Below are 72,089 nucleotides of genomic sequence, written 5' to 3'. Positions count from 1 at the left end.
AACAATCCCAACTCTTACAATTTCACTCATAAGATATAATAATAAAGAACTGGAGTGAATAAACAAACTTTATGTTCCAAACTTGAAATTTTCATTGAAGCTCAATTTTTTTCTTTTTGATCAACCTCCAACTAGAACATTTGAACATTGAACAATTTTTTTTTTCCTTTTGATTTTTCTTTCTTTTGAAGTTCACTCATTTTTTTCTTTTTTCTTGAACTCCTCTTTTTTTTTTTTTTTTTTCATAACATCATGCTTTATTTCTTTTCAAGAAAATATAACTTTCAAACTCATCAAAAATAAACATGATCAAGAACAAAATAACTTCTCAAAACCCACCCAAAATTGTGCAAATAATAAGCACACTACAAACTCCCTCACCTCACTCACTAATAGCTCCCCCAAGCCAAGCTTGGGACTAGTAACCAATGGGGAAAAACAGGCTTGTAATGTGGCTAATAAACAACGAAAGGGCACAAGCAACAACATGGGTAGCAACAAGGGAACAAATGTATCTAAATCATCTGAAGGCTACCTAAAAAAACAAATGCCTTCGTCCTCCTCAATGTGCATAATAGTGAATCATACAAATATTACTCATAGTTGCAAACCAATACTCAAATTCAATGGCATACCAGGAACTATCACACATTCCTAACCAAATCAACTAGTCAAGCACTATATTCACAAGCAGTTGGCAAAATTGACTCATGTTAAGGTTTCAAGGCAATCAAACATCAAATCATGATCAACTAATCCACAATTCTTATCATCATATACCAAGAATCAAAACACATTTTCTCAAGTAAGGGGCACAGGGAAGCATGATTTATAATTCATTGGAACGCATTTTTGAATTTTTTTTTTTTTTCGATTTTTTTGCATTTTCATATAGGAAAGCAATAAAAAAAAATACACTAGAAAGCAAATAAATAGAGAAAAGGAAGAGAGTTACCAAAAACAAGATCATCCCCCAAGCCAAATCAAGAAATGCCCTCATTGACTTGGGATTGTAGCTAGAGTAACTACTCCTCATCTTCATCCATCCTCAAATAGCCTCCCCATGGCTAGGACCGACTTCTCCATGGCTCGAACCACCACCTCCGTAATCCAAACTGCCTGCAAAATAGTTAGGGTTTACATCCCCCCCAAGCCCACCAAAAGGAGCACCGGTCCCATAACCGTGGACCGAAGAGTAGTCCACATAGGTACCAAAGGCACTTGGGTCCGAATATCCTCCTTAAGGATATTGAAACCAATCGGGAACAAGTGACTCGGGGGGAATAGCCCCCCGACGTGCATAGTCATCATACATGGGGTATAAAACCTATCTAGAGACCCTACTCTAGTATCTAGGTTTCGCACCATACTCTCCACTCTCCCTTGCCCCATCTCAATCCTATCTAGTTGGCTCCTAAAATCCGAGAAGTCATAAGGGGCGTTTGGGTCGATGTTATAGTTCGTGGAAGAAGTGGGGATGTCATAAGTGTAGGGATGGGGAGGTGGTTGAGGGTGAAATTGAGGTTGTGGTGAAGGTGGTGCTTGATGAGCCACTTGAGCCTCAACTTGGTTACCTAAATCAAAGGTGTAGGAAGGTTGACCCTTCTCAAACTTAGTCAAAACGGGGTTAGGCAATGTAAAGACATTGCCCCTTTTACCCGACTCCCTTTGGATTACCCACCAAGTTTCACCCCCTATGACATTGATCCAGTTGAGGCTACCTAAGTAGGGTAAGTCCATAAGGGTTGGGCCTACTACCTTCCTAAAGTCGTTAGGGATAAAGTTAAGGTGCTTGACCGCTATGTGGGTGACTAAAATGCCAAAATAAATAGGGGCCCTAGACCTACCACTCTCGGCCGCGTTGGCCGCCCGTTGGAAGTGTTGGGCTATCCTATGAGGTATGTTTAGTTTGTCACTCCTAGGGATCATGTAAGACCCTAACAACTCTAGTTCATCCCTCTTTACATTGGCGGGTTCATGCCTCGCAAAGATAGTGAGGCCAACAAACCGTTGCCAAAATTTTGGCACGGGATGTTGTATCCAAACGCCTTTGGCATGTTGGAGGTTTAGATTAACATCCCCCATGAGAGATTTATAGACAACGACAATATTGTCTTGGGGCGGTTCAATAGGTCTATCCGATTTCAACTCAAATAATTTACCAAATTCTTTCAAAGTCAATCTCACATCATTATTAAGCAAACGGAATTGAACATGAGTAATCAAAGCATTAGATTTTATCACATTAAAACTAGAAATAAATTCCAAAGTTAAATAGTCATAAGTATCATAATGCAATTGAAATAAACCACTCATTCCAGTACCCTTAAACAATTTTTCTATCGGTTTATCAATTCCTAATCTAGAAAGCGTAGAATGATGAACAAAACGTGTAGGGATTACCTGCCTCGAGATGAGGTTGAGCATACTTTGTCGTTGTTCTTGGGAGGTTATCACCACCTCGCTCCATCCCGAAATTTGCAGCTCCGGGTCAACCAATGGTGGTTGTTGTTGCCTTGAGCTTTCACCCCTTACGGTCCTAGATCTTTTGGATGCCAATTTTTGTGAGAAATGGTGGAATTTGAAGCTTTATCTCTCTTAGGGTTTTGAAAAAAAATTGAGAGAAAGTGGTAGGAATTTAGTGTAGATCAAAAAGAAAGATTAACAAGTTATAATTTAGGGAAATGTGCCAGGAAATGGATTGGTTTATGAAATGTATTGGATTAAGCATGGATTTAAGCACTCCAAAGATTAAATACTTAACCCGACCAATAATGGCGGTGAAAGGTGTTCATCATCGGGTTTGGTTTTGGGGAGACATTTTTAGGTGTCTACATGATGCTTCCTATTTCTTTCCTAATATCATGTTAGTATCATGTTAGGGATAAAGCGTTGATTTTTAATGTTTAGTGACATGCTAGGATTTGTTATTAATCTTGTTAGTATCATGCCTAGGATCTTGATAATATTATTATGCTTTATTATGATTACTGTTATTATGTTATTATTGTTATTGCTTGATCACGCCTTTTATGTATGTTAAAGGGAATTGGTACTTGTAATCACGCTTAATAAGATAATTAATAATCTTCTTTAGGCTAATTTGATTATAATTCAAGTGATCGCCAATAATAGATTTATTTGTGCATTAATATTCAACCAACATAGATTAAACAGGTTTAGGGTTAACCTATTGATTGCATGTTAGTCAGAAAGTGCACATGAAAACGAGAAGAATAAAGTAGAGGCCTATTTTTAGGGCAGATTCAATATCTTTTAGATTGGATCTGTACCTTCATCTCCAAATATCCAGTAATGGTTCCAGACCTATTAGAGTTCACGATCTCATGGATCGTTAAGGGGTGTAACTTTCACCTTGTGAACGGTTTACAAGTTCCTAAAACTTGTTGGCGACTATTTTACTCTAGCTTCCTTCCCTTTGGACGCCACCATACTTAAATGTATAATCACAGACTCACAGTGGGGCTCAAGTGTGGGATGCTTGAAATATTTCCTATAGCTAATAATGTACAGGGAAATGCAATGTAGATTGATGTTCCTGGTGCAACCCATTACGAGTGAATGCCCTCCAAGACTTATGTTGGAGGGATCGACCAAACATTGTTTTCGTGTGGATACAAAAATTGATTCTCAAAGAATTGAACTAATTATAAATAGATGTGGTTTTTCTAATGGGCTATGTGTTAGTAGTGTTGGGTTTTCTGGAGGTTTGGGGTTTTGGTGGAGAGATACGGTTGTGAATGTTCGATCTTTTTCTGCTCATCATATTGATGGCGAGGTGCTCGATAGGCATTATGTTTCGATTTGGAGAGCGGTGGGGATTTATGGGTGGACGGAGGCTTCTAATAAACATCTTACATGGGATCTTATGAGAAGCTGAAGTGGTTCATCTACTCTCCCTCTTTTGATGTTTGGGGATTTTAATGAAATACTTGGGATGCATGAGAAGGAGGGTGGGACAGTTCAAGGTGAAAGACAAATATATGGTTTCCGTGAGGCCTTGGATGATTGTGTGTGTTGTGATCTTGGTTTCAAAGGCAATATTCATACTTGGCAGAGAGGAATTTCGATGGAAACTGTGGTGCGGGAGCGTCTTGATCAATATGTTGCTAATGGTGGATGATGTGCTATGTTTCCATATTTGGAGGTATTACATTTGCCTTTATGTTACTCAGACCATGCACCAATTTTACTGAAATTTGGGGAGGATGAAGTGAACAAGAAGCATGAGAAAGTTTTTCGATTAGAAGCTCTGTGGTTGTCTCGGCAGGAATGTAAACAGGTGGTTTCAGATGCATAGTGTGTTAGTGGGAGTGAGCCTATGCATACAAGGATTGTTAGGGTGGCTGAAGGTTTGACATCGTGGGCTGCAAACACTTTCGGTGCCTTAAAAAAGAAGATTAAAAAAAGCCGAAAATCTCCTAAAAGAGGTTCAGGGGCAGCGTTCAGATGCAGCAAGGTTGAAGAGGTGTAATGATATTGCTCAGGAACTTGAAGATCTTCGAAGGATTGAGGAATCGTATTGGCACGCTAGGGATAGAGCAAATGAAATCCGAGATGGGGATAAAAACACAAAATATTTCCATCACAAAGCTAGCTAACGGAAAGCAAAGAATGAGATTAGAGGGATTTATAATGAGCATGATGAGTGGAAGAGCTCGAAAGTGGATATGGATTCGATTATTTCGCAATACTTTGGTGATCTCTTTGATAATAGTTCTCCGGCATATTTTGATAGTGTTTTGAAGGGGATTAATATGATAATTTCGGATGAAATGGGTGATAGGCTTGATCAAGAACCCACGGGGGTGGAAATAAAGGAAGTACTCTTTCAAATGCACCCAAATAAAGCGCCGGGGCCGGATGGTATGCATGTCATTTTCTTCCGGAAATTTTGGGGAGTTTTGGGCAATGATGTGATTAGTTTCGTGAAGAGCTGGTGATGAATAAAAAGTTATACCGCAAGTGCATGGTGTCTATTGTTGGTAGAGATTTAGCAAATACGGGTCGAATCCCACAGGGAGACATGTTCTATTAGTTTTTTCCCAATTATATGAACTATTTCTATAAACAAATAATGATTCGATGATTAATTAACTAAAGAATGACAATAATGAAAATAAGGTTGTTCTCAGACAAATTATAGTCTAGGGCATACGTTCGGTCCACCATGCTTATACCAATCCAAGAAATGCAAACAATCCATTAATAAACAAACTAGGTCGAATAATTAAAGCACTTGTTAATCCTACGGTCGGGAATTAACGCTTACGAATTAACATATGTAGTTCGGTCGCTAACGTAATCAAATTCGCCAATTGTAATTAAGCCTCTAAAAATATGATCTTTCAATTCTAATTTTTATTAGCTAAATAATTAACTCATGATATTGGCCAATTACATGAATCAAACAATAAAGCACAAATCAATTGGAATTATTAAAACCCTAATTAATAAATTTATAAATAAATAAGCACAAATAATCATGGTATAAACATGGCTTCCCTCACTTAACCCTAGAAAACGACTACTCACTCATAATTGAAATAAACAAAACAAAAGAGATAAATAAACTTGAATTCATAATTAATAAAATAAATAAAGAACGAAAAGAATAATTGAAATACCTCGATGATTGAATTAATGAAGAATGAAAAGCTAGGGTTCAACAATGGAGAGAAAGAAAACTAAGAAGCGTTTAATCTAGAAAAATAAAGAATAAGAGAGGAAAATAAAATCCCTCAAGTATTTATATTCAAATCTAATTTTAAGCTAATTAAAATAAAAATAAATAAATAAATGCATAAGCTACAATATTATTAAATGGTAGATGATGATATGGCAACAAATAAAGTCGGTAGACCGATGACGTGAAAAGAAGTGAAGACTTAAGGTCGCTCGTGGCTTCAAAACACTGCTCAACCACTCGACCAGACCTGCGGCCGCAGTGTGGTTCCCGCGCCCTGGCAGTGGCGGAAGCAGCCTCGAGGGGGCGTGGGACAGAGGCGCAGCCAGCCCTACGGTTGGCTGATTGCATTGGCCAGATTCAAATGCTCATAACTTCTGTTCCAGGAATCTTCTCGGGGTGTGTGACTTATCATTGGAAAGCTCTTCAAGTCTAGTTTCTAACGCAACTTGAATCGCATCAATCCAATTTGTAGAACTTAAGATATGATCAAATGAGTGAGCAAAGATCATTTTTGATACCTTGCAAACCTTCGTTTTTCCCCGTTTCTAACTCAAATTCACTTCCGCAAGGTCCATAGTGACTCCCGTGGATGCTATTTTCATTTTCCATGCACAAAATCCTTAGATCCAACATCCACGAGCATAAATCCCTCGATTGATGAACTCGATCCATCGATTTCCATTCAAATATCATCCGAATCATCTCTAAACACTTCGAAAGCTTCCAAATGACTGTGAAATCACCTGGAACATTAAGAAAAACACAAACAGAGCGTAATAGAGCGACATTTAATAACTTATGCAGACATGACTCTAAAAACGATTAAGAAGACTATGAAAAAGCTCTAACTATAGCAAAAACGTGCCTAAATAAAACTATATAAATATGATTTATCAAATTCTCCCAAGCTAAACCGTTGCTTGTCCCTAAGCAACACTAGACTTAAGACGGAGAAACAAGATAAACAAGACTTCCAGGGAACCAGAATAAGACCGACTCGACTCTCGAGCAAACTATCAAACCAAAGTTAGCGAAACTAAAATCTGGCTCGAATACATATAAAACCACGTAGCACTCATAGTCTTGCAATTAACTCTCCAATCTAGAGGCCACAAACAGTCTCTTTCCAAGCTAGTCTCCGCCGATTTCCTGTAGATATGCTGAAGTAGAGCACGAGAGATGCCCTACCAGCTAGGGTTATAACAAACACTCAACCTATACCATGTCGACTCGGAATGCCACAAATACTCTTTAAATTTGACTCAAAACTCATTTCACTCAATCATAACTTATGCACGAAGATCAAAAGGTCTTTATGAGGGTTGTAATGGGGCTAGGGTGAGAGGTAGGATAAACAATTTGGAAAATGTGATAGGTGAGCTAACTAGGAGAGTGATAATGATAGTCCACAATAACAACACAATTGAATGCATGTCAAAGATAATCTTGTTTAGCATCTTGCCTCCCCATACACCATAAAGATCAAAACAAAAATCACAATACACCAAAGTGATTTAATATCCTCTTGTTCCCTTCTTTCTTCAACCCTCTTTTTATTTTTTTATTTTTTTTCATCATTCTCTTATTTTTTTTATACCCCATTTATTCTTCTTTTTCTCTTCTTTTTGTTTTTTTTTTGTTTTTTTTGTTTTTCAAAATCTCCTTTATTGCACCATGAACCAAATATTTAGCTGTAGACACCTAAAAATGTCTCCCCAAAACCAAACCCGTTGATGAACACCTTTCACCGCCATTATTGGTCATGTTGAGTATTTAATCTTTGGAGTGCTTAAATCCATGTTCTATCCAATATATTTCATGAACCAATCCAATTTCTAGCTCATTTCCCTAAACCATAACCTATTTTCCACTTTTCGTGTCCACATCGCAAAACTGAGAGAAACTGATTTTATGGCTATACAATTTTGATCCAATTATTATTATTTTGGATAGGCCTTTAAATAAGCTTTCCAACCATGTATAATAAGCCCAATTCCGAGCTATAACAAAAAAGATATGAGCAAAACACTAAACTCGGCCTAAAACCGACACCCTTCCACTAAAACGGCCATATCTTAAAATATACATATTATTTTTACTTGATTCTAACTGGGTTGGAAAGTATACTTGATAAGATTTCCAATGATATATTATATGCCTCATTCCGAGTTACGGGTCAAAAGTTATGATGGTTTTAAAAACGGGTAAAAACCTGGAATCACCGCGCACAGTGCAATTCCACCGTGTCACGGGAAATTGCACCGTCTGACGGTGGGAATCCCCGTGACACGGTGCTCTTTCTGTGACGCGGGGCTATTCCGTGTCCTATTTGCGTTTTTCGTACCTAAAAAACTCCCGCGTCACGGCGTTTTCCACCGTGTCACGGGAATTTACACCGTCTGACGGTGGGATTCTCCGTGACACGGAGCTACTTCCGTGTAATTTCCGCGTCTCCCATACTGTGACACGATGTACTGTACCGTGTCACGGTGGATACTTCCGTGTCACGGTACCTGTGCCGTGTCACTGGACATGCCGTGTCTTTTCCGCGTAAACCCTTGACGCGTTTTCTTTCCCGTTTTCTGAAAATTTCCTGCGTCACACTAAAAATGTACCGTGTCGCGGGAAAGTTTGCCGTCTGACGGTGGGACTTCCCGTGTCACGGTACAGTTTGCCGTGTCACGGGATACTTTTTTAGGGTTTTTATCATTTTAGGGTTCCATGTGCTCCCTCAGCACATTTTCTCTATAAATACCCCCTCATTTCTGATGTACGGGGCACCAATAATCATTCTCTCTCACCTTACACCAAAAATCATTCTCTTCTCCCTCTTTAACCTAATTTCTAGCCTCCTTATTCTTCCATAACAATTCCCCTAAGCACTCCAAGTAGTCTATACTTAACCCGAGGTTCCGTCCTTAAACCAAGGCGTGAAAGGTACAAATTACTGAGGGTTTGGACCAAATCAACTCTACCTTTAATTTAATTTAATTTAATTTAATTTCTATTTAACTTATATTTTTTTTTAATTGAAGTTACTAACAGTTTATTCATGATGTAGCAATTTAAAGGAACGCACGAAATGTGAGTAATTAATTAATTTAATTACTCTTATTTTATTTTTAATATTTCTAGTATCATGATTAGGTTTATAATTTATATTTGATTTGACTAACAATTTATTGTTAAATTGCTTCCAATATTGATGTTATTATATTATTATTGATCGCCATATTGCATGTTAAAGGGAATATGTAATTGAAAATCACGCCTAATAAGATAATTTGGACGACCAACTTAGGTTCCTTTTTAATCTCGTTAATTAATTAAAGTGATCACAATATTTAGAATTATATGTTGCATTAATTTTCAACCAATTTAGCTTAATAATAGTTTGGAGCAAATTGAATATTTTTGTTTGTATGCCTTTGAGATCACAGGAACGCTTTTCAATATAAGAATCGAGTAGAGGCCAATACTGGCGAATGTGACTCCATGACTCACTTCGTACCATCATCCCCGATCCTCCTTTCGTGGTTCCGAACCATATGGAGTTAGTAATCTCATGGATTATGAATGGGGTGTAACCTTCACGGGTCAATCGTTGTTGCCTTTGTTGTCCCTTATTCGTGGTTGCCTTTTTATGATCCATGAACGGTTTACAAGTTCCTTAAAAACTTGTTGGCGGCTCCCTATGTTCCTTGTCCCTAATCGTATATGTCAATTCCCACTTCCTATGAGTGTGTAGGGAATAATTTGAAGCCTTTAAAAATCCCACTAGCTTGAACCCTACTATGATCATACACTAAAGTACGGTGGCCTCCAAAAGGGAAAAAGATAGAGCAAAAGAGTCGCCAACAAGTTTTTAAGGAACTTGTAAACCGTTCACGAGGTGAAGGTTACACCCCTTAAAGATCCAAGAGATCGTCAACTCCATAAGGTCATGAACCAGATAAGGGTTCGGGGATGATGGTACAAATCAAACCTAAAAGAGATTGAATCTGCCCTAATAATAATAGGCCTCTACTTTATTCTGCTCGTATTCATGTGCGCTTTCTGATTAACATGCAATCAATAGGATTAACCCAAACCTGTTTATCTATGTTGGTTGAATTTAATGCACAAACAAACTATTATTGGTGATCACTTGAATTATAATCATATTAACCTAACAAGATTATTAATTATCTTATTAAGCGTGATTACAAGTACCAAATTCCCTTTAACATGCATAAAAGGTGTGATCAAGCAATAAAGAATAAATAATCAAGCAACATAATAATAATCAATATCATGAAAAATAATTATAATAAATAATAATAAAATAATCATCATCAAAATAATAATAATAATAATAATAATAATAATAATAATAATATTCATAATCATCATAATTTATAACAATTATAATCATAATCATGTTCATGTTAATATTAAAGCATAATAAAAATAGCAAGATCCTAGGCATGATACTAACAAGATTAATAACAAACCCTAGCATGTCACTAAGCAATAAAAATCAAATCTTTAACCCTAACATGATACTATCATGAATTAATATTAAAAAGAACATAGGAAGCATCATAACAATCATATTTAATATTAAAAATACCCTAGACATGATACTAGGAACATCATAATAATAATATAAACATGATGTCTACATCATAATATCAATAAATCAATTAAATCACTTACTTGGATGCCTCGTACCTCTTTCTAATAACAAAATACACACGTTAGTAACTTCAAGGAAAATAATAATCAAAAAATTAAATTAAATAATTGAAAGAGAGATTTGGGACCAAACCCTCAGAAATTAAAACCTTTCACGTCTAGGGTGAAGGCAACTTCGAATATGGCTAGGTGTTTCTAGATCTTGCGAATGCGGAATTTTGTATGTGAAAACAAAGTTTAGAAAAGAGAGAGAATAATTAAGAAAATCTTGATGAGAGTTGGTGGTTGAAAAAGGGGAGATATGACCTCTATTTATAGGAAAAAAGAGGGTCGAAGAATTAAGAAAAGAATCCAAATTCGAATAGAAATAAAACTCGTAGACAGTAGTTTTTGCGGATTTTGTTTTTATCATATCTTTTGATCCAGGAATCGGAATAAGATGAATAAGATGTCGTTGGAAAGACTTGAAGTCTACTTTCTAACCCAATTGGAATCAGATTAAAATATATCGTAGAATAAAAGATATGAACGAAATAGTGAGACGGTGTCAGTTTTGGATAGAGTTTGATATCTTATTCATCTTTTCCGTTATAGCTCGGAATTATTATTATAATATATCATTGGAAAGATAATTTCAAGATCTATCCAACCATATAAAATTTGGATAAAAAATATGAGGCACGAAAATAATATCTAACTGTCTTTGAACATGTTTAAATCCGAATAGAATTAGGACTTTAAAAATGGAAAGTTTTATAAAAAAGGAAAGTTTATATTTAAATCAAATTCCTTAATCTTATCTTTTCAAAAAAGGATAATTAAGATATTTTAGAAACTTATAGAAGATTCTAATCAATCCTAATTAGTTTAGGAATAGGATTAAACCTTTGGACCCTCCTCATGATCATTGGGTCGTAGGCAAAATCCGGTTTGGGCCCAGTTTAGTATTTTGGCCATAACTTCCTCATTATCCATCGGAATTGGGCTTATAATATATCGTTGGAAAGGTCTTTTCAAGACCCATCCAACTACACCATTATTGGACCCTTATCATAGACCAAACTAAACTGGAATGGACGTTTTCATTAAATAGAGTGGGTTTTCGAAAACAGAAAGAAAGATTTTAACAAAAACTAACCGCAACACTAGACTTTTCACACTTTCACCTCATTCGATTATGGTTCGACGTGAAAGATACTCATCACTGGGTTTGGTTTTGGGGAGACACAAATGGGTGTCTACAGAGTGCCAAGCATATTCACATATGCTTTTAACGTAGGCGCACTTCAAACGACGCCTACATTAGCCAAATAAAAATCACAAATCACAAATAGACCACTCTCCCAAGCTAGACTTGGGAATAGTAACCAATTGAGGCCGAAGGCTTGTAATATGGCTAATACAAGCATATTCACATATGCTTTTAACGTAGGCGCACTTCAAACGACGCCTACATTAGCCAAATAAAAATCACAAATCACAAATAAACCACTCTCCCAAGCTAGACTTGGGAATAGTAACCAATTGAGGCCGAAGGCTTGTAATATGGCTAATTCAATGAAGGATAAAGCTCAACATAGGTAACAATTAAGGAGTAAATGTACAAAAATAACTTCTAGAGGCTCAAATTAAGAAAAAGAAAGACCTTTATCATTTCAATCGTACACTCATCACAACCGAATTACTACGAGTCTTAAGGAAAAATCAAGATCAAAGTTGCACCAAGAACTATCACACATACAAAAATATAGACTGTTATAAATGTGACAGTCAATCAATCAGGTTTCAAAAACTCACATGGCTTGGGGTCTACAAAATCTCGACTAGCTAGACTCAAAAAGAGCAAAACATCTTACCACAAACCTATTAATCGCAAGCTACATTGCTATGCAGTTATCAACGTATAAAGCACACTGACCGAATTTCAAAATCATAACTATGATGAGAAGAAGTTCAAGAGAGTCTAATCTAATCCACACATGGTTCGAAGTCAAACAAGTGTAAGATAGGCACAAGAATACATTAATCAAAAGCACAACTAAACTAAGAAAGCAATACATTTTTTTCGTTGCACGTAAACTCCCACTCCTAATGAATGGTACAAACCGTAAAACAGTCCTAAGAAAGCAATAAAAACTACACTATGAAAGCAATTAAAGATAAGTATCCCTCCCCCAAGCTAGAATGAAGCATAGTGTCCTCACTGTGTACAAGCATACAAAGGATAAAGGAAAGGTATGGCTCACTCAAAGGGACTCGCTACTACCATTAGGTATGGTAGCAGTGACAACAGCAGAAACAGTGGCCCTAGGAACTCCAACATGGCGACGCAAATCACGAATCTCAGCATATAGATCCTGTACATGTCCTTCAATGGTGGTGAGTCGTGTGAGAACTGAATCCTGAAAAGAAAGACAAGAATCCATAAAATTTTTCAGTTGCTCATCAAGAGTGAGTGGAGCTGTCGTAGTACTAGAATTTGGGTTACTAAAGGATGGTGGAGGGCGAGAATGAGAGGTATCTTCAACCATCGGGCTATTTGGTCTAGCGGCCGCCGATTGACAATGTGAACAAGGGAAAGTACGTTGCACTTCACCGTGTACCTCTATTCGCTCGGTGATCTCACGTGGTTTCCAACTTAGACTACTTGCATTGAGGGGTGCATCATTCGGGAAAATGTCGTACACCAACCTTGCATCGGAACTTCGGCAACCCTTAACAAACCAAATATATCGACCCTTAGACCGGTGAAAAAGCCAACCGAATCTGTCCATTGCAGCCTGATTGATGTAGTTGGTGGATTCAAATGTCACTTTATTTTTCAAATCAACATATAATGCCGCACATAACACAGAAACAAATCCACCCATGGAAATATCACCCTTCTTCAGATCCCGCTCCCATAAAAATGCTTCAATGAGGAATTTGGCGAGATTAAGGCTTGCATTTCCATGAGATCTAGTGAGCCACCATAGAAGTTTTAAGTCCGATGTAGTCACCTGGCCGGCCTCACTCTTGGGTCGAAATAACTGAAGTATAAATCGATGTAGCATGCGAAGAGCTGGACAACCAATAGAACTAGATTTGCTAACATCGGACTCCCAATCTGTTCGACCTGTTATTTGTTTCTAAATAGTGCTCAAATTGAAGAGAGAGTAGCTTGGACTTCCCTTGAATTTCATAAACTCTTTCGGACCCATGACACCTTTATTCGGCCATCCAAAAGCCATGTTCACATCATCCCACGACATAATCCGCTCGTCTCCATCCAAAGAAAATACCATATCCCCCTTATTTGATTGGACATCAAGTGAGGCAAGAAATTCAATGACAAGTGATGGACATATATCATGATCAATATGAAGGACCTTACTCCATCCATGTGTTATTGCAATGATATCAAAGAACCATTCAAACCCAAGATTTTTAGCATCTGAGAGAGAAAAGTAAAGAGTGTGTCCCATGGTTCGAACTTTGAGCTTCCTTGCACATTGTTTTTGAGACTCGATTAACCAAGAAAGTGGAGTTGATGGTGATGGGGGGAGAGGTTGGACTCTAGATGGTGCTTTAGGTGTGGAGGTTTTAGAGGTTGGCTTAGATTGTGTAGGTCGTTTTGTGGGTTTGGTCGGTGGTTTTTTTTTGTGATTTTTCGTGAATATGCGTTGGGGTCATAGAGTGGCTTAGGTGTTGAAGAGGTTCGTGTTCTTGTCCTCATGGTGAAAGTGATGAGAAATTTAATCAACAAAGAAACACAAACCAATGAACAAGAATAATCCAAAGCCAAATATGTGTCACCCAAAATAATTCACAACCAATACACACAAAAATTATACACAAAATCAATACTACCACACCAACTTGGGTAAATAGATGATAAAAAGATTAAAACTCAAGAATTAGCACAATTGTAGAATAGTAAGAGATGAAAATTTTGAAATTTATACCTCTACAATGAGAATTGTGCATCAAAAATATGTCAAAACCTCTTATAATAGTCCAAGGATACCCCCAAAATTCCCAATTTGATGTCACAAAACTTGGAATTTCAAAAGCCCTAAATCAATTGGAAAAGTTATGGTTTATGAAATTCAAAAGGAAGAGAAGGAATATGGTGATAGATGGTGATAAGAGGGTGGAGGTTTGGTGGGTGCTGGTCGCCAGTGGGGTGGGGCGACGGTGGTGGGTGCGGTTGTGGTGGAGGTGGCGAGGGAGAGGAGAGAAAGAGAAGGGGAATGTATTACGTTCTTCTCTCTTCTCTTTTTTTTATTTATTTTTTTTCAGTTTTGGTTTTCTGATTTTTTTTTTTTTTTTTTTTGCCGGGTGGGTTCGCCAAAACCCGCGGCCGCAGGCTGGCCTGCGGGCTGGCAGTGGCTGCAGAGGGGGGTGGGGGGCGCGGGACATGGGCGCGGGGTGGGCTGCGGGTGGGGCTACGGGTTTTTTTACTGCTGCAGTTTTTTTTTTTTTTTTGTTCTTAAGGCCTTCACTAAAAAAAACAAAGAAAAAAAATGTTAGTGAATCAAAGAAAACTAAAAAACTAAATAAGAAAACTAAAACTAATAACTAAAATTATAAAATAATAATAAACTAAGATGTTTGTGAAGAAGAAAAAATAAAAAAAATAATAAAAAAAACTAAAATTATAAGAAAACTAAAAATAAATAAAAGAAATAAGAAATCAGGTTACCTCCCGATAAGTGCTCTTTTAAAGTCGTGAACTTGACTTCTTACCTCTATTTCAAGCATCAATTGGTGGATCGGAGAGATAAATCGTCTCCAATTTTCTGATAAAAGCACCCTCAATATATAGCTTCAAACGTTGTCCATTTCCCTTGAATTTCGTGCCGTTTTCGCTAGCAACCTCAATGGCTCCATGTGCTTTGACATCAGTAACTATGAAAGGCCCGGACCATCTAGACTTAAGCTTTCCAGGAATGAGCCGAAGTCTCTAGTTATAAAGCAGGACCTTGTCGCCAACCTTGAATTCTCGTTTCTGGATCATCTTATCATGAAACTTCTTCGTTTGGTCTTTGTAGAGCCTATGGTTCTCATAAGCATCAAGCCGTATCTCATCTAGCTCGTTCAATTGAAGAAGTCTCGCTTCACCGGCCTTTTCTAGATCTAAATTAATCTCCTTGACGGCCCATTGTGAAAGATATTTTATTTCGACCGGTAAATGACAAGCTTTGCCATACACCAACCGATATGGAGTTGTCCCTAACGGAGTCTTGTAAGCCGTTCGCAATGCCCACAATGTATCATCCAACTTCAATGACCAATCTTTCCGGGACTTGTTGACAACCTTTTCAAGGATTCTTTTGATTTTCCGATTAGATACCTCAACTTGGCCGCTCGTTTGAGGATGATAGGACAAGCCAACCTTGTGAGTAACTCCATGTTTCTTAAGAAGAGCCTTGAAAGTTCGTTGATGGAAATGAGAACCACCGTCACTAATAACAACTCTTTTTACTCCGAAGCGCAGAAAGATGATCTTTTTAAATAGCTTGATAACGACTTTTGAATCATTAGTAGGCGACGCAATAGCTTCGACCCACTTGGTGACATAGTCGACGGCAACCAAAATGTATCGATTCCCACAAGAAGAGGGAAATGGTCCCATAAAATCAATGCCCCAGACATCAAAAGGCTCGACCTCAAGAATCCCATTTTGTGGCATCTCTTGCCTCTTCGATATATTTCCCGTTCTTTGACACTCATCACATGCATTACAAAAGGCACGAGCATCCTTGAATAATGAGGGCCAATAGAAACCACATTGAAGCACTCGGTAGGCAGTTGCAGTAGAACCAAGATGCCCACTAGAAGGTAGATTATGGCAATGATGAAGGACACCATGAGTATCCCAATCTGCTACACATCTCCGAAACATCTATCCCGTCAGAACACTTACGATACAAGTGAGGATCATCCCAAAAGTACCGCTTAGCATCATGGTAGAACTTCTTACGTTGTTGGTAAGTCAAATCCGGAGGATGTGAACCGCCTACACAAAAATTAGCATAGTCAGCATACCATGTAGATACAGAAGAAACAGAGAATAAATGATCATCAGGGAAAGAGTCATTTATAGGGCTATCTGAAGTAGACTGAAATCTCAATCGAGAAAGGTGATCCGCAACAACGTTCTCGGCACCCTTTTTATCTCGAATCTCTAAATCGAACTCTTGAAGGAGCAAAATCCATCGAATGAGCCTCGGTTTAGCCTCTTTCTTTGCTAGGAGATACTTTAGAGCGGCATGGTTGTAGGGAATATTTCAAGCGTTAATCCCCTAGCTTGGACCCCACTGTGATCATACACTAAAGTACGGTGGCGTCCAAAGGGAAAGAAGATAGAGCAAAAGAGTCGCCAACAAGTTTTTTAGGAACTTGTAAACCGTTCACGAGGTGAAGGTTACACCCCTTAACGATCCAAGAGATCGTTAAATTCATAAGGTCTTGAACCAAATAGGGTTCGGGGATGAAGGTACAAATCCAACCTAAAAGAGATTGAACCTGCCCTAATAATAGGCCTTTACTTTATTCTGATCGTATTCATGTGCGCTTTCTGACTAACATGCAATCATTAGGTTTAACCTAAATCTGTTTATCTATGTTGGTTAAATTTTAATGCACAAATAAACTATTATTGGCGATCACTTGAAATTATAATCATAATTAACCCTAACAAGATTATTAATTATCTTATTAAGCGTGATTACAAGTACCAAATTCCCTTTAAATATGCAATAAAGTGTGATCAAGCAATAAAAATAAATAAGCATCAAGCAACATAATAATAATAAAAATAATAATCATAAATAAAATAATCATCATAAAAATAATAATAATTATAAAATTATAATCATAATCAAAACAATTATAAAAATAATCATAAATCATGTTAAAGCATAATAAAAATAGCAAGATCATAGGCATGATACTAACAAGATTAATAGCAAATCCTAGCATGTCACTAAGCAATAAAGATCAAATCTTTAACTCTAACATGATACTAACAATCATAAATATTAGAAAGAACATAGGAAGCATCGTAACAATCATATTTAATATTAAAATTACCCTAGACATGGTACTAGGAATATCATAATAACAATATAAACATGAATTCTACATCATAACATCAATTAATCAATTGAAGTACTTACTTTGATGCCTCGTACCTCTTTCTAATAACAAAATACACACGTTAGTAACTTCAAGGAAAACAATAAACAAACAAATAAATTAAATAATTGAAATAGAGATTTGGGACCAAACCCTTATAAATTAAACCTTTAATTTCACGTCTAGGGCGAAGGCAACTTTGAATATGGCTAGGTGTTTCTAGATCTTGCGAATGCGGAATTTTGTATTTAAAAAGCAAGGTTTAGAAAAAGAGAAAGAAAGATGAAGAGATGAATGAATTAATGATTGCTAATGAAAACTAATTGTAGGTGAATGTTAATTAAAACTGATTGTTGATGAGAACTCGTGAGAATTGGTGGATGAAAACGGAGTTTTTAATACGTTATTTATAGAGAAAATCAGCCAAAAGGATAAAATAAACAAAACAGAGTATGACGCCTCATCCAAGGTTTTACTAGCATAGTAAATGGCATGCAAAACCTTGTTCTTTCGTTGTCCAAGCACGACTCCCACATCATAGTCACTCGCATCACACATTATCTCGAATGGCAAATCCCAATCCAGAGGTTGTATGATAGGAGCAGTTATCAATGCCTCCTTAATCCTGTTAAAAGACTCCATACAAGCATCAGTAAACTCAAATGTGGCATCCTTAAACAATAATTGAGTGAGGGTTTCGCTATTTTCGAAAAATCTTTTATAAATCGGCGATAAAACCCTGCATGACCAAGAAAACTTCTCACTCCCTTGACATTCACGGGAGGGGGAAGTTTCTCAATCACCTCAATTTTTGCTTTGTCAACTTGGATTCCACAATCAGAAAAAAGATGACCAAGTACCACTCCTTCATTGACCATGAAGTGGCACTTTTCCCAATTCAAGACCAAATTGACATCTGTACAACGTTTAAGCACCTTAGAAGATTATGCAAGCACATATCAGAGTCAGAACCATAAACACTGAAATCATCCATAAATACCTCCATGATGTTCTCAATGAAATCAGAGAAAATGGCCATCATACACCTTTGAAACGTCGCAGGGGCGTTACACAACCCAAATGGCATTCTACGATAAGCAAATGTACCATAGGGGCATGTGAACGTTGTCTTCTCTTGATCTTCCGGATGAATGGGAATCTGAAAGAGACCTGAATATCCATCCAAATAACAGAAAAAACTATGTTTTTCTAATCTTTCAATCATTTGATTTATAAAAGGTAAGGGGAAGTGATCTTTCAAGGTGGCTGTATTCAACCTGCGATAATCGATACACATACGCCAACCTGTGACAACACGAGTAGGAATTAGTTCATTCTTATCATTTTTAACAACAGTTGTCCCCCCTTTCTTAGGAACGACTTGTACCGGGCTCACCCACTTAGAATCTGAGATGGGGTAGATGATGCCCGCGTCAAGAAGTTTCATTACCTCTTTCTTCACCACCTCTTGCATATTAGGATTCAATCGACGTTGTGGTTGGATGCAAGGGCGATGATTCTCTTCCAGATTGATTCTATGCATACAAAAATTAGGACTTATCCCTGTAAGATCATCAATGCTATACCCGATTGCCTTTTTATGCACGCGAAGCACAGTCAAAAGCTTAGAAAGTTGGCTATCATCGAGTTTAGCACTAACAATTATAGGGCATTCCTCATTATCATCAAGAAATGCATATTTAAGATGAGAAGGCAAAGGTTTTAACTCTACCTTTTTTACCTGTGACTCAGAAGTAGAACAAATAGTTTCCATTACCTCAAACCCCTCAGTGTTAGGGGCATCCAAGTCACGAATCAAGGAGTCAATCTCTGCATCTCCTTTTCCTTCAGAGACCTCCAGGGCGAGAACAGCTTCTAATGGATCATTAGCTAACTCACGAGGCGTATCATCTCTCACAATCTCATCAAGCACATCAATCCTGCAACAAGTATTCTCAAGTATAGGAGACTTCATCGCATTGGTTAGATTAAAAGTCACTGTATCATCACCAACAGACAAAGTAAGGGATCCAGACTTGACATCAATAACAGCACCTGCAGTACACAAGAAAGGTCTACCTAAAATGATCGGGATATTACTATCCTCCTCCATATCCAAAACTACAAAGTCAACAGGAATGAAAAATTTCCCAACCCGAACGGGGACATCCTCCAAAACACCTAAAGGGTATTTTATAGAACGATCCGCCATTTGCAAAGTGATCCGTGTGCATTTTAAAGCTCCCATATTCAACCTGTTACAAACAGAAAGAGGCATAACAGACACACTAGCACCTAAGTCACATAAAGCTTTATCAATGAATAATGCACCTACATGACATGGGATGGAAAAACTACCAGGGTCCTTAAGCTTAGGTGGGGATTTATTTTTCAATATAGCACTACACTCTGCAGCTAGAGCGACTGTTTCTACACCACCAAAGTCTTTATTCTTAGTAATAATTTCCTTTAAAAACTTTGCATACATTGGAACTTGAGAGACAAAATCATTAAAAGAAATAGTTACCTCAAGGTTCTTGACCATACTCAAGAACTTACCAAATTGTTGATCGACCTTGTTCTTTTGCATCCGATGTGGGAATGGTAGCTTTGGCTCGACAGGTGGAGGCTCGGAACCTTTCTTTTTCTCTTTCTCAGCATCACTTGCTTTAGCTTTCCCATCTTTTGAGGTGGGAACATCATCCAAGGCCTTCTCTGCAACCTTACTATTTTCCTTCTCAAGATTTGCATCATCAATAGGCATTTGGGGCCCTTCATAGCTAACACCACTACGAGTAGTGATAGCATTGGCGTCTCCTTAGGGATAGGCTGTCCTGGTAAGTGGCCAGGTTGCCTTTGGATATTGCTACCTACGACTTGCGCGATTTGGTTCTCCAAATGCTTTGTCGTATTTTTCAACTCCTTAATGCTATCTTCAGTGTTTTGCTTCATGGATGTCATCATTCTCATGAGGTCAGACATAGTAGGCTCGTGAGTGCTAGCATTTCCATGAGTAGGTTGTTGAGGTGGTCTATTGAAACCCGGAGGAGGATGATGAAAGGTCCCTTGTTGATGTTGTGGAGGCCTTGCAACATATTGCTGAGGTTGAGGGTTCTAAGGCTGTGACCACTGTTGCTGAGGTTGAGCCCATTATTGCTGAGGTTGAGGATTTTGAACATTATTGCTTTTGTATGAAAGGTAGGGATGATTCCTCCAACCTAGATTAAATGTGTTAGAATATGGATCATTTGGTTGCCTTTGTTGAAAGGCATTCACTTACTCCATCTGATTGGTGTCTTGAGAATTCTGAGCACATTGATATCCAAAATGACCCTGTATACCACACAATTCACAAAAAAAATTAGTTTGCAAAGGTTGAGAAGATATAGCATTAACAGATAAAAGAGAAGATTCTTGAGCAGCCTGCAATGCTTCAATCTTTGTAGTTAATTGAGCCATTTGAGATGTCATGAGTGAATAGGCTTCAAATTCCATCTTCCCTTTCTTTGGTCGCGTTCTTGGAGATGAGAAGTGGTTGGCTGCAAGATTTGCAAGAAAATCATACCCTTCCTCGATTGTCTTGTCAAGGAAAACAACACTTGCGGCAGAATCAACAATACATTTAGTCTCGGGTTCTAGTCCGTTATGGAAAATACGAACAAGATTCCACTTCTCAAAATTGTGATGCGGGCATGATTGTTGAAGATCTAAGAATCTATCCCATGCTTCCCTAAGAGATTCCCCCGACTCTTGAGAAAATGTTAATATTTGATGTCGAATCTTTTCAGTTTTTTCAGGGGGAAAATATTCTTTGAGGAATGCTTGAGAAATCTTGCTCCACTCCGTCACCTCGACAGTGTTCAACCACTTTTAAGCTCTATCGCGAAGGGAAAATCTGAACAACATCACCTTCAATTGATCTTGAGTGACTCCTTTGTGATGAACAGTGGAGCATAATTGTTGAAAGCGCTGCAAGTGATTAATCGACTCGTCAGTAGGATGGCCACTAAATTGATTTTGTTGGACCATACTGAGCAATGCGGGTTTGATTTCGAAGTTCTCTGCAGTGATTGCTGGCATTTTAAGACCCGTTGGAATGCTATATTGGGATGGTACTCCGTAAGAATTAAGTGACCTATTATCAGTCATCTCTTTGCGTGTGTCAGACTGTGTTGTAGAGCTCTTCTGTGAGTAGGTCTTTTTCTGCTTCCCTTTCCCTTGTTTTTTGAGTTGCCTAAGGGTCTTGTCCAAGTCCGGATCCGTAGGGATCAAATCACCTGTTCGTTTTGACCTGGGCATAAACAAAAAGAAAAGAAAGCAATGAGAATGTCCCAATTGAAACTAGAAGTTCCAATGGGACAATAAAAACAGTTCAAACAATCAAACTAAAACTAATAGAATCTAGTCGTCTCCCCGGCAAAGGCGCCAAAAACTTGATGAATAAAAAGTTATACCGCAAGTGCACAGTGTCTAAGGTTAGCAGAGATTTAGAAAATACGGGTCGAATCCCACAAGGAGACAAGTTCTATTAGTTTTTGCCCAATTATATGAACTATTTCTATAAACAAATAATGATTCGATGATTAATTAACTAAAGAATGACAATAATGAAAATAAGGTTGTTCTCAGACAAATTAAAGTCTAGGGCATACGTTCGGTCCACCATGCTTATACCAATCCAAGAAATGCAAACAATCCATTAATAAATAAACTAGGTCGAATAATTAAAGCACTTGTTAATCCTACGGTCGGGAATTAACGCTTACGAATTAACATATGTAGTTCGGTCACTAACATAATCAAATTCGCCAATTGTAATTAAGCCTCTAAAAATATGATCTTTCAATTCTAATTTTTATTAGCTAAATAATTAACTCATGATATTGGCTAATTACATGAATCAAACAATAAAGCACAAATCAATTGGAATTATTCAAACCCTAATTCATAAATTTATAAATAAATAAGCACAAATAATCATGGTATAAACATGGCTTCCCTCACTTAACCCTAGAAACCGACTACTCACTCATAATTGAAATAAACAAAACAAAAGAGATAAATAAACTTGAATTCATAATTAATAAAATAAATAAAGAACGAAAAGAATAATTGAAATACCTTGATGATTGAATTAATGAAGAATGAAAAGCTAGGGTTCAACAATCGAGAGAAAGAAAACTAAGAAGCGTTAAATCTAGAAAAATAAAGCATAAGAGAGGAAAATAAAATCCCTCAAGTATTTATATTCAAATCTAATTCTAAGCTAATTAAAATAAAAATAAATAAATAAATGCATAAGCTACAATATTATTGGATGGTAGATGATGATATGGCAACAAATAAAGTTGGTAGACCGATGACGTGAAAAGAAGTGAAGACTTAAGGTCGCTCGTGGCTTCAAAACGCTGCTCAACCACTCGACCAGACCCGCGGCCACAGGGTGGTTCCCGCGCCCTGGCAGTGGCGGCAGCAGCCTCGAGGGGGCGCGGGACAGAGGCGTAGCCAGCCCTGCGGTTGGCTGATTTCATCTGCTAGATTCAAATTCCCATAACTTCTGTTCTAGGAATCTTTTCGGGGCGTGTGACCAAGCTCTTCAAGTCTAGTTTCCAACGCAACTTGAATCGCATCAATCCGATTTGTAGAACTCAAGATATGATCAAAAGAGTGAGCAAAGGTCATTTTTGATACCTTGCAAACCTTTGTTTTTCCCCGTTTCTAACTCAACTTCACTTCCGCAAGGTCCATGGTGACTCCCGTGGATGCTATTTTCATTTTCCATGCACAAAATCCTTAAAGCCAACATCCACGAGCATAAATCCCTCGATCGATGAACTCGATCCATCGATTTCCATTCAAATATCATCCGAATCATCTCTAAACACTTCGAAATAAAGCTTCCAAATGACTGTGAAATCACCTGGAACATTAAGAAAAACACAAACAGAGCGCAATAGAGCAACATATAATAACTTATGCAGACATACTCTAAAAACGACTAAGAAGACTATGAAAAAGCTCTAACTATAGCAAAAACGTGCCTAAATAAAACTATATAAATATGATCTATCAGCTAGTGGCGTGGGGAAATTGATCTTTCATAGGTAAATCTTACTTGCATTGTTTTGATTCCAAAATGTGATTCACCTTAACGTGGGAAATTGATATTTCAAAGGTAAATCGTACTTGCATTGTTTTGATTGCAAAATGTGATTCACCTTAATGTATGAATGTGTTTAGGACTATTAGTTTGTGCAATGTGCTCTATAAGATTATATCTAAAATACTTGCAAATAAATTAAAACCTTTTCTGAATTCTATTATTTCAGAAAATCAGAGTGCTTTTTTCCGAAAAAGGTTGATAACAGATAATTCTCTCATTGCTTTTGAAAACTTTCATTCAATGAAGAGGGGTGGGGAAGGTAGAGATGGCAATGTGGACATGAGCAAGGCATATGATAGAGTTGAGTGAGTTTTAATAGAGAAGGTGATGTTACAGATGGGATTCCGAGTAGCATGGGTGGAAAGAATTATGAGATGTCTATCTAGTGTCTCTATCTCTTTTAAGTATAATGGTGCAATTTGGGGCTCATTGATACCTTCTCGTGGACTCTAGCAGGGTGATCCTATTTCACCATACTTGTTTCTGATTTACGCAAAGGCTTTCTATAGCCTAATTACTAAGGTAACAAACGAGAAAATAATTCACGAGGTCCGGGTTTGTAGAGGTGCTCCAAGAATTTCACACCTTTTCTTTGCGGATGATAGCATTTTATTTGCTAGAGCGAATTTGCAAGAATGCTCTAAAATTGCTGATATAATCAGTACCTATGAAGAGCTTCCGGTCAGAAAGTCAATTTAAGCAAAACTTGAGGTGGCTTTTAGCAAATGTGTTGATTCAGAGAGAAGAAAGGATATTATTAAAACTCTTGGTGTTCTGGAAGTGGATAGGCATGAGAAATATTTAGGCCTCCCTACATTGATTGGGAGGTAAAAAAAAGTTGTTTTTACTTGTCTAAAGGAGCACGTATGGAAGAAGTTAACAGGTGGAAGGAAAAATTGCTATCTCGCCCCAGGAAAGAGGTGCTCATCAAAGCCGTTGCGCAAGCGATTCCCACATATATGATGAGTAGTTTTTTTTTTATCCTGGAAGGTTTATTTGATGAAATACAAGAAATTTTAGCTCGGTTTTGGTCGGGTTCTAGAGGTTCAGAAAGAAAAATCCACTGGCACTGATGGGAACTTCTTTGTCTGCCAAAATCTATAGGTGGAATGGGGTTTTGTGAATTGAAATGTTTCAACCAGGCTTTGCTTGCGAAACAAGGGTGGCGCCTTTGTAATAGGGGCAACACTTTGCTGCAGCAGATTTTGAAAGCTAAGTACTACAAAAATTCTGTTTTTTGTGGGGTTGTTAGAGGTTTTGACCCGAGCTACTCTTAGAGAGGCATATGGGGAGCAAAGTCCTTGCTTCTTGAGGGACTTTAGTGGAGGGTAGGCAACGGAAGCTCGATCAAAGCTTGGGAAGATGCATGGCTGCCTAGAGACATAGCCCATTTTGTTCCCATACCATTGGCAAATTCTAACCCTAACTTGCTAGTGAGTGATCTGATTGATTTTGTTGCTATGTCATGGAATGTTGAGGTGGTTGAAGCAAACTTTGACATGGAGGATTGCAGTAAAGTATTGAATATCCCACTCCCTACTGTTGCTGTGTGTGATAGGAGATTTTGGTGGCTAACATCATATGGACTATTCACTGTACGCTCTGCCTACTGGCTAGGAAGACTGGGATGTACGAATGCCTGGAACCTATACTATGGCATGGATGGAAATGATACATGGAGAGTAGTATGGGGGTTGAATGGTCCACCAAAATTATGCCACTTCTTATGGAGGTCGTGCAAAAACTCACTAGGAGTCATGGATGTTCAGTTCTCGAGGCACATCCGCAATTCACATACATGTCCTGTGTGCGGGGATAACAGAGAGACTATTATACACTCTCTATTCTACTGCAGCCACGCCTCTTCTATCTGGCGGTACAGTGACTTCAGAGATTTGATAAATGATGCTCAAAAGAGCTCTTTCAGGGAGCTACTTCTGTGGGTGGCTGGAAAATTAGACAAAAAACAACTATTAATATTCTCTTGCTTAGTGTGGGCTGCATGGTCTTGTAGGAATAAGGTGATTTTTGAGGATGCAAATAATCTGTACAACGTTAGCTTGGCAGCAGGCTATGTGCGTATGGGTGAAGAGTATGGCATTTATAATGCAAAATTTGGTGGGTGTGTTGCTACAGCTGTTGTCCCTTCGTCTGCAAACTGGAGTTCCCCTAGCAGTGGGTGTGTGAAGGTGAATTTTGATGCTCATGTTCCCACAAATGCTGAGGTAAGGCTTGGGGTTGTGATACGTAATGAGCATGGCTCTCCGCTGCTTGTTGCTATAAAAAATACGAGGTGTGTGTGGTCTGTTGAGCTTGCAGAAGCTGCTGCTGCTCGATATGGGATTGACCTCCCAAAACAGATGGGATATGAGAGGGTGGTTCTTGAAGGGAATGCCATTAACGTTGTCAGAGCTATAAAATGCATGCAGGAGGGTGCAACCACCATCTTTCTCCTATATGATGATATTCATAGAATGTCAAGTTATTTTTCTTATTTTTCTTTTAATCACATTAGAAGGGCAGGAAATACAGTGGCTCACTATTGCCGCTAGATGGGATTCGGGTAGTGCTAATGAACGTATATGTATGAGCTTATCCCCTCAAAGCTTTCAAACTTTGGCGGATCTTGATCTTTAATAATATTTCCCGACTTGGCTTCAAAAAAAAAAAGGAATGTCAAAAACCTTAGAAATTTGGGGAAAAAATTGTGAGAACAGTATGGAGGAGTAGAGAGAAAATAATAGAGGAGGAGATTCAATAAAGTATTCCAGTTGAATGTTAATCTATTGTTTTCCTTCCAAATCTTTTTAAATTTGGAAGGATTTTATACTTTAACAATTAAACAAAATTTTCCCTTCATTTCCCTCCCCTCCATTTCCCTCACCCCCTTAATTTGATAACCAAACAATGGATTTCATCCCCCTTCCTTTCCCTCCATTCAATTCCTTCTTATCCAAAGAAGCTGAATTGAAATCCGAATTTTACAATAACGAATTAGCAAACAACCTCAACCAATTTCTAACCCGCAACCTTCCCCGTTAAAACCAGAAATCTCTCCCCCGTAAACCCCTCCAATTCAGCCCAATTCACCGTATCATCATTCTCCGAGTCAAATGTAATTGCAAGATACCAATACATTCAAAATTGAAGGTGTCTTCTACAATGACAATTTTAAGAAGGGGATGAATAACAATTCATCATTATTTTGCTGGTTATTTCGTTATGGAAGTAAAATCATTAGATCGCATGGCATGGCATAGCATCAAAATATACAGTAGATTGATTAATTGGACAATCAACCCAACAACGAACTACTAGTATGAAATTTACCAACTCTTTTAGTTAATGTATTCATTTTTAATTATTGTACACATAAAATAACAAGAAATTAATTAACAATTTAGGATGAAAAATGTTGTTCAATCATACCTTTCTGAACGAAGAACACCATAATTCTGTTCGAAAAAAAAAAACAATGAAGAATTATGGATATGTTATTGTATATTTTAATCGATCCTTATTAGCTTTGAGTTTTTGAGCAAAAATCTTAGGGTTTGTAACAATTGGGAATTAAGATAACCTTTCTCAATAAAATAAGGGTGCGTGAGAGATGGAATGTGACGAGTTTGATTAGAACAGGGTTTTAATTTTGTATTTTATGTTCTTTAAATTTAAGTAGTAATTAACTAAATTAAAGTAGGTAACTTAACCACAAGTCAATCACTGTTAACAAAATAGCTAATGAAGGACATATATAAAACAATACATAAAATTTGTGGAATCGTGTAGAAGTTAGGATTCAAAAGGGCACAACATAAAAAATGCAATAATTTAAGGGTACCATGTAGAAAACCCAAATATACATGATCAGTCAAAATTTGGCACTCCTTCAAAAAAAAAAAAAAAAAAAAAAAATTAAAATTAAAATTGGGCAAGCTTTAATTATGCTAAGTATGAGAATGATTTCATAACTACGGAGTAATTGAGAGCACGTATAGTATGTACGATGTAGTTCTGTACGACGAGTCAACTTTGAAAGCACACCCAACCATACGTCCATACCAAAGGCTTTTTCTACTAGTCTAGTCATATATCTTTTTCAAAAAAATAATAAATAAATAAAATAAGGCAACAATTTTAGGTGAAATGGAAAGAAAGAAGCTAAACAAAAGATTTAAAGAAGTATATACTCCCTAGCTCTGCTTTCAAAAGTTCAACTAGTTTACCATAACAAATCTTTTGTCTCCACAAAAATTATTGATTAAGCGGACTTTTAAATAGATTGAAATTACCCTTATACTACAAAACTTATTATTTTTCTAACATAAATTTTATATCCTTAACGTATTAAATTAATCATATTATTCTTAATAACATGTATCCATAAGGAAATACATATTAAAATACAATTATCAATTAAAGGGATTAAAGTTATCATAAATAATTGTTAAAATTACTTTTAAATTAATCGTCTTACAACAAAATTAATGTAAGTTTCTCTAGTACAAGATTTATTGTTGTTTCTATAAATAACTGAAAAAGTGAGTTTATATAGAAGATGTATATGATATGTAAAGACATGTGTGACTGTGTTAGTGTAAGAAAAAAAAAAGAAAAAAAGTAAGAAAAAAAAGTAACTAATGGAAGGGAAAGTGTATAAAAAATGTGCAATAGTGTGGTGTTAGTTGAAGGAGTAAGATCATAAACGAATTCAGTGGCGGATCCAGGATTTTCGAACTTATGAGTCACCATCAATAATTGATCACTTATTTCAATCCAAAAATTATACTACCTCCGTTTCATAAAATCTGCAACAATTTCCTAAAAGGGAAACTACACATTATGTGCAACAAAAAAAAACTTCCCTAATATAGTAAAATTTTTTGTTTAAATTTACCAACATATCCTTACTTAACTTCAATAAACCACCTATTAACTTATTAACCTAAATTAATTTATTCATAATTAAACCCTAACCCATATTCTCTCTCCTCCCTCATAGCCCACATCCACCACCAACATCACCAACTTTTCTCTCTCCACCCTCTCAACCACCAGAAACACACTTTTCTCTCTCATCCCTCTCAAGAGTCTCAACCACCAGTCAGATCAGCGCCACCTCGTGACAGTCGCCGCCCCTTACTCGCGACACTCGCTGGCACGAGCTAATCGAAAATTCAGATCAAAGTCGTCGGCTTCTTGCTTCCCTTATCAAAGTCGTCGGTCCTCCTTGAAATTCAGATCTAATCGAAAATTGTGATGGGGTTTCGGATCAACTTGCTTCCCTTATCTAAGTCGTCGGTCCTCCTTCAAATTCAGACCTAAGTGATAATGGTGATGGGGTAATTAGGTGGGTTGGGGTTTTTGGTGGTTGCGACTTAGGTGGGGTGGGGTGGGGTTTTTTCGGATCTTGGTGGTGGTGCGTGAGAACGTGGGGGGAGTTTTGGTGTTTTCGGATCTTGTGGTGGTGCGTGAGGAGTTGTGTTACACGGTGGGTTTTTGGTGGTTGTGAGTTGGGTAGGGTGGGTTTTGGGCATGGTTCGGATCTTGTGGTGGTGAGAGGGTGGTCGAATGTGTTGAAGGTGGTCCTGCGGTGGTTGTGTTGGTGGCGGTAGGGTGGTCGGATGTGTCAAAGCCTCAAAGGTGATGTTACTGGTGGAGAATGTGGGTGTTAGCGGTGCTAAGGTGGGCAGTTTGGTGGGTGGCTTGGTGGGAGCAGAGGTTTTTGTTGTTGGTGGGTGGCTTAATCAAATTATCCCACTTTTTTTATTAACCCTTAATAACCTACCCTTACTTTTGTTAAACTACATTTATCAAATTTTGTCTTGGGAAACGTAAATCCTAGTTTGTTGCAGATTTTATGAAACGGAGGTAGTATAAAAAAAATTATATTTCACCAAATTTATTTCAATCCAACAATCTATAACCCTTATAAAAGCCCCAAGCACCAAGACTGTAGCAATTTTACTGTTCCTTATGAACAGAGAATTGACGGTTTTGCCCTCCCTGCCCCTTAGCACCCTTCTCTGGTTGACCAAGTTGACCGGGCTATTTCGGTCTTTTTGCTTTGACATTGCATGTTGTCTCAGTGGGCTGACGCGTGGCAATTCCTCTTTCTTTGTCGGTGTTCTGCAGCTTACTCTTTTTCTTTCTTTCCTGCTTTCTTTTCCCATTAGCTAAGTCTTTCTTCCTTTTCGTTTTTCCTTTTTTTTCTTAGTAAATTAATTGTTGCTTTTTTAATGTGTGTGGGTGTTGCAGCGGCTGTGTCAATGGCGGAATTTCAAGGAGTTGGTGGTGGTGTAGTTGCGTGATTTCGAGGAGTTAATGGTGGTGTTGTTGCGCGAATTCGCGGAGCTGATGGTGGTGTATATGCCCAATTTGAAGGACTTGGTGGTGGTATTTTTTGGATCTGGTTGTTTTGAGCTATGAGGTATTCTCCTCTTGAGTATTTGTCAGTAGGAAATTTGTTAAATCAAAATCAAAATATCAATTCATAAAGACATGAGCAGTGTTTTTAAGCAAATCTAATTAAAGCATTAGTACCATTTCAATTTACCTGTAGTATCTCATTTTGATTAAAAACATGAGTTAGCTAATTTAAAAAAAATTAGAATTAGCATTGTGTAATAAAAATTAATTTCTCATATAAATTTTGTTTAAGGATTTTATAAAGAGATTATGAACGAAATACAGTGATGTGTCTTGTAAATTTGTTTTATTAGTTTATTATTTAAATATAAACTTAGCTTCAGAAACTATTGATAGGGGAAATTGCTTTTGGAGGGTTTGGTGCTGTAATGTGTACCTATGTGAATTTAAAAATTTATAGAGGGGTTTTAGTGTGTACTAAGTTCCATTTTTTCTGAAGAGATAAAAATACCCTTTTTTTTTAAGCTATAATAATGATAAAAATAAACTAGAGTATATTTCAGATGTCTTTTTTGGTTGCAGTGTATTATTTAATAATTTTTGTGGAGAAGATATTTTTTTTATGATGTACTAGAACAATTTATATGGTCTTGGTTTTTTGGCTAATAAAATATATGGGATATGTCCTTTGCTTTATTCTTTATTATATATGTGTTCTGCATGTTTGGTTTGTTTCAATTTTCTGACTTGCTTCTTCTTTATCTTCTGTCTGAAAGAAAAGGTTTGTATGTGAAACTTTGTTGGGGTAATTGGTTAATTAGATTTTGATAAAAATATAATATCATGGGTTTAATTCCTTATGGATCTCATTTGTACAGACAACATTGGATATTGACTTAATGAATCTTGAACTTTTTATGCACCATAATTTCCTGGACATACATTGATGTACAATTATTTGAATTTACAGTTATATATTTTTTATAGGAAAGTAAAATAGAACAATTACTAGAAATTAGTTGTTTATGCATTTGTATTATTTTTGAAGCATTCAATTTGGTTACATAGCTTAATTTTTTTTGCCCTTGTGTTTTTTGTTTTTCTTCTTTCTTTTTTTTTGGATAAAAAAAAGGGAAAAAAAAGAATAATTGTAGGTGTATGCACTTGGAGCTGGTTGTGCTGGTAAAATTAATTGCAGCTACTGGTGGTAAGTTTATTATTATTGATTTAACTTGGAATATTATAAGGTGGCTTGGTTTTCTTACATATGTTACCTTAGTTGTTGCACTTTGATTGTAGTTTAAGTTTAGAGGATGTATATGTTAAATGTTTTTTTTTTTCCCCGGTTACAGGTTATGGCTATTCAGTCAAGCAAAATTGCCATTCCATTTCGACCTCTTTTAGGTCAATTGATTGATTGTTTAAATTTTCCTAAACCGGTTTATGGTTTCATAGATAGGGATAGGAATAATGCTTGTGTTCGTATTAGGACTGAATGTGGGAAGTCTGAATTTGTATTTTTCGGTGGGGAAGCTAACACAGTTGAGGAGTCCCAAGAGAGAGCAGCTCAAAAAGCTGTGCAGAAACTGATGAACCAGTTTGGGGTGCGGGTGAATGATTTTACATCCGATAGAGCAAGGATGTATCAGCTATGCAGTAAGCTTTTTAAGCATAAGGTGGTTGAGTTATGTAGTGAAAAAGGGATAGTGATGCCTGGTGCACAGAAGGTTTTGGGCAAAAAAACCATCTGGTGATGTTGTTCATGTGACGATTGACTTTGTAGGCTTTTTAGGAGCTGTTGTTACAAGGACTGGAGCAAAGGTGAGTCCATTAGAGACTATTTGGGTTAAAAATTTGGGCTTTGTGTCCTGGCTAACAGTGTCTTGCCCACATAATGGAGGTGAAATGGAATGCATATATAGTGATGCTTGTCCTGAGTTAGCTGATGCGAGGCAAAAAGCTGCCAAAAGAACTATTCATTACTTGGTGACTAAGTATAATCTAGAGATCATTGATGCTAATTATGGTGCAATTTCGGAGAAGCATGTTGCTTGCAGTGCTCTAAAGAGAAGGTTTTACCAATTAAAGGAGCATTTGACTGCCAGAGAGGAAAACTTTGCTACTGATGAATGCTTGACTCCTACTTCTGAGAGGTTTCGGATCCTTGAGATTGGTTTGCCTCCAGCTGCTCCAGTTAAAAGACGTTCGGTTATAGCATTAGATGCAGCATCTTCTTCTACTGTTAGAGTTGTTGAACCTTTGGTTTCTGGCATACCTGAATTAGAGACTGTATGGAAGCGGGCAAAGTTTGTTTAGCCTATATGGAGACTTACATTAGTATTTTGGGTAGAAAGTTGTATGCCTGGATATAGGTGTTTAGATTTAGCATTGATATATGCTTATTATCTTTCCTTTTGTCTTAGAGCCTAGGTCTATGAGTAGTAATGGCTGAAATTTTTCATTAGAAAACAGACTTGAAGGCTGTAATTGAAATATAATGTAATGTGTATCTTGAGTAATGAATGGATTAACTTTTTATTGTAGTTCTCATGACTTCTTAATTTAATATTGCTCTTTCATTAATTTTATTGTTAATTGTATGTCTTCTTGATTTTACAATGCTCTTTCATGTTTGGTGTTAAATATGTTCAGTATTTTATCTTTTTGAAGCTACATGGAAAATGTAAACACGGGTTTTAATTATGCATTAGCTTTTCTGTTTGCAGTGAATGGTAACTATTTATGTATACTGATATTCAAATTTCGATTGTATAACTTAGTTTATGTATGTATATAAGCATGTGAGGGAATAGGGAGAAAAGGAAATCTTTAAAGTAGGATTAGAGTTAAAGGAAGTAACAAGATGAGATAATGACAAGCTTCAATGGCTTTATAAAATAATACAAAGCAAGTATTGTTAATGATATGCACATGCTCTTATTAAGGTACAAAATAATGTAGTAGATTAGTAGAATTCATTTATTTTGTTTTGTGGCAGTAAAACAGGAGGATATTGCAATATCAAATCGAGATCAGTGTAAAATTCAGGAATTATTGTTATAGGCTTAGATCACAGAAGTTTACGCAGAACAAATATTGGAACAGGTAAACATTTGCTTGAGTTGAAGGAGATATGCAAGTTAGTGTATTAGATTGATCAAATTTGTGAGGATTTAAATTGCAGAGCCTTTTAAGTTGCACCTTATTTTTTATTAAAAAAACATCTTGTTAACTGCACCTGCTGAGTATTTCTATATATGTTCTTTATACAGTTAATGACATAAACTGAGATCGTTAATAACTTGTGCAAATTGTTGAGATGTGCATGCAAATGGTTGACATGACTTGGCCTGCAGCAAAGTAATATGGGTATATCTGAAAATTTTGCATGATTCTTATGATAAGTCTTTCTATTTATATGCGCATTGCTATGTTCATTTATGATATTTATTTTATGTTCAAGTTGCTGAGTTATTGTTTTAATTGTTTATATGATAGCTGATGCACCTATTAATTTTAAGAGACCATCATTTCAAGGTCGAAAATCAAAGCGAATGAGTGCTTTGGTATCAACTCATAATTCTACTAGGTAAAATAGATGATTTAAAATAATAAAATTATTATTTTGGTGAACTAAATTCATAGGTTCTTTATTCTTTGTACAGTCAAGCAGAACAACCAAGATCGAAAAAGCCTAAATCAAGACCTTCGAAATATATTGTACTTGAAAGTGGGTCATTTGCCTTACATTGAGTTACAAAAGTGAATATATATATATATAGTATTTTTTTATAAGATCTGGTTTAATTTCTTTTTGGTCATGCTACAGAGAGGCCTTCAACTCACAGATCTACACCAACAAATGGCCAAAGTTCAAAACAGCTAAGGGATGCAGCTAAAAGTAAGGTTTAGTAGTAATTTCAGTTTATCTATTTTGCACACATACATAGTTGCACAATCAAATTATCTCAAATACCCTTTAATGTTATTACAGAAACCCCTGCGGCAACTATAGGAAAACCATTACCTAGGCATCCCCTAGAATTATCTCCACCTACTTACTGTGATAAGTGTGGAGCTAAGAAGTTTGAGTTTGAAACTCTACATTTTTGTTGTGGTAATGGTGATATTAAAATAGCTGAGAATGAATATCCCCCTGAATTAATGAGGCTTTTTACTTCAAGAGATGAAGATGCTCTCCATTTTAGAAAATATGCACGGTTATACAATAACTTATTTGCTTTTAGTTCAATTGGAGGTAAAACTAATAGAGAAACATACAAAGGTATATATGTCTTTAAATTTCATGGCCAAATATATCATTCTGTACCAGACTTAATACCAGATGAGAATGGTCCAAAGTATCTGCAACTTTATTTCTATGATGGGCAAAATGAATTGAAACACAGAACAGACTGCTTTCCTGAATTAAGACAAGATGTTATTGACAAATTAATGCAAGTAACTAAAGATAATCCATATGCAAGATTTTTCCGCTCTTTGAAAGAAGTAAATGTTGATGAGCGTACTAACATTATAATAAATTCAAACACTGTACCAGATCAAAGAGTATATAATGCTCCCACTTCAGATGAAGTTGCTGTTATCTGGCCTGATAGTGTTTCGTCAAGTCAGAGTTCATGGCCACATGTTCTTGTAACAACAAATTCTTCAAAGTCTCATCGGATTGCTCATTTTTATGGGTGTTATGATCCTTTGCAGTATCCCTTGCTATTCCCAAGAGGTGAATGTGGTTGGCATCAGGGTTTAAAGAAAACTTCTTATGGTGGAGGCAGACAAGTGGCAACTGAACCTGATCCGATACAGTCCTGCGCAGTACACACTCCGGCAGATTTTCTAGATGCAGAAGCTGCTCGTAAGTTCTTAAAAGAATAATGGTATTATTTTTAAAGCTGTTTTTATACTTGTGTTTCCTTATCGTATGCTTAATTTGAATTTTCTCTAGACTTTAATGTTTGTAGGAGCTTCTGGAAAACATACCAAAGCTGATAAGAATATCTCTGCAAGGGAGTACTATTGTTATAAGCTTCAAATTAGACCAGGAAACATGCTGTTAAGAGCAGGCCGTGCATTTTTGCAGTATATCACAGACATGTATATCAAAGTTGAAAACACAAGGTTAGATTTTTTTCGGCAAAATCGGGATACAATAAGAGCGGATCTTTATAAAGGGATTCTAGACACTGTAGAGAGTGGCCAGACAAGTGCAGCTAATATTGGTCATAAGTTCATTTTTCCACCATCATTTATAGGAGGCCCTCGTGATATGAAAAGGAGATATCTGAATGCAATGGCTCTTGTGCAGAAATACGGGAAACCTGATCTCTTTGTCACTATGACCTGCAATGCAAATTGGCCAGAGATAAAAGATGAGCTAGAGCCTGGTGAGACCGCACAAGATCGGCCAGAATTAGTTGCTCGTATATTTCGAGCAAAGTTGATTGCTCTGAAAAACAAAATAAAAAAAGATGAAGTATTTGGTAAAGTGGCAGCAATGATATATGTCATAGAGTTTCAGAAAAGAGGATTGCCACATGCTCATTTCCTATTGATTCTAGAGCAACAGCATAAGATGAAGTGTCCTGCTGATTATGATAAATATGTCTGTGCAGAAATACCTCCTGTTACTCAGCCTGAGCTCCGTAAAATTGTGTTAAGGCATATGATGCATGGACCATGTGGCCGCTTAAATCCAGAGTGTCCTTGTATGAGAAAGAAGGATAATGTTATTTCTTGTAAAAATGGGTATCCAAAACAATTCCCCGTACAAACAACAACAAATAAAGATGGCTATCCTTGCTATAAGAGAACTGATACTGGAGAACAATTGAAAGTCAAAAATGCTCAGTTAGATAACCGATGGGTTGTCCCTTATAACCCCTATCTCACAGCACTCTTTGATTGTCATTTGAACGTAGAAGTTTGTTCAACTATTAAAGTAGTGAAATATTTATATAAGTATGTTTACAAGGGACACGATCGAGTGGCCTTCAATATTCTGGCTGAAGATAAAAATTGTAACGATGAAATTGCTCAGTTTCAGTCGGGGAGGTGGGTGTCGCCATGTGAGGCAGCTTGGAGAATTTTTGGATTTGATTTATTTGAGATGCATCCACCAGTCTTACCTTTTTCAGTTCATATTCCAGACATGAACACAGTTTGTGTACGCCCTTATGAACGTCTGGATGTTGGTATTGCAAGCGGTGTTTATGGTAGGACTCAATTAACTGAGTTCTTCCGTATGAATGCAGCTACTGATAATGGTCTTGGTTACTCATATGTAGAATTTCCTGAACACTATAAGTGGGATGCTTCAGCAAAATCATGGTCCAAACGGCAAAATAAAAAATTAATGATAGGGCGATTAGCTTTTGTCGCTCCTTCGGAGGGTGAACGCTTTTACCTTCGGCTTCTATTACTGAATGTCAAAAGTCCAAAATCATTCACAGACTTGCGCACAGTTGAAGGTTATGTGTGTGCAACTTTTAAAGAAGCATGTCTAAGAGCTGGCATTTTGGAAGAGGACGATACTGCAAGAATTTGTTTAGCAGAAGCAACTGAAATTCAGCTCCCTCGGGCTTTACGCCGACTATTTGCAACTGTTCTTATATTTTGTCAGCCGAGTAACCCTGAATAATTATGGTTTAAATATTATTCTGCATTATCAGAAGATTTTGCACGCCAATACCCTGGTGTTGAAAACAAAGTTAAAAGATTAACTGTCAGATTAGTAGAGCAGCATTTAGAGGCCATGGGCAAGTCATTATCTGCTTGTGGTCTGGCTGTTTTAATGGAAGACACTGATAACCAGATTGATAGAACAAAAGACATTCAAGATGCTTTAGATGCTCCGATTCCTCAAAATTGTATAGAAAGTCGTGGCTTGCTTAATACGGCACAAAAGGAAATTTTTACTTGTATTATGCAGCATATCGTAGAAGGAAAACCAGGGGCATTTTTCGTAGATGGTCCTGGTGGAACTGGTAAAACGTTCTTATATAATGCATTATATGCTGAGATCCGCCTTATGAATAAGATTGTTTTACCTACTGCTACGTCTGGAATAGTTGCAGCAAATATTCCATCAGGTAGAACAGCACACTTAAGATTCAAAATTCCATTGGACAGTGATGCTTCATTAGCTTGCAGTGTTTCTAAGCAAAGTAGCCTGGCAGCGTTAATAAAAGAAACATCTCTTATAATATGGGATGAAGCATCTATGGCAAACAAGCAAAATCTAGAATCTCTAGACCTTTTATTACAAGACATATGTGATAGTGATGTGATATTTGGTGGGAAGGTAATTGTCTTCGGTGGAGACTTTCGACAAGTGTTGCCTGTTGTTCCTAACAAGACTATTAGAGAAGCAGTGGAAGCAAGTATAGTGAGTTCTTATATATGGCAGCATTTGCGGAGATTCAGGTTAACTGAAAATCTAAGAGCTAGGGAAGATCCTTCATTTTCTCAGTTTTTAGTTGCACTGGGAAACGGTGAACTGCAGACCATGGAAAGTGATTTTGTTGAGTTGCCACCTCAGATAGTGCAGACTTTCCAGCCTGATGCTGATCCAATAGATGAGTTACTCGAATCTTCTTTTCCAGAACTTGGTTCAGGTGCTCTGGACCCTCAAATCTTTTCAAGAAGGGCTGTTCTAACACCTATAAATGACGATGTAGATACTATAAATTCGTTCATGATTGAGAGATTCCCAGGACAAGCCATATCTTATACAAGCTATGACAGTTTCCTAGATGATAGTGGCAGCGTATATCGTACAGAATTCCTGAATAAACTATGTCCAGGTGGAATGAGCCCTCACAATCTTGTGCTCAAAGAAAACTGCCCAGTAATATTGCTTAGAAACCTTCTGCCATCTTCTGGTTTATGCAATGGAACGCGCCTTATATGTAAAAAGTTTTTCCCTAATTTAATTGAGTGCGTTATTTCTATCGGACAGTATCAAGGGGAACATGTATTTATACCCAGAATTAAACTCAGACCATCAAGTTCTCAGAAATATCCTTTCCAATTTCAGAGGAACCAGTTTCCTATCAAGCTCAGCTTTGCAATGACTATAAACAAGTCACAGGGACAAACTTTAGATCAAGTGTTAATATATCTCCCTCGTTCGTGTTTTTCACATGGTCAGTTATATGTGGCTCTCTCACGTGCACGGTCTGCAGATAAAGTGAAAGTTGTATCAGTGGCTCCTACTTTACAACATTCAGAAAACTCTGTTAAAAATGTCGTATCTTATGCTGTCCTAAAGCTAGCAGGAGTAATTTAGGTGATTATACATTGACTAAGCTTACTAAGTTGATTTTTCGAAATATATAATGGCAGTCCTAATTTTCGTGTTTTACTCTTATTTTGCAGGAGTAATCTAGGTGTTGTTAGATCATTCCTAAAATAAGCTAAGTCATGTGCAATCACTTTAGTAGTGGTCCAATGTTGAATTCCAAGTATGCCTTTTCTTTCACCTATTTGCTTGATACTAATATACTCTATTTTGCTGCAATCCATTTTAATGTGAATATACTAATTCATATATGGCATTAACTATGGGTGATATTTAATGACAATAATGGTTGGTTAGTGATTGTGGGTCATATCTTTCTTGTTTTAGATTGCTACTGTATATTATGTGTGTGTGTGATTGTTTTAACAGGGCTTTATGACTACTGTAATAAATTAATATGCTAATTGATTCCAATTATGCATTCTGAACTTTAATACATGTGATTTTTTTCAATGAATTCTTGTATGTGCTTTATTCTAAAGCGTATGAGCAAAGATTACTTTTAGTAAATGTAGACACTTACTTTATTACTCTAGATCATAACTTGTTTTAAAATAGGTGTTTTGTATTAATGAGTTGTTGTTTGGAGAGTAATAAGTGTTTAATTTTGAGTAAATTGCTATTTGGGTTTTCTGGCTTTGACATCACAAGGAAGGAGTGAACAGAAAATCTGACTAGACTTTATTACATGTCTACTGGAAGAAAAAACCTAACTCAGGATTTATTGCTTGATGTTCAATTACAAATCTTCATATGAACTAAATATTATGCCATATACTTTAATTTCAGGTCCTTCAACGGTTCAGAAGATTCCTCCGGAGCAATTTTGCTGGCATGGTTTTGTGATAACTAAAGCATTAGCCCTTGGGTTTAGAAAAGAAGTGTATAAGCATCTTGTTAATTGTTTCTTGATCATCAGGCAAACCATTCATAAATTGGTTTTCTGTCAAGCTTTCGCCTTACGTATTTTCATGTAGCATACAATTATAGTGGACACAATACTTTTAATTATAATTCTCCTTTGATTATAACTGATATTGTTTAGAGCAATTAGAATGATTGATGGTTGAAATTAAACTATGTTTGCTTCACTATTTAACATTATTGGTTGTAAGAGCAATTAGAATAATTAATGGTTGTTTCTGATTTATTTATTTAGTTAAAGATCTAATGTGATTTCAAACCCTTGATTTCTTTTGCTCTATTTTGTCGTGCAAGAAGATACCCTTATTGTTAGGCTTCATGGATCAACGTCAATCTGCAAATGACATAAGCAGGTCAGTGGTTTTAATGATTTTTCAAAGGTCGCTGCTCTTATTCCCTTAATACATCATTTTTATTCATGATTATTCTTTTTTTCTTTTTATTTATTTTTCGGTTTTTTATTCCTGAATAACTTAATTCATAATGCTATTTTAATTGTTAGCTGGTGCTTTATTTCTATTTTTATACAATTAATGGTCATATGGCTTTCAACTAAAATATCTAGTTTTGATTAGTTGGAACTTTGGTCTCACTCTTTCAGTGTAATACTAAGGCAACAATTGCAGCTCATTGCATCAAGCGGATAAAGGACAATTATGAATTCAAATTCAACAGATAGCTTAGGTAGAATCTAAAAGTTTAAATCTATTGAATTTATTTTAGACTTACTGAACTTGTGTTGTAATGCTTGGGTAGAGCGATCAATGGTGTGCTTATTCATAGTACTGGTATGTTTGCTTGTAGATTGCTGGAATAGTTTGAAGAGCGGAACAAAAGAAGAGAGCATATATTTTTTCAGATTTCTGAGCTCTGGAACCATTGAAGCCCTTAAGAAATGTGACGCTGATAGCATCATGTGGTCTACAAGTTCGTAAATCTATGGATTCGTATATTTGAATTTATTCAATGAATTCAATGACATATTGACATGGAGTATTTTATATTCAACCTTAGTTCCTAAGAGTTTATATTTCTACATGGATTTTAAACTGGAGTATTTGCTTGCAGGTAGTATTAGACAATGGCATTGCTCGAGTGACAATATCTAAACCACGAGAAATTGTTACTGGACTAGCTTATAATGGCATTGACAATTTGCTTGAATCTCGAAATCTTGAGGACCATAGAAGGTAAACATTCTATATTTAACAGATTTGTACAGTCATTTTTCTTAATGAAATCAATACTTCAATCAGTCTCTATATACAATCTAGAAACAAAATTCAAGATAATGAAAGAAAAGTTGATCATCACATGTGGAATTTTTAATTTTTTCTGCTTGTTTAATGATATATTTAACTGTGAAATGTATGCATGTATTGGGAACTTGTTTAGAATGATGCTAATACACCAGGGACATTTGACATGTTTGTTCTTCTTGCCTTTTTGTTTCTTAGTTTACCAAAATTAAATGGATAAAATTGTAAAATTTAGGCTTTGTTTTACAGATTTGACTAAGGCTATTTGCTAACTGTATGCAAGATTAAAGCAACAACTTTTCAGGTGATTATGTTACATGATGATCAGGTGGAAGTTTTCTTTTGTAGACAGTGGGATCCTTCACTCAAGGGCAAGTTATTCCCATTGAATATTGATAAAAGGTAGTTGCTTTAATCTTCACCATATTATATAAACTTCTACTTTTTATAGAGCACACTTCCTCCTTTATATATTAGTACCCCTCTCTCTTGAAATAGTTTTCATGTTAATAATGTAACTAAATCCAATAATTGTTAAACTTTTAGGTCTATAATGCTTCGTGGCTCATCCAGGTCATATACCTATGCAATCTATGAGCATATGAAAGATTGACCGGGCTTCAGCTTGGGTGAAACTAAGGTCACATTCAAGCTCAATAAACGGTGGTATAAAGAAACTGATTTCTTTGGACAGGTTTCACGGAAAACCAAATTAATTAGAAGAAATTTAGGCAACAAAGCATGATATGTTTAGTCCTGAGGCTGTTCTGTTGACAGGCCCTGTTAAACCAAACATTAAAGGAGAGGTATCATAATTTCTTATCTCATGTAGATAAAAGTTGATTATTTATTGGTTTTAAGTATTTTTATGATTTGTTCGATCATCTTTAGTGAATATATGAATTGTTATATTATATAGGTTGATGACAAATATCAGTATTCATGTGACAACAAAGAGATAAAAAACCATATACGCTTAAATTACAGCCTACTAAAGTGAACTATTTAAATTAACTTTCTATCATAAAATAAAAGTTAATATTAAAAGTTGTACAATATTTCACATTTCTATATTTCTATATTTCTATATATATATATATAGGTCTGCTATGATTATGACTTGTTGTAAAGCCACTCCCTTAAAAAAAGGAAAATTGTTTTCTGGGATATGGTTATCCATATATAAAAGCAAGATATTATTATTCTATTACTTATAAAAACAATAAACTTTTCCAGGCTTTATAAAGTATTATAAAAGTACAGTAAGCAGCTGAAAATCTTTACCTAAAGTATGGAATGAACAGTGTTAACAGTAAAGAAGAAAAAACTTACATTGCGTATTATGAACTTATTACCAGAACCTTCCCCAATTACTGTATTCTAGCTATTTCCTATTTTTTAAATTTGTACTAACTCATATAAAAAGTGTTTCATCTTTGGCATTTCGTTTTTTTTCACAGAAGAATCAACCAAAGTAGCAGCGACTTACTCAGCCATGGCAGGTATGGTCCCTTCTTTTATAGATTGCTTCCATTATCCTTTAGCTCAATTATTGTTAATGTTTTTCCTATATAAATTCCTTATTGTGTACTTGATTAACTAATATTTAATATTAAATGTTATAACATTTTACATTATCATGTATAACTACTGCTATACAAAATAACATGAAAGCATTTGTATACATAGATCAAAAATACAAAACAACTAGACAGAAGCCAGAGTATGTGTACTTGGATCAGTTAAATGCAGCATGCAAGACTTATATAGTAAGAGTAGTTGTTGCTGAAAAAGGAAGGGACACACTATCCTCCAAAAAAACAGTTAGATTCCAAACTTTACTTCTAAAGGATGAAAAGGTATGCATTTATTACTTTATACATGTAAATATCACACTAACTTTATTACAATTATGATGCAACTGAGAGAATATTCCTAACTATAATCTAAATCATATCAAGCATTTAGGTAGGCTTAAAGAGTTATGGTAGGCTGTACAGAAATTACATTAACTACTCTTGTAATAATCATGCTTATGCTATAATCATGCTTTTACTTATGTTATAATCTTAATCAGCTAAAGGTTCAGTTAAATATAGTACACATGAAGCTAGAATATAATGCAATCCTAATTATGTTTAAATGTTCATGATTTAAGTGAAATATAAAGTATATAGCTTATTATAGTTAAATCTTTTGAGTAACCTTTTTATTCTTTTATAATATAAATTACATCAGTGTTAAAATCACTTTATTTTAGCAAAAATAATGTTAAATAAAGCACGTATTTTGTGGCACTTTAATTAAATCTCAAACAAAAGATGCCTTATTCTACAAATCTAATAGCAAATTATATATAATTAATAAGTTTAAGGGACCTTATAATATAGTTATAAAGCTCACCTTGTTTCACTATCATTTTCTGCTTTATAGGGTAATAGGATGCGTGGTACTTTATTTGGCGATCAAATTGAAGCATTTGAAGAAGCATTACAGTACCTAGGTGAATACGACATTTCTGCTGCACCTATTAAATTCATTGAAGAAAAATGGAGAACTGAGCTTGATCAGTTTCCGTACCAAATGGCTTTTGGTAGTAGAACTATGATCCAGCCAGTTCATCCAGAGCTCGGACCAATTATGCCTAACTATCAACCCATTGCAAGTATACCTCGTACAGTTGATCCTGATGAGAAATACGGTATATTGCACTCACATAACAGTTTCACATAAAAAAAAAAACAATTAAAAAACACTAACAAACTTATCTGAATTCACAGATATCGTGGGTGTGGTGTTATATGTTGAAGAAGAGCCAAGGAAAATTGAAGCCAGAGATGGAAAGCGAGAGAGCTTCGTACGAGAAATAGTCGTTACTGATGAAAGGTTAAAATCAGTTCACCTAAATGTTCAGGATTAGTAAAAATAATATTTGATATATATTACAATTTGGCATCACTAACAATAAGTATTTCATGTAGCAGTTGCGATCAACCGCTCACCATCTCATTGTGGAATGACCTAACAGCACCCAAATTCTTCGAAAAATTACCTAATTGGGCAGAAGCATTCCAGGTTATAGGTTTTAGAGCTCTTAAACCATATACTCGCCGTGGTAAGACAAAAACTATTGTACTTTAGATCCCAGGTGATTTTTTACTATGAGAGAATTAACACTATCTGTTTTATTTAGGTTTTTCAATGAATTCTGGTATGTCTACTCGAATAATCTATAAACCTGAAGGGGATCGAGCGCGTGAGCTGTCTGACTGGTAATCACTAAAACTTAGCCTAGCAAAAACAACAACCATTATAGTGTGTTGATCATCTCTATAATGAATAATGTGCAGGGCTAACCTCTTCCACCAGAAGATATTAGATAGACAAACTAGAGTATTAGAGGTTAAGTACCCAGGTGAAAACAAAAAAATTGTTTCCATTGCTGAACTGAGACGGAAAAAGGTGAACTATAATTCATTACAGCCTCTTCCAAGGTTTACAACTTACTAAAAATTAAGTGTGCATGCTCTAACTGATATTTTGTGAATTATAATACATGTGTAGCCAAGCAACACCATACAGGAAGAACTTCTATGGATAGAGGTAACCATTCAGAATGCAGAATTAGAAAAAGTGCACGCGTACACAGGCTGTTCAAACTGCTGGAAAAGAACCAACCTTCCATTGCAGAAGCATTATTCTTGCACTTCTTGTTATAAGAAAGAATGCATATGCACTGAGAGGTATAACACTAGCTCTTTTTAAACACCAACCTTTTTTGTTAATATTGTACCTAACAAAAATTCCTGTGAATTCATGCCAGGACAACCTTTAAGTTTGAGGCTAGCGATGGCACAGGCACTATGGCATTCACCAATTTTAACGATGACACAGAAAGACTGTTTAGGAGAAGTGCAGCTGAAACTTATGCCATAAAAGAAGCGGTAAATTACAATTACCATGTACCTACCTTTTAATTTTTGAAACAGTTTATATATGCCATGTAAATTTCCAAAGAATACTTGAAAGTTCTTATTTCATAAAAATAAAATTATAAGTAAAAAAATTAATAAGATTAAATAAGCTTAAGATACATCTAGAATATAGATTTTCCAATAGACAATCACCCATTAGATGTTTAAAGGTCCAGTAGACTTGAAAAAGTCAAACACTCTTATCTTATGCCCTAGAAACCAAGAACACAAAAAAACCATTATTAGCAAAATTGTCAACGGTTACGTGAATTGACAATGAATTGTTGAGTAATGTTGCTAATCATTCCCGCATAAAAAGATTTATAAATAAAAAAGAAAGGTAAAAAAAAAAAGGCAGAAAAGAAATATAGTCATCTAATTAGATAATATTAGCGTAATACACAGTCAAAGTTATATATTATAATATTTACAAATTTTGATATAATACTAATACTTGCCATGATGATAAATACAATGCAGGATGACCACAATGCATTCGAGGCTATTCAAGACATGCTTAGAAGCAAACCGTTCTACATTAAAGTAGGACCTACATCGCATTTAGGCCAGAACAATGTTCTAGAATGGAATCTCAAGGGTATAGGAACTTAAGGAAGAACCTGAGACACCAGAAGTTTTGCAACCATTTGAAGGCACCTCCAACCAAGCAAAAGATGCAAATGAAAAGGAAAAACAGCAATCTATGGAACAAGGGAATCCAGAACCAGTCATTCCAACCCCAAACATGAAGGGTTCTTCAGAAAAACATACACAAGATAGCCCTTTCACTCAAACACTGGAGTTAACTCAGGGAGATATCGAATCGCTTAAGCGAAAGAAAGCTTTAGGGAAAACTCCTGTCCAATTCCAAGATGAGGAAACTGAATACGAGCCACCGCTATCACAATTCCGTGCAAAAAAGAAACTTTGCTTCGGCGGAATGACTCCAGAGAAGAACAAGACAGCCCAAGAACCAGAGATATCACCAAGAAAGGATCAAGCTCAAGATGAAACTGTCCCCCTGAAAACTGACAAGAAGGAAGCCAAACCTGTAACTGTGAAGTCTGAGAAGCCAAAATAATCTTCCATCAAATCTGCCACGACAAATGATAAGGTGGTGAACTACAAAAAATATACATAATAGCCTAATGGAGTACTGCAGAACAACAATCTAAGGTGCACTACCTGCACATCATCTAAGTATTAAATATTTTGCTAAATTACAAATATATGGACAACTATAAGAAATTCTCTTTTGCTCAGAATGCTAAGCACAATAGATAGTTGCCCATGTATTTACATAAAACTCCAGCATCGTGTAGTAATTAATCTTCAACTTACTTTCAAAATTTCATGTATATAGAAGTAAGATGCTGTAAAAGTTGCTCTTTTGAGGGTTTCCCAGGAACAGTAACAACAGTTAGTGTTCCTGGCAAACACCATAATTAGATCAAGGTCTAATGTATTGCTATATTACAAGAGATGTTAAATTTTATCTATAAAAATATAGTAGTTTATATATGTGGCTTATTTGAAATTTATTATTATACTGTTTTTTTAAAGAACTAAGTGAAATTATAAATAAAAAAGGGATCATGATAAAGAAAATAATCATCTTATGAGAATTCATACTTAATTTATAAAACATCAATACAGATAAATCGCATAAGCTATAAAGTTCAACAATAAAAAGAAAGAAAGGAAAAATTCACATATAAAAAGAAAACACATAAAATTTGTTATTAAAAATATAAAAACCTAGACTAATGTGTAGAATTAAAAAATAAACAAAGCTAATATGCTGATATTGTTAAAGCAAACAAAAAAAATAAGAGTTGATATGCTATAAAGGTTTCAATAACATGACTAAAGCTGAAACAACAAACATAAATTGTCATACACTAATCTTTTTATTAGGGAAGTTAAAATAACCTTCTGCATATATTATTATCATAAAAAACATTACATTTTAGAATATCTCAAATCTTCATTTATTATTACAACTCCATTTCTCAAGCGTTGCAATAACCTATCACTAAAACAACGTCTAAAGAAACACAATCTCAAGCACAATCGAATCATTGCTCTGCAAAAAAAAAATTCCGATTTCCCATATTCTAACTGACCATCTACAATCACTTGCGAAATTCCACCCATTAACCTACTATGAATGTTTCCATTCAATCGGGAACAAATTTCGACAACAAAATCCCATCTTCTATTTCCAAATCACATTTGAATTACAGTCCGCATATTGACATGATGAAACACTTGATTACCAAAGGCTACTGGAATTTCCTGAGAATGAACACATAAAATGCATTAGATACAATAAGATCACTTATTTAAAATTTTATATTCATAACTTAAATAAATAGAAAAAGACACTAACCAAAGTATCTTCTTTATAGCATGTTGGTGTAATTACCCAAGGGAACCATGGCTGATTCCCAATTCCTAGGGCAACAAGAAAATCATCACTAGAAGAACCATTTCCACCACTTGACATAGACCTATGTAGAGGTTCTAGAGAACCAAACCTTTCCACCATTGACGATGAAAAAAATCTTACATAAAATCTCCTATTCCCACCATAATATACAATAACAATTTCACCTTCACAAATATGATTATCATTGACAAACCCTTCCCAACCAAAGTCTAATAGCATAAATTGCCTACTATCCTCTGTCACTTTCAGCAACTGAACAATCCATACACGACTATTGCTGCCACGAATGACTTCCACTAGACTAGATACACCAGATAACATAGATGTCCAACTCTCCGGTAACTCCTACAAAATAAATTAAAAATTGTATTGAAATCTAATTCCAAAAAATAAAAACACAAGCAAAAAACAAAATTAGAATAAATAAACATCCAAGAACAGGAAACAAAAAAAAATTAAACAAATCGTTTTTTTCATACCAATTCTTTACGATATTCATCTTTAAAAAACAGCAAATGAGAAGGTAAATTTGTGTATAGACTCATAATTCCTGTAATCAAAAGAATTAATTCAAAATTAGAATGCAAGCATATATATCAAACAAAAAATATAAAATAATCAAGCCTTTCATACACCTTATCACGATCTTTCTTTCAATTACTTGCACATTACAATGGAAGCTGCATATATAGTAAACTGTGTATGAAAAACATCTCATTGACAGTAATTCCAATTAAAGATAATATTGATAAATATTGACCACATTTATAACGGCTTATTAACTATATATTAAACACATGTATAACTTCATCAAGAATAAGATCTTCACATTGACTATAAATTGAATGCATTGAAAATAGATAATAGAAAACTTGACTATTCATCTAATATATATGAAAGTTGGTCAGTCAATTTCAAACTTACATACCTATTAATCAAATCACAAATACAATAACTCCTTTGGAATTTATCAAGGTACAGCCTGATAAATAAAAACAAGATAAATATTCAAATTAAAATATTAATGTTACTGCTTTGTATAATGCCAAGTAATAAAATTCAGCCACTACAAAACAAGAGCAGCATCATCAGCAACATTTAAAACGTTCCAGCATATGAATAAAGCAAACAAATTTAGCAGTAAATGTATATAAACAGAACAGTTATTAGTATTCAATAGCTATAAACTAAGCTTAAATCCTCATAAAATAATAAAAGACATTATCGAATAACAGATAATGCATCACATAGTAATTACAATTACTAAAAGATAAAGAGTACATTGTACATTATATAAGTACAATAGATAAAAACTGTAGCCATGTGAATCAAAATATGAGAAGACACTCTTCATGGACTGCAAATACTTCAGCTTTGCAGTATGAAATCAAATCACTGTACAAAAACTTATAAGAGATATACACAATCTAAAATCAATCCACACACATGTATCTTCTCAAATAAATCATACAATAATACACCATCTAGCATTGCTATTATATTTGACAATTGTTTAGAAGTTCATTCAGATGATCACCCAACTAAGGATTAAAAACACAGCCTTCAATCCTAGCCAGAGTAGTTGCTTAGATGAGTCTCAGACATTATCTGACATAGCATGAACATTAGTGAAGCTAATGATGCTCTTTAAATTAGTACAGTTTGAAAGTTAATAAAGCTTTAGAGTCACAATATGAAATATTAAAGTTTAAAGCAGCAACTTGGATTATCAAAATGGCATCAGTTAGATTTAAAGTTAGAAAAAGTCTTTCAATATTATACAAGACAAAGGAATAATAACACTTTAACCAAAATTGGGATAAATATATAAAAACTCAGATCAGAAGATAAACCCCTGATTTAGCAATGTAGCATTATAGTTTATAATACATAGTAATAAATTAAACCCAGTAAGGAATTGTCAAAATAAACTAATGAAAAAAATTCCCAAAAAAGCTTGAAGTTTCCAAACTGGATGAGATCTTGGTGAGCAATATAGACAACAAAAAGTAGGCTGCACCTTTCGGTGCTAAAACTTCATATGGTATGATAACGTCAAATTCTCCTTTGCCACAACATATTTAAGTCCGTCAATTGCAATGTAAATCAGACACTTTTGCTAACTTAATTGTGTTATGAGATCGGGACTAAGTGACCTAAATACCAAGTAGCTGAGATTGAGGCACCCCTTTACCATCAAGAAGCCCTCCAAACGAATTTATGCTCGATAAGCAGAAATCAATGGCTTCCATATTCAGATTAGATCCAATTCTGCCAAGTTCCTGTAAGAACTATTCAGTAATCAACATTTCAGAAGCTCATACCTTAATTTTATAAAATCCAAAATATATCTATGATCGTAACATTTATGAATTAAATCATCATCAAGTTGGAAAAATAAGCAAAATTCATGTAACATTAGTGAAGCTAATCGTTGTCTTCTTATTTATCAATTATCCTTTGAAGTCTTATTTATTATTATCTTACACCCAATTTAAATGAACTTTTAAAACCCTTAGTATAGTTAACTCTTAAAAACAATTCACAACATTTGAACATCCCACCAAAATATACAACATAGCTAACTGGAATGGCAATATAATTTGTTATAGATAAGACTCAACATTGCAGAATCTGTTGACAACAAAGCTGCATCATTAATTCCAAATTGTGAAGAAGCATGCATGTTCATACTGCAGCAACATAAACAAGCTTGCATGACACTTATTCAGAGATGACAGCAATTGCAATTTATCATGCACCATTCATTTACAGCTGTAGCCATGTGATGCTTAAAGTGAATGCATTGTGAAGTATCTCTGTGAAACAGAAGACCTATGCAAGGTATTATCAAGATAAAGGTGATGCATAAAGCTACAATTTTTCAAAGAGAATAGCCGTAGTACTTTTAAGCCATTGAACTTTTAAACTTGCTCAATTTAATTTGAACAAATTATCAATTCATTTGCTTGTTAAAGTAAAGCTAAATTACTTATGCTAAACAAGAGTATACTTTTGGTAATGCTGGTAAAGTAATCATATCGATCGTTCTTTATGTTGAACTTTATATGGTTACTACAAGTTACATGATCTCGGAAGGAGATAATCTAAACAAGGTATTCCCGGAATTTTCAGTTGGAGTATTTGGAATCCCAATCGAAGGCAAATCATGCTTCATAGTAATCATTCCTCTAATTCTTCTCCCAACTATTTTGTTGGATAATCTAAGCATTTTGGCTTACATTTCTGCGGTTTATAATTAAAAATCTATTTAAAGTGATATAATGAACAGACCAATCACATAGATTATAACTGTCAAACGAACTTCATATCATGGTGGTTCTCCAAATGCTTAAGATTCTCTATGTAACTTGTAAGTATGTAATTTCTTTAGTAATTGTTACATTATTGTATTAAGATGGTGTTCTTTTACAACAATATCATGATGCTTAGCAATTTGATATTGGTGGGCCATTCTTACATGCATGCAATCAAATAAAAAGCAATAACGAAAGTACTACAAAACAAAGTGCTCACCTAAAAAAAAAATTACTTGTAAAAAAAAAAAAAAGGGGGAGCATTTTCTTACTATAAATAGGACTTAACATGAATATGAGCAAACACAAAATACTTCATTCCAACTCATTGCAAACCAAATAGAAACCTAAAATTATCTACAAAAAGAAAAACACAAATTCCTTATCATCCTAGCTTAAAAAAATGCCTCAAACAATAACTACCCAAATATATCGACTTCCCCTTCCTATTATAAACCAAAAAACAATTTCGGCTTACATAAAAATATTGTTACATCTACACATAAAAACACAATCAGCAGCAAAGTTCGTGGTAAAACAGGGAATCAACACCAAAGTTGGTGGTAACGTATTCCCTTAAAATGCACTTTAATATAATTATGTTACCGGTGGTTAAATTCACTGCAGAAGTAACATATTAATATTAAAGTGTATAAATAAATCCCAAGTTATGCATTAAAGAAAATGGAGTAGGTGTTTATGTGAAAGAAATGGAATTAATTTCCATCAGATGAATCCAACTCCAACAAATAAACTTGGGAGAAGTGTGCGAATATGAGAAAATCTATAATTTTAGATATTTTTCATATTACGTACACGTATATATATCTGTTTAAGTGAGTTGTCACTAAATAAAATCACTAAAAAATGGACAACTAAACACCTAAACAGAATCCAAATTGGCCGGTAAAGCCAATGGTGTTGGTGTCTACATGAAAGAGATGGAGGAAAACTCCGTAATAGAAGATCAACACCAACTGACCAACTTCAATTTGGAAAAATTTACACGTTAGATGGCTAATAGCGAAAAAAGTTTTACATATCATTAGAAAAAAAATGTATCTTAAAGTATATAGTGTAAAGTCACGATACTACCATGTAATATAATTACTATTCCTTATTAAATGTAATATAATATACTTTTAAATTATTTTTTAATATTGTTGAAAATCATAATATAACAAGATCAGTTTTCTATCTTTTTTCAAAATTCATGGAACATTTGTTCTTATTTATTATTGTTGGTAATACTTAAATTTCCATTACACTTCTTAAAATGCCTAATACACTGCAGTTAGGTATGGTATGCTTCATCTTTACTATGATTTTCGGCATTTTTATTCTTTTTTATTAATTGGTTTAATTTCTGAATTTTATGTTTGCTTGTTTTATTTATTGCTTATTTGTGACTTAGGCGAAATTGTATGCATATTAGATAATCATCAATAATGCTATTTGTTTTGTACTAATAGTATCGTGCACACAAACATTGCTCATGCTTCCTCCATTACATCTTATCTTGTCGTTTTTTTAATTTTTATGGACTAAACTCCACCATTCCTTACTTAAGTCAAGCTGTCAAACTTTCAGATTAAATTGATGTTCTTATTATAATTTACTTGAGTAGTTGTATCTCAAAACCAACTCATTATTATTATTAGCTTCACAAATATACGGATGATAATGCTTGTACACCACTAGATTGCAAACATGCCAGTTTTGCATTGATTTTTGTAAGGCAAACAACCAATGGAATATGATCGTATCAATCCCGTTAAACTCCGACTAATCTAAATTTCAACTTAGGAGAGAATACTCATTTTGATACTATTATGCATTAACGTTGCTAAAACTCGATAGCTCTATATAGCATCTATTGAATCATTACAACAATAAAGCTAATGTCGATACTGATTACGTGAATAGACTATTTACTCAAACCTCTATCCTAATAGTAAAAGCTAATACAACTATATTACTTAAATTAGCGAATAATACACATCCACTGTGTAATGTGGACCATTAAGATTTGTGAACTATTGTAAGAAATAACAAGAATAGGGTTTTATAAATAATTGATGAATCGTGGAACTCTAGGGATTAACTAATATTCAATGATATGGAACTAAAGTATGATAGACATCATTAATACTAAATTATATCCAATTACATAAAAAGAGATGCTTTTATTTATTATATATATATAAGTAAAAAATTAAAAAAAAGGATACTTATATTATTTATACATAAGACCAACTTGAAGCTTTGTAAATATCGACGTAATCATACTCGCTACCTCTTTCGTAAAAACCGTATTCATATTTAGAGTCAGGAAAAATAGAGTATAAAAAAGTACAAAATATGTATAAAGTTTTTATAACTTTTATTATTTCCAGTAGAAATGCATACTAATTAACAAATACAACAAACGAAACTCTAATACAATATTAGCAAAATGATGATTCTGCTCCATCTATATGATGATAATCTGAGTTAATTAATCTAAGAAAACAACACCCACCAACAATCAAATTACGGCGAATTACATTAAAGGATTAACAGCAGCTAATTAGACACTAATCACCAAAGCAAAATCACCGTTGGGGGACCGCGCGTTGCGCGCGGGCCAACAACTAGTAGGATATAAAAATACATACTATAAAACTATTACATTAAACTAACTTTATGATTTTTTACTTAAAAACAAGAATTATTAAAAAAAAATGTTAGATAACTTAAGAGACCGGTTATTAAATATAACAGGTCTCTTTATTGAAATATGAAAACAGTGCAAAATTTATTCTGCTGACAAAGAGAGACCTGTTATCTAGATAACAGGTCTCTAATGACGTGGTGGAAATGTCAGCAACAAAGAGACCACCTATCTGTTATTTTAATAGGCGGTCTCTTTGATATCAGCAAAGAGACCGCCTATCTGTAATAGGGGGTCTCTTAGATTTTTTTTTTTTTTTTTTTTTTTTTGTGCTGGTGAGTCACATGACTCACTGTGCACCTTAATAGATCCGCCCCTGAACGGATTCAACAAAAATAAAATTAAAGCTCCGTAGAATTTGATCAAAGTTCGATCCGAATTGAAAAGGAAGTCGAACTTTCAAGAATGCGACTTTATATAATTAAAATGCGAATTAAAAGTAATTATATACAGCAACATAGTTTAGGACAATTTTAAGATAACAGAAGCTAATAGGTCAACAAGGGAGAGCTCAATATCATGGTATACATAGCTGTGAGTTTCCTAGGTGCGATAGCTTTTGCTCTTGCTTATGCCTATGCCGCTGAAGCTAAAAAGATTAAGGTATGTTTATCTAGCTTAGCTTTAATTTCTCTAATGTTTGTAATTAATAGCTTTAATCAACTTTATGTGATTTTTTAAAGGGACATATATGCAAGAGTAACGTATTGTAGACGATAGGTTCACCAAAAAAAAAAAAAAAAAAAAAAAAAAAAAAAAAAAAAAAAAGATAATTGATGATGGCCAATGTTGTAAGTTTGATCAATAGATCACGGCCAATCTTGCTTAGAAAACAACATTGTAATTATGAATAATTATATATTTTTGAACAAAATCAGTCAAATTCATACATGGTTGAATCAACTATCTAGTAATGAACTTGTTTTAATTTAATTTGATAAACAAAATTTGTTTATTAAATGGCAAAATGGTAAATAAAACAACATAAATGTCTAGTCATTATGACATTTTCGTAAATATATCAACAACAATGGGCCTCATTTTTTACAAAAAGTTGTTGATTTATTTACAATTTTGTCATTTGATAAACAAATTTTGTTTATCATATTGATAAACTAGTATTTTCTCCTTAAAATTGCAATAGCATTGGTGGTGAAAATCCCTTGCATTGGTAAGAGACTAAGAGGCTTGACCTGACTTGAATTCGAATTAGTTGAAATTCGTATAATATTTGTTCATGTTGATGGTTGTTGGGTATCAGACATTAGTATATCGGAAGTCGGTGAATGCATATATCGCAATCCAGCAAAAATACTAGGATATACATCGGCAGTATTCACACTGCTAACCCAGATAGCTATTACTGCTGCAGCTCGATGTGCTTATCGTGGAAGATATCGTATCAGCACTCGATCATTCCCTCTTCGTAAAATGATTGCAATCTTAGGGTTCATTTTATCATGGTACGTTAATTATTTCTTTTTATGTAATTATCAAGGGGAATAGCTATCACCTTTACTTGCTTGGATATTTTCAACGGACAAATTTTTAAATAAAACAGATGTTCGGTAAATTACTGAACATCCGTTATAAAGTGACAATAAAATGTGCAAAAGTTACACTAAAACGCACAAAAGTTACCTTGACATATATAAAAGTTATTTATGCTTCATTGATAAATTTGACAAAAGTGACACTAAATTTGACATAAGTGACACTAAATCTGACAAAAGTGTACCCGATGTACCGTAAATTACTGAAAACCGGGTGTATACAAAAGTTTTATTTTTCAACGAGAGTTCGATCCTTAAATTTTTGTTAGGTCCTTTTCTCGAAGGTTACACCTAATTTATTATGATGAAGAAAATTCACAAGATGTCATACATTTGTTATTTAATTTGAAGTTATATTTGAAAGAGCTGACACTAAAGCTAATACAACACGATAACATGACTCAAATTGGTCAAATAAAAAAAAGGTACGCGTCAAGGCCTCAAGGGTAATTAAACAAAAGTAAGCTACAAGGGTTTCACTGTTAAACCTGTAACTAAAATGAGTCAACCTACCTACTAAATAACCAATAACTTATGATTTAGGGTCTGTACACATTTACTTAATTTCATTTCAGTTCAATTCAACTCCAATTAGTTCAGTTCAGTTCATTTCAGCTCCAATCATTTCATTTCAGTTCAGTTCAGCTCCTAATTTCCCTCTCTCATAAAATATTCAGTTCAGCTCAGTTCAGCTCCAATCAATTCAGTTTAGTAAATGTGAATAGACCCTTAATGATATATCTTTTGAACAAGGCTAAATCTTTATAATTATATTTTTTGGTGTTTAGAAGCCACAAGGGCGGGGGTGAGAATCGATCCTGGGACCTCCAAAAATTGGAAGGGAAGCTCTAACCACTTAAGTTATCCCTCACTCTCTTATAATTATATTGATATAACACGGAAAGAGTTGAGCAAGAAAAAAATGGGTTACTGTTAAGGGTTTCGGCATGTTTAACACAACCCACCCAAAAACTGATGTATATGTGTGATTAAATGAAATTTTGTAAACTGAATCATACGTGTGATTGTATGAAACATTTAGGAACTTACATCTAAAGGCTTGTTAGTTATCAAAAACCAAAAAATGAAAACTAGAAGGTTTTACCTTTTTGTTGTTAGTTTCCATAATAATCATAATTTTAATAAGTCTGACTAATATTTTATTCTTATATGACATTATTATATAACCTTAGTTTGAAAATTGAAAGCTACAATGATACTAAACATATCATAAATTAAAAAATTTGAGACATTCTATTAAAAATTTATTCTAGTATAGTCCCAACTTTGGGAGAAAACTTGCTAGAATCAAAATTCGAGATGTTATAAATTGAAAGCTACAATCATGGTCTGTTAGGGACTTAGGGTTGTTCACTTCAGCTTAATTTCACTTCAATTCAATTTAGTTCAGTTCAGCTCCAATCAGTTCAGTTCAATTTAACTCTTAATTTTCCTTTCTCATAAAATATTCATTTCAGCTCAATCCAGTTCAGTTCAGCTCTAATCAGTTCACTTTAATTCAGTTCAGCTCCAATCAATTCAGTTTAATTCAGTTCAGCTCCAATCAATTCAGTTTAATTTATTTCAGTCCAATTCTATAAATGTGTACAGGTTCTTAGAAGAATACATCCCCTAAGTTGAGAGTCCATAATAATTAAAAATTGGATATGTTTACAGTTGGGATTACTTAAAATGAATTACCCAAATGTAAGATTATTAAAAACCAATTTTCCTATAATAAAAACTATTAGTCAAATAGCCTATTGAATTTTTTTTCCCCTGTGCTTATCAATCATATGTTACAGGGTTGGTTCGATTATTGGAATTGGTCTTCTAATATATGTTGCAAACCTGAGCACTCGTCAAGAGTTTCTCACCTCAACAGGACATTGCTACACCATGAAACATGGCTTGTTCCACGCCGGTGGCTGGATGGGATTTGTTGCTTGCATCCTTGGCCAATTCTCGATGATCGCCTTCTCGGCCGATTGTCGTTCAACGCCGAGAGTGGATCCGTATCAAGGCAGCATTGCCATGGAAGATTTACAGTTTGCTTCTGCCTCTGCGTATTCGAACCCCAAGCAAGCACAATATGTTTGAATTATGTATACTTTCTTTTTGGAGTTTGAGATTATTAGATACAATGTATATATTATTCTCTAGGTTGCTACATTAAAAAGTATTAAATGAGATTGCTGAATTTGTGATTTTTTTTATGATGTGTAAAAGCATTGAATTGTAAAGGAAAACTTTGTCTAATTCAGTTGCGAAATTATTCTTGCATGATGAATTTGTCTCACATACTCCAATTTTAATTGTTTAAGTGTTACCTTTACTTACAAGTTACAACCGTTATAATGAATCGAAGTATCTTATTAGGATGTGTCAGGGTCATTTTTTGTTTTAAGGCTTTTAAGATTTAAGTGACACAAGCCCAGATAAATTTGTAAAGCAATGGCCCTAAGCCCCAAGCAAGGCAATGTTTGCCAGAAGCTGTTTTGAATTAAGTCATAAACAACGGTTAACATACATCTACTAATGGTTTGGGCTAGGGGTGCTAATGTTTGAGTAGCACACGAGAAACTTGTACTCAACTCGACTCAAGTTAATACTCTATTCATTTTTAAATACTTGCTTCAATTCTATTTTTTGCACTATTTATTTGTCATACTTTGACTAATGTTTGTGATTTATACATAAGAAAAAATATATAGTCTTGTGGGTATGTAAAGAATAATTTCAAGCTTTAATCCCACTAGCTTGAACCTCACTGTGATCATACACTAAAGTACGGTGGCGTCCAAAAGGGAAGAAGATAGAGCAAAAGAGTCGCCAACAAGTTTTTTTGAGGAACTTGTAAACCGTTCATAAGATGAAGGTTACACCCCTTTAACGATCCAAGAGATCGTCAACTCCATAAGGTCATGAACCAAATAAGGGTTCGGGGATGAAGGTACAAATCCAACCTAAAAGAGATTGAACCTGCCCTAATAATAGGCCTCTACTTTATTCTGATCGTATTCATGTGCGCTTTTTAATTAACATGCAATCAATAGGATTAATCCTAAACCTGTTTAATCTATGTTGGTTGAATATTAATGCACAAATAAACTATTATTGGCGATCACTTGAATTATAATCACATTAACACTAAACAAGATTAATAATTATCTTATTAAGCGTGATTACAAGTATAGATTCCCTTTAAACATGCAATAAAGGTGATCAAGCAATAACAATAAAATATCAAGCAACATAATAAATAATCAATATCATGAATAATAGTTATAATAATCATAATAATAATAATAATATCATCATAAATCATAACAATTATAATCATAATCATATTCATGTTAATATTAAAGCATAATAATAATAGTAAGATCGTAGGCATGATACTAACAAGATTAATAACAAACCCTAGCATGTCACTAAGCAATAAAAATCAAATCTTTAGCCCTAACATGATACTAACAATCATATATATTAGGAAGAAAATAAGAAGCATCATAAGAATCATATTTAATATTAAAATTAACCTAGACATGATACTAGGAATATCATAATAACAATATAAACATGATTTCTACATCATAATATCAATAAATCATTAAAGTACTTACTTTGATGACTCGTACCTCTTTCTAATAAAAAAATACACACGTTAGTAACTTCAAGGAAAATAATAAACAAACAATTAAATTAAATAATTGAAAGAGAGATTTGGGACCAAACCTCAGAAATTAAACCTTTCATGTCTAGGGTGAAGGCAACTTCGAATATGGCTAGGTGTATCTAAGTTTTGTGAATGCGGAATTTTGTATTTGAAAACAAAGTAAGAAAAAGAGAAAGATGAATGAATTAAGAGAATGCTAATTAAAACTGATTGTCGGTGAATGATCGTGAGAATTGGTGAAAATTGATTAGTGAGAATAGGTGAGAATTGGTGATGAAATGAATGTAGATGATTGTAGATGATGAATGAAAACGGAGTTTTTAATACGATATTTATAGAGAAAACCAGCCAAAAAGATAAATTAAACAAAACAGAGTTTGACGCTCAGAAAACAGAGCTGACGCCAACCCTGGCTAGCTGGCGCCAGGCACCAACACTAGCGCCAGGCGCCAGGCCTGGTTCTAGGCGCCAAGGCCTGGGGTTAGGCGCCAAGCCTGATTTTAACGCGTTTTCGAAAATCCGATAAGTTTACCGTACTGGAGAATAAAATCATATAATTTCCTAAAAAATGCTATTTGATTTTGATTAAAACTCTGAAAAGTCAACAAAAGTCAATTTATCAATGCTAATTGAATTAGGAATGAAAAGAACCTTCTAGAAGAATCTAGAAAACTAAAATCATTCCTAATTGCATTAGGAATGATAAATCATATTAGGCCCTCCCCTAGATCATTGGGCCGTACATAAAGCTCAAACCGGGCCCAGTTTGGTAAATTGGCCATAACTTCCTCAATATTCATCGGAATTGGGCTTATAATATATCGTTGGAAAGGTCTTTGTAAGCCCCATCCAACTACACTATTATTGGACCCATATCATGGACCAACCAAACTGGATTGACTGTTTTCTTAAAAATAAGTTTTCAAAAACAAAGAGAAGAGAAAAGAAATAAAACTTTCCGCAACACTAGACTTTCCACACTTTCACTTCATTCGATTATGATTCGACGTGAAAGGTACTCATCACTGGGTTTGGTTTTGGGGAAACACAAATGGGTGTCTACAGGGTACTTGTTGGAATCATTTCAATGAATAGATTATTAATTTTCAATTGTTAGAATTTATACTTATTGGTAATTAAAGATATTAGTGATCAAATATTAGCATTGACATGCGTGTCCAAGAGAAATGTAGCAAGTATTTAAAAACGGATGGAGTAATATACACCTACATATTTATATTATTATAATTAAAAAATAATACTTACCTCCGTATTTTTAGTTGACATGTATACTTTTTTAAGAAGTTTATTTTTAGTTGACACATTTTCTTTTTGAGTAAATTTTATACTCCCTCCGTCCCAAACTATTCGTAATGTTTTGACTTTTAGCACCATTAACACATTTCGCTTTGACCGTTTTTTTAGCTATCATATAAAAGCCAATATAATCATGTAAGATATTGTTGGCTCTATTTTAATGCCTAGTTTCATAATAGAAAAAATTAGAAATAATAATCCCAACTTTCATCAATTTTGCTAAAATAATACCAACTTTAGATTTTTCAAGAATAATCCGAACTTTGGGGGTTATTCTTTTTCTTTAATTCCAATTACCGGTTACCTATTGAAAAAGATAATTTGTTTTTTTGTATATAAATGCCACGTGTCAAGATCTAATTAGCTAAAAAAATAAATAAAAAAACTCAGCCCCATTGCTAGAGCTATCCATTCGGGTAAACGGGTCAGGTTTGGGTTGGGTAAGAGTGGGTCGAGTCAAATCGGGTCGGGTCAATTTGGGTTAATGTCGTAACCTATGCGGGTCAGGTTCGGGTTGGGTCATGCTTGAGTCGGGTCACGTCGGGTTATACATCTTATCGGGTTTGGGTCGGGTGAATAATAGGCCAGGTTTAATTCGGGTTTTCATGGGTTAAAACGGGTTAGGGTAATTCTCGGGTTCGAGTTGAGTTCAGTTCAAGTCAATAATTTGCGGGTTAGAATCAGGTCGGATCATTCTCGGGTTTGAGTCGGGTTCAGTTCAAGTCAATAATTTGCGGGTTATAATCAGGTCGGGCCATTCTCGGGTTCAAGTCAATAATTTGTGGGTTATAATCAGGTTGGGTTATTTTTAAGTTGGGTCTTTCTTAGGTTCAAGTCGATTTATGTTCAAGTCAATAATTTGCGGGTTACAATCAGGTCGGGTCATTTCCAAGTTGGGTCATATTCCGGTTCAACTAACTATAAATAGATAATTATCATTTTTATCAAGCTAATTATTTCCTTTGTATATAATATATATGGCAACATACTAGGGAACTATAGTCTATAATTTAGGAAGATAATTATCTCCTTTGACCATACAACAAATAAATACTCCGTATTATATTTAACACTTAAATTTGGGGATGATGCTCCTTTCTTTTGCTGGCCTGGAACGACTTGGTCTCCCTAGACAAAATGCTATGATCAACAATAGTAAGGTGATCTAATTGCATTTAAGGTGATTTGAAATTAGGTCAGGAACAATTTATGTTGAATTTAGGTCGGGTCAATAATAAGTCGTGTTGATTTCAAGTCGGGTTGGTACCAGATCAGGTTGAATTTTTGGGTCGGGTTAGTAATAGGTTGGGTAAAATTCGGGTCGGGTCGGGTCAATAACAAGTCTGGTTGAATCTGGGTCTGGTGAATAACAGGTCGGATTGATTTCGGGTCGGGTTAGAAACGAGTCGGGTTGAATTCAGGTCGGGTTAGTAACAAGTCGGGTTAAATTCGGGTTTAGATGGGTTAAAACGGGTTTGGATCAATTTCGGTTCAAGTCGAGTTCGGTTCAGGTTCAATAATTTACGGGTTACATTAGGGTCGGGTCATCTCTAGGTCGGTTTATGTTTGGGATCGATCGGGTCTCACATATTCGGGTCAACTCGGGTCTAGGGTTGGTTTCCCGTCAGGTCAGGTCGGGTTTGGGTCACCATTTTTTCCGGTTCAGGTGGGTTGGTAATAATCAGGTTCGGGTCAGGTCAACTTTTAACAGCTCTACCCATTTCCCACCGAAATCTCTGCCGCCACAATCTCATAACCCTCCTCCCGCCGTCCAGTTGCCCCTAGTTCTGAAAAACTACAACCGTCCTTTCCCCTTAAACCACCACCCTCAAATTTCCCCTGAAACTCCTAAAACCCACCATGAACACCCTCAATTGGCAGTGGCTTTCAATGGTTTTGAATTTTGAAGGAGGCGCATGTGGGTTTTCTGGGTTTCATTTCGACGGAGGTGGGTGTATAAGTTTTTCCTGGGTTTCGGCGTAGGTGGATGGATTTTGACAAAATAAGTTGAATATTTCTTGGGTTTCGTGGGTTGGATAATTTTGGTTTTGAGTTTCGCCAGGGGAGGGTGGCTGGTAATGTAGGTAAGTGGAGGTTGACGATGAGGGAATAGGGACGAAGGGGGGAGGAAATGGGCTGCTGTTGGTGACTTGGTGGGTTTAGGGGCATCGCTGATGGCGCAACCACTCCCAAAAACTCCTTCCCACCGTCGAAAAATCAGTGGTTTCGTGGAGGGGTTTAATAGGTGGTTTCGTGGGGAATGGGGGATGTTTTGGGGAGGGAGGAAGACGACGACACGGTGGAGGATGTTTTGCGTGGCTCGCAGGCGAGAAAGGGGCGGTAGGCTGGGCAGTTGGGTGGTGGTTAAGGAGGTCTAGTGGGGGAAGGCAAGGCTGATCGGTGGTTTGGGGATTTTTGGGTTTTTTTTTTCTTTTAAAAATAAAATTAATTTTTTTTAATCAATAAGGGCTTGACATATGTCAAGTGACTTGATATGATTGGTCATTGACTTTTGTTGACCGGTTAGGGATTGAAGAAAAAGAAGAACCCCCAAAGTTCGGATTATTCCAAAATAATTCAAAGTTGGGATTATTCTAGCAAAATTGATGAAAGTTGGGATTATTATTTCTAATTTTTCCTTCATAATATAAACTTTTTATAGCTTTTATAAATATATAATAAAAGATATCGACGGTCAAATATATACATCGACAAGCGTGTCAAGTTAAGTCAAAATGTTGCAAATAAACTGGGATAGAGGGTGTGCCTTGTTTTTAAGTGTACCTCAGTTACTTTATCATTCTCTCTCCTCTCCTAGTATCCTTAAAATATGTGCCTAAATTGAATGGGTCAATTAAATGGAAACAAAGGAAGTACAGAGTATTACTCTTTTTTTTTACAAGATAGGGCTTATATACTCTATATATATAGTGAAGTTGAAAAAATAAGGCTTTGAATTCTAGAAGGACCAAAATTGTAACAAACAGATCGTGAACTAATCAACTTTACTCAAAACTTAAATGAGCATGAGTCACACTAGGGGTGTTATTGAGTTTAGCGAGTGGTGAGCATGCATCGTGCACAAGTTAAAAGTTTTCGGATCAAGTTGAGCACCCTTTAGCTTGTGATTAACTCGCTCGAATAGCATACATTTTGGGATAAAGGGGCATCTTCAAGCACACACCCCGCCATTAGCGGCCGGCCAATTCGATGTGAACGTACACAACACAACGCAACTCTTTGTGTACATCAAAACAATTTGGCACACCTTTCTAACAATTTCCTTATAACTTAACGTAACACGTCGATATTTTGCCCTCTTAATATTGCAACTGCAACTTGATTTGGGAAATGACGTGATTCAAACTTTTGCTTGTCGTTCGATGTCTTGAACTATAAAGAGTAGATCAATATTAGGCAAAAAGAAAGTTAGAAAGAATTATGTGTTACACTTGTCTAAACTCCTACCTCAATTATTTATTTTTAACCACAACCCCCTCCAAAATATAAAATATATTGGATTCTTAGTGAAGGAAAATGTGACATGTATATGAATAACAAATGCGAACTACAATTAAATTAAAATGATTTTGTTTTTAATAGTCAATAATTAAGTGAAAGTGACTAAAAAAAAAAATTACAAATACATCGAACAAACACGTATTTACAACAATAAGAAATTCGTCTGCCTATCACATCATGAAAACTCAGAATTTGCTTTAATTAACTTCCACTTACAAGTAACAAACACCCCCTAATATCCAAATACAGTAATGAGCAAGCAGTTCCTTTTCTAAGTAATATAGGAGCATGCCCCCATTTATCTCCTCGATTAACAAACCATGTATATCCCATGGCATAGTCGTAAATAAGTCCTGAAATCTGAATAAAAAATTATTAATTGTACAAAAGCAACTTGCAAAATCAGAAAAAGTAGGCCTGCCATGTCATATACGAAAAGTAACGTCTGTTACATTCGAATTGACGATGTTGGGTTAAATTAACCCATGGTTAGAAGATGATAGTACTTTTCAGTTTATTTTTTCCCCTTTTTTCTGCAAACACACTGAAAAGGTGAGTGAAATTGAGAGGTTCAACAATGGCGACGCTCATTTTTTTTTCAGCTTGTGCGTGTTTGTAACTCTTGTAAGTTGGAATATGGACTTTTAATTTTTTCAGTCAACTCACCACACCTTCCCACCAGCTGAAAATGGAGGGGAATAAAAAAAAGCATCTGAAACCATCTCGTATTAATGTCGGAGATTTGCACTAACAAAACATAGCACTCATCTATTAATCATATTCAAAACTTCAAAAGAGATAGATGAGTGCTATGTTTCAGATGTGTCAAAGTTACACCAACAAAAATTATACAGAAGCTAATGAAGATTCGGTACCCGTTCACTCCCGATTTCCAGAAGTTAACAGTTCACAAATTTGTGCATCCCTTCTTGAAAGCTCCGTGAAACTTTGGTGATAATGGAAGGTCAAAGTGAATTATAGAAGAGCGTCAAGAGGTGGGTTTGTCGGAGAAACGCGGTGGGTGGAGAGAGAATGATGGAGGTTTACGGTGATTGATGATGAATTGATGACAATGGACATTGGGTTAGTTTAACCCAAGGTTACCTAGGCGTGGATAAATGTTAGTGTATTGTCAAGTGGTATAAAACTTACTTTCCGACTTTACCCCTGCTTTTGCAACGCAAAATTACGAAATTAGGGCTGGATAAACACTTTATCTAGGAGATAAACTTGAATTCTCTAATCTAGGCTTATCTATATAATATATTCATTGAATTTTGATTCTTTTAGCCAATTTCTAGTTCAATCAGTTCTTTTTCTCCTTGTCTATAATGACCCACCATTTGATAAATATCTTTAGGTTTTTCAATCATTTTACGAGTATATATATATTTTTTAAGATCTCTCCCATTTTAAAGCACTCCAGAGTACAAATGAGGATTTATGTAAACTAGATTATAATTTTGAAACTTACTTGAATTGTAATTTGTATTGTTATTATATATTTATATTGTATTACTTATTTATATAAAATTAAATACATTTAAGAAAGGAACTTGAAGCATTCAGAGAAAGTACACTTATTTTTACGACTAACTTATAAGTTTAGCTACTGAGTTAATTAACAGGTCAACTATTACTAATTAGTTTTTAAGTTGATTTCAGGACAGAACAATGTTGTAATCATATGCACTCAGACTCTCTTATGGCTTAAGTAAGTGCATGCAAGTCCAATAACATACATATCATTGAGAAATTAGGAAGATTTCATATTACCACATTATTTATTTAGCTTTGATGTCCTAAGTCAAAAATAAGAACTCATCAGAGAATCATATAGGTTTTTTTTTTTTTTTTTTTTGAGGACTGAATCATAGAGGTTTATATTAAGTAATATCATATAGGTATCTTTATCTTTATTATTTCTCGTCTTAATATAGCCCTTCTTCTTGCATATATACTTAAAAATAAATCGACACAGGCTAATCCAATTTTAGTCACTGAGTATGATGTCCCATGTTAGACAATTTCTCTTGACTAGGTCCCTCTTATAAGAAATTTATAAACATGTCAACTAGATGTGACTCCTAAAGTATAATGTACTAAGCAAGAAGCATGAATTATTCCTATCAATCCAAATAAAAAGAAGCTTCAAATTTGATCTTGCCCCGACTTGGTCCCATGCATGACTGTACACAAAGATACTACTATTATATTTTCAATTAGTCACTTTTATAATCGGCCACTTGCTTAATTGCATCATTTTAAGAATATGATGAAACAAAGGAATTAAATATTGTTTCAAAAAAAAAAAACAAAGGGAAATATTAAATATCTTCTCTTCTATAACTTGCACAATATTGACTTAGGGCATGTTCACATTTACTTAATTTCAGTTCAGTTCAGCTCTAATCAGTTCAGTTCAGTTCAGTTCAACTCCAATCAGTTCAGTTCAGTTCAGCTCTTAATTTCCCTCTCTCATAAAATATTTATTTCAACTCAATTCAATTCAGTTCAGTTCAGCTCTAATCAGTTCAGTTCAGCTCCAATCAGTTCAGTTTAGTTCAGTTCAGCTCCTATCAGTTCAGTTCAACTCAGTTCAGTAAATGTGAACAGACCCTTAACTCTATTCAATATTTAAATTAATATAAGCAATGGATACAGGTTAAATTTGCATGAAGGTCCAATTGGGACATTATTGTGTGACTTCACTTTTGATGCTTATCACAATTTGTTAGAAGTATTCCTTGGAAATTTAGAATTCTACTATAAATGACAATTGAGAATGAAATTTACTTTGTGTGTCATTGTTATTGTTAGAAAAAGTTAATCAATACAAGAGGCTACTCAAAGTAAGCCTATACTCAACACGGATATGAAAGAAACAAGGTACATAGAGGAATAACATTTTAGCTCAACTATAAGTGTTAGATGTTCATCTATGTTTAACTTATATGTGAGAGATACCGGTTTAAAATGATCCTTCTCCTTACTAGTTACTACGTTGTACACCTTGGAGCGATATCTGTATTTTCCAAAGACTCCAATCAATATAACACCAAACTACCAAGAATTGAAGGCCCATATTCTACTTTAAAATTAGAAGAGAGTACATTATTCCAGATATTACTTTCTTTTTTTTTTTTTTTTTTACAATTACTTTATAGTTATCTGAAGTATCATGCACCAAATGCCTAACTTGTCCCACAATTTATAAAGTATTATATTATATATGTGTCAATCATGTCATACAATTAGTAACATGATATCATGAAATAAATTATTTTGATTGTGGATAACAAATTACTCCATCCTTCACATCATTTCATGAATTAAGTTATTTTGATTACGGAAAATACATTACTCCATCAGTCTTTCAAATATTGCATAAATTTAAATAAAAATGACGAAACTGACATCTGTGACATAGGTGAATGATTCAGTATTAAAATCCATACATTGCCTAAAAGCACCATCACCATCATGACTAAAAGATAACACTAATCTAATGAATTCACAAGAACAAGCTAATCTAACAAGCTTATAACTCAGTATTAAACATGAAATGCAGAGAGAAGTCGCGATCAATCTCACCGACCCAAGAGCCGTGTAGACTGAATCAAAATTGATTCCAAAAACACAACTAGATATTATATATGAACAATATCTCAGCATAGTTTGAAAATAAGCAGAATAATGTGATGAACTGAGGACCACATTCCCTACAGATTTTAGTACCTTCCAATTTCGTCGTCTGAAGCATAGTTGTATAAACCATATGGAATCTCAAGACTAGATAGTACAAGAAAGGATTCGGAATCTATTCACAAACAGGCAGCAAGATCTTTATACCAAAAGTAATTGGATCAAGCTTAAAAAGTAATACTATAAAACAGAAATTTACTAAACCATTTACTGTCTGACTTCAGAAACAGACTTCATATTGAACTGATGAAGAGAACCTTTTTAAAGACCTTCATGGTAACCACCAATGGTTATGTGAGCTCGAGTTACAGGAGCACCTCTCATCACGGTGATGGCTTCGTTTAGCTTGGTGGCTTGGCGAACTACTTGCTTGAACCTCTGAACGAAACCAAGACAATCTATATCAGTGGGATACCCAAGAATAGTTCTCCAATCTTATATGTAATACACAAGATTGAAACAATGATAACAAAGAAACAACCATTACAGAGGATTGGATTTCAATCATGGCAAGGGAAGTTTATCATTGTCCTGCCGATTGGACTAAATGGTTCAATCACTTTGATCTTATGGGAACTAAATGCGCCACTAGTATGATCTCAAAGTTATGAATGTGTTACAATGACATCTTCAGTACAGAACAAATTACAAATTCTTTTATCCTATGCAAAAAATCACAAATTGCAAGAATTTATTCCCTATTGCAACTTCTTCAATCAATAAGTGCTTAATTTCTTTTAATATCATTTTGTAGACTAACATAGCAAAATCATGAACATAAACTTGAACTCAATAAGTGCATAAAAACCAAAATTTAAGAGACAACACATTTTATTAAACGCCAACTAATTAGCCAAGACCTGAAATTAAATCCCGTCTAGTGTTATACGAGTAATAGTGATCAAGAGAGGCAAACTGAATAAGTGCATAAAACCACAAACACATTTCACATAAACATTAAATGCTGACTAATTAGCCAAGACTTGAGATCAAAACCCGTCTACAATTATACGAGTAGTAGCAATCAAGAGAGGCAAAGGTTAAGGGTTCACCTTGTCATGGGCATAAAGTTGGAAATGAAGTTCTTGCTTCTTGGAAGTCTCCTTGTGTCGGTTACCTAAAACAATGAAAGAAACAGTAGCAGCAGCAAAACCAAAAGAGAAAAGGGCACCAATTCCAGTCATTGCCAATTTCCAAACATTCAAACCTTCTTCATTTCCATTTTCATGATCATTCTCCTCTTTTTTCATAGATAATTCATGTTCTTTTTCTTCAATTTTTTCAAAATTATTACTTTTATTTCTCTCAATTTCCTCAAATTGATAAGAACCCACATCAATTTGAGGCAATATTCCTCTGTTTAAAGACTTGGGAGAGTCCATTTTCATGTCGACAAATTCATTTTCCTTCAATTTCTTGAAGAAAACTTGAGAAACTGGTTCCTGAAAATCAGCTTCTTCTCCTTTGATCATCTGATTTTCATCAGATTTTTTTGGGGTTTCATCAATTGGTAACTTGATTACCTCTTCTGGGATTTCCTCAATTTTTTTATCCAATTGAATTGGCACAGGAATTACCCTTGAATTCTTCATCTTCTTCATTTCTGGCTCAGTAAATTTCTGAAAATAATTCATATCAATTACAGTTGTACTTGATTTGGGAACAAAATTATTTGCTCCATTATTTTCATGAAAATCAATCAAGCCTTCGTCAGAAAGAAGATCCCATTCTTCAAGATCCATTTTTTAAAATTTTATTGAAGAGAAAAAACAAGAAATTTGATCATATAATTCAAAGAAATGAAATCAAGGAATAATTAATTTTGATGGGGTTTTTGGGTGTTGAATTATAAGGGTAATAATTTGATCAAGAGAAGAGAAGTTTCTCATTGGAGTGTAGTGTGGAGTTTTAGTGTAACAAGGCTACTCCATTGGGGAAGGAAAGATTGGACCCTTCTGTTAACTTCTAATGCTTTTGGCCCTTTGTTTGTGTAGGAGAAGATTCAATCAAAGTATAGTAGGAATTTATTTTTCTTTGGAGTGCTTATCTTTACCAAAAGATAGGCATTAGAAGGTGGTCCAATAGGGTCCCAATCGGTTATGAAATCACTCTATGACTCACCCCTTTGATGGCTTTCCTATTTCTTTTGCTTGGATTATTGAAAAAAATTAAACTAGTTTACATGTCATCATGTCGATAATTAAGTATCATAAACTTTTAATTAAATCGGATGTACAATAAAATATTATACATTCGTTAAAAACTTATTCTAAAATGAGCTAAATTTGATAAAAGTAACCCCCAATGTATAGTAAATTACTGTACATCGGATGTATACAAAAGTTACTCTATTTCTTTACATTTTATTTTCACCCATTAATTTTATTTTTTTTATTTTTTTATTTTTGTATTATTATTACTCCCTCTAATCCTCTATCCCCCACCTGTTCTTCCCAAAATTCAAACCTAGCTGACAATGCCTTAGAGGGGTAGGGGTTGAGATTTGTTGCTGATGAGGATCAAACCTCGCACCTCGAGGATGCGAGGCGAGTCCTAAACTCATCTCCATCCTCACAACATATTTATCGCCATTTCTAACTCCATCCCCGCGGCGAGTCCTACACCATTTCCATCCCTTTTTGCACCCTAATTGCATTTTTTCCAAAAATTTTATGTCCTAACATTAGTAGAAAAAACCAAATGAGCATTGGTTCAAAACCAGCTTTGCGCACCGATTTTCAACCGGTGCTTATTTGGGGGATGCGAATAACTAAAACTATTCGCATCGGTTTAAAACCGGTGGGAATAATATACAAGAGCGCCGATTAACTGGTGCACATGTATATGGTTATTAGCACTAACTGGTGCCTTTAATGCCTAAATTATTATTTTTATTATTTTTTATTTTTTATTTTTTATTTTTTTGCTTTTTTCACATGAGTTTATCAGCAGACTATTATATATACACATAATATACTTGAAACTCATAATTTTCATTAATAGCCTATAATTTTACGTTTGCAAAGAAGTATACATTTGATTATACATTCACAATAACAAGACCAACAACAACTTCCTACATTTATCCCAAAAAAAACTTCCTACAATCACTAATAGAACAGCAGCAACCCAGTAGAGGAACAACAACATCACAATAGCTAAACAACATCAGCACTGAAGCAGCAACATAGAATGAAGATAGGGAAATGCAGTGTCCATTGTAGCAGAATTCTGTCAGATTCCCATTCCTAGGTTCTCTCTCTAACCATATCCCATACTGCAAGCCACAACAACCTGCCATACATATGTAATAAACTGTTTAGAGTATGCACTACTTGGTTTAATGTGTGACTTTCCATTTTTTACATCCTTCTAAACCATAAAACACGCATTCAAAGAACTAGAATTACATTCTAATAGCCAACAATAATGCAAGTACTTCTACAAGAAGGGCATAAAGCATTATATTACCTCCATCTTAATATAATAAGCCACATCTAATAACTTATAAGGAGCCTATTGCTTGATATGTCCAAATTAGTGTTTTACCCCCGTCCCATGGTCATAATTAGTAGTGTTTTTGGCTCTTTAAGGCCACTTTTGTTACTGTTTTGGGTGTTTTTGTCCCTCGGGAGAGTTACAACACGAAGACTGATCCGGCGTGAGCTGTACCTGCAAAGCAAACGCAGACACCGGTTGGGTGGTGCTCCGCCTCCGACGAACAAGTTAGTAACTTGAAGGGAGAGAAAAAGGTGCGGAAATTTAGGTGGGTATCAGCTCGGATTCCAAGCTCAGATGTCTCTATCACAGGGACAGTGTGTAATAAATGGTAAAACGTGCCCTCCAAAAGAGGGAAATCTCCCTATTTATAGGGTCCTCGGGATTTGTGCCCCTGATTAGGTCACTGATCCCTAATCATTGGTGGGCTGCGCCGCATTGCGGCTTTCTCGGGATTTAGGCCTGAGAGCCGCCATTTTCCCCCTAATATCTGGAGTGACACGTGTCAGGCAGGGATTTGTCCACCTTGGGCCATCCTGGAGCTGACACGTGTCATCCTCTGATTGGACCACATGGCGGGGTAAAATTACCCTAAACATTTGCCCCTCACAGATGTGACGTGGCACGCCACGTGGCATCTATGACACGCGTCACGCTTCGATTGGTGGTAATTTTACCATCAAAGAGTAACCGTTCTCCTTCCGAGTAAATTACGGGAATGCCCCCACATTTACCCTCTATATATAGCCGTTTACCCTCATAATTTTGTACGTTTACAAAAATTTTCTAGAGAAACAACTTTGAGAGAGCAGAATTCATCCGTTTGAGTCAGGCGCAAGCAAGAAAGCTCGTTCTTCGTCAACCCAGCCGGACCTGTCTATCTTCAGATATCAAATCCAAAGGTATCGTCTCTGCCTCTCTCAGCTCTTTTTCTTGTTTCACCGCTTGTACATATTTCTTGCAATAAATGGATGCATCACCAACACACACGGCACAACCTAGGTTAGAATCTAGCCGGTCACCAGGGACGGCTGAGTCTAGGACTGGGGGTGTCGTCTCGGGGTGTTGGGACCACCCTTTGGGCTTGGATTCCGACCATTTATGTGTCTGTGCAGGACACAATGGCTCGGTCTATGCAGACGGCCCCCGATCCGGACTACAGAAGCGAGGGCTCAGGCGGCCAAACGCCTGAGGGAGAAACGTCTGGTCAGAGAAACCAGACGGCTTTGGAGAGATCCCCTCCGCGTGCCCCTTCAACTCCCGCAGATTCCTTTTTGGAAGAATGCGACCAAGGCGGCGATGAAGCCGTCTCAGCTCCTTTGCCACAAAATGAGGAGGAGACGGAGAGCGACAGCTCCGCCTCCACTTCTGAGAGCAGTGACGACTTGCCCCCACTTGAGAATAGCGAGGAGGTGGAGAGGAAGAAGTGGAGCGAGAAGGACGACCCCTTCAAAATTCACGTCTCCGCCAAGGACAGGGTTCAAATGGAGGAGAACTTGAAGAACTTTACACAAATGCACCCGTTAGGAGACGGGTACAGAATCAGAGTGCCGCCTGAGGATGACACCATCGTCTGGGAGGACGATCAACAGAACGCCAACAACTACTTCGGCTGTTATGAGGCGACGTTCAAGGTCGGTCTTCGCTTTCCCCTTCACCAGGCGGTGAAGGAAATCTTGAGAGGCTACGGCCTCAGAGTATGGCAATTTACCCCCAATTCTTGGGCAAACATTTTGGGGTATGTTGCCGCCTGCGAGTTCCAAGGGCTCTATCCCGGCTGGGAGGCTTTTGCTAAGATTCATTATCTTAGCCGAA

At 35.3% G+C, this 72,089-nt stretch overlaps 4 protein-coding genes across 9 annotated transcripts; 3 read left to right on the top strand and 1 right to left on the bottom strand.

Annotated features, from left to right (window-relative positions):
- The first annotated feature begins 28,065 nt into the window (after positions 1-28,065).
- LOC110707520 lies at positions 28,066-36,811 on the top strand. Of its 5 annotated transcripts, XM_021885536.1 has the most exons (9): positions 29,799-30,102; positions 31,174-31,248; positions 33,040-33,146; positions 33,314-33,410; positions 33,540-33,630; positions 33,707-33,771; positions 33,871-33,942; positions 34,603-34,917; positions 35,024-36,811. In XM_021885536.1, exons 4-9 carry the CDS (start codon positions 33,407-33,409, stop codon positions 36,697-36,699), a joined length of 2,223 nt encoding a protein of 740 aa, XP_021741228.1. In that variant the 5' UTR covers positions 29,799-30,102; positions 31,174-31,248; positions 33,040-33,146; positions 33,314-33,406; the 3' UTR covers positions 36,700-36,811. The 5 variants fall into 5 exon arrangements, with proteins under 5 accessions (XP_021741227.1, XP_021741228.1, XP_021741226.1 ...); XM_021885535.1 differs by lacking the exons at positions 33,040-33,146; positions 33,314-33,410 and adding an exon at positions 28,066-29,792 and having other exon boundaries at positions 29,931-30,102; XM_021885534.1 differs by lacking the exons at positions 33,040-33,146; positions 33,314-33,410.
- A 2-nt stretch (positions 36,812-36,813) lies between these two features.
- On the top strand, positions 36,814-38,349 carry LOC110707594 (ATP-dependent DNA helicase PIF1-like). Its single transcript, XM_021885622.1, has one exon. It carries the CDS (start codon positions 36,814-36,816, stop codon positions 38,347-38,349), a length of 1,536 nt encoding a protein of 511 aa, XP_021741314.1.
- An 87-nt stretch (positions 38,350-38,436) lies between these two features.
- On the top strand, positions 38,437-46,039 carry LOC110707521 (probable replication factor A 73 kDa subunit). Of its 2 annotated transcripts, none has more exons than XM_021885540.1 (17): positions 38,437-38,524; positions 39,151-39,638; positions 39,887-39,969; positions 40,090-40,212; positions 40,354-40,475; positions 40,835-40,946; positions 41,091-41,350; positions 42,005-42,046; positions 42,234-42,403; positions 42,978-43,245; positions 43,355-43,430; positions 43,529-43,659; positions 43,738-43,816; positions 43,895-44,006; positions 44,109-44,287; positions 44,368-44,488; positions 44,999-46,039. In XM_021885540.1, the coding sequence occupies exons 8-17, from the start codon at positions 42,040-42,042 to the stop codon at positions 45,128-45,130; spliced, it is 1,275 nt and encodes a 424-aa protein (XP_021741232.1). In that variant the 5' UTR covers positions 38,437-38,524; positions 39,151-39,638; positions 39,887-39,969; positions 40,090-40,212; positions 40,354-40,475; positions 40,835-40,946; positions 41,091-41,350; positions 42,005-42,039; the 3' UTR covers positions 45,131-46,039. The 2 variants fall into 2 exon arrangements, with proteins under 2 accessions (XP_021741232.1, XP_021741231.1); XM_021885539.1 differs by having other exon boundaries at positions 43,325-43,430.
- Positions 46,040-66,637: 20,598 nt separating this feature from the next.
- Positions 66,638-68,812, bottom strand: LOC110707519. Its single transcript, XM_021885533.1, has 2 exons — positions 67,829-68,812; positions 66,638-67,154 (listed from the first exon to the last, which is right to left on the bottom strand). The coding sequence occupies exons 1-2, from the start codon at positions 68,516-68,518 to the stop codon at positions 67,038-67,040; spliced, it is 807 nt and encodes a 268-aa protein (XP_021741225.1). The 5' UTR covers positions 68,519-68,812; the 3' UTR covers positions 66,638-67,037.
- Positions 68,813-72,089: the final 3,277 nt, after the last annotated feature.

This window comes from Chenopodium quinoa, unplaced genomic scaffold, assembly GCF_001683475.1.
Source record: "Chenopodium quinoa cultivar QQ74 unplaced genomic scaffold, ASM168347v1, whole genome shotgun sequence".
NCBI classification, from domain to species: domain Eukaryota; kingdom Viridiplantae; phylum Streptophyta; class Magnoliopsida; order Caryophyllales; family Amaranthaceae; genus Chenopodium; species Chenopodium quinoa.
The sequence above is the reverse complement of the archived record's forward strand: the minus strand, read 5'-3'. Positions and strand labels throughout refer to the sequence as shown.

What these genes read in the sequence shown, in the direction of transcription:
- LOC110707520 (XM_021885535.1), top strand. Translation starts at nt 31,200, where the DNA reads ATGCACTTGGAGCTGGTTGTGCTGGTAAAATTAATTGCAGCTACTGGT. An exon ending in ATTAATTGCAGCTACTGGTG is followed by an intron (nt 31,249 to 33,539) that starts GTAAGTTTATTA and finishes TTTATATGATAG; the next exon opens with CTGATGCACCTATTAATTTT. An exon ending in TCTAGATGCAGAAGCTGCTC is followed by an intron (nt 34,918 to 35,023) that starts GTAAGTTCTTAA and finishes TAATGTTTGTAG; the next exon opens with GAGCTTCTGGAAAACATACC.
- LOC110707594 (XM_021885622.1), top strand. Translation starts at nt 36,814, where the DNA reads ATGGGCAAGTCATTATCTGCTTGTGGTCTGGCTGTTTTAATGGAAGAC.
- LOC110707521 (XM_021885539.1), top strand. An exon ending in GCGCGTGAGCTGTCTGACTG is followed by an intron (nt 43,817 to 43,894) that starts GTAATCACTAAA and finishes AATAATGTGCAG; the next exon opens with GGCTAACCTCTTCCACCAGA. An exon ending in GAATGCATATGCACTGAGAG is followed by an intron (nt 44,288 to 44,367) that starts GTATAACACTAG and finishes AATTCATGCCAG; the next exon opens with GACAACCTTTAAGTTTGAGG.
- LOC110707519 (XM_021885533.1), bottom strand. Translation starts at nt 68,518, where the DNA reads ATGGATCTTGAAGAATGGGATCTTCTTTCTGACGAAGGCTTGATTGAT. An exon ending in AACTTTATGCCCATGACAAG is followed by an intron (nt 67,155 to 67,828) that starts GTGAACCCTTAA and finishes GGTTTCGTTCAG; the next exon opens with AGGTTCAAGCAAGTAGTTCG.